The sequence below is a fragment of the Saccostrea echinata genome, unplaced genomic scaffold, assembly GCF_033153115.1.
Source record: "Saccostrea echinata isolate AGI-Se365-2 ecotype Australia unplaced genomic scaffold, CSIRO_AGI_Sech_v1 ptg000054l, whole genome shotgun sequence".
Taxonomy (NCBI): domain Eukaryota; kingdom Metazoa; phylum Mollusca; class Bivalvia; order Ostreida; family Ostreidae; genus Saccostrea; species Saccostrea echinata.
The window spans coordinates 53114170-53186258 of record NW_026889803.1 but is presented as its reverse complement, the minus strand read 5'-3'; the positions used below and the strand labels follow the sequence as shown (position 1 = coordinate 53186258).

General features: G+C 33.5%; 1 protein-coding gene across 1 annotated transcript; it reads left to right on the top strand.

The window, feature by feature from the left end:
• Window positions 1-23120: 23120 nt before the first annotated feature.
• Window positions 23121-71880, top strand: LOC133205013 (cyclic nucleotide-gated channel rod photoreceptor subunit alpha-like). Its single transcript, XM_061340754.1, has 9 exons — window positions 23121-24158; window positions 56977-57035; window positions 57274-57335; window positions 61418-61506; window positions 67851-67950; window positions 68228-68382; window positions 70236-70322; window positions 70420-70516; window positions 71185-71880. The coding sequence occupies exons 1-9, from the start codon at window positions 23371-23373 to the stop codon at window positions 71878-71880; spliced, it is 2133 nt and encodes a 710-aa protein (XP_061196738.1). The 5' UTR covers window positions 23121-23370.
• The last annotated feature ends 209 nt before the right edge of the window (window positions 71881-72089 follow it).

Sequence of the window (72089 nt, the reverse complement as noted above, 5' to 3'; positions counted from 1 at the left end):
ATGTAAGATAGTAGTCGAACTAAACACCTCCATTACAAAAGAGCGCACTTTTTGTTCGGAAAGAATTTCTATGCGTTGCTAAGGAGATTGAACTTAAGGGGTGTGATTTTCTAAGAATAATTTATTGAATGCTTGAATACCAATTTATATTTCATAGATAAGAATATTTTAAGTACTTATGTGCAATTTTTATGAAAAAAAAGCTCACACAAGTTTTCTGAATCGAAGCCCAGGATAATCTGCATTTATCTTACTCTTTGACAAATGCTTTGCCAAAGTTTTCTCATTAGGTACAACAAAGTTTATTTTGTCCGTTTTTCTCAATCTAGGGTTAAGCGTATAAGTGCTAGTAAAATAACATTTTCTGTATAATATGCAAATCTAAATACAAAAAAGTAATCGAGATCGAGAGAGTATACACATAAGTTAATGACTCAAGGATATCAACCATCTCGTTTAAATTCGACATTTCGCAAATTCTATGGTTGATACACTGACCTTGTTAGCAAATACAGTCTATCGTTAAAGTCGAATGTTGACTGACGTCTTTTATACGAATTATTAGACCATTTTTTTCCATTTACCTGATCATGACAAAGAATACACGGCAGGTTTTACAGGTCGACAGGGTATGCTCACTCCTGCATGGCACCTTATCCCATCTCTGTTTTCACTTTTCAGAGGTCCATACATGCTCTGCTCATAATTTGTATTGTTTAAATTGGAATTTGAGTATGATTTCTGTTCGTTATTTTCACATTTCATTGATGGTACTTAAATTGATTTGTAGATATTTGGAAAGTTTCTCGCCGCTATCTAAATCACGACTGTTTTAAAGATTCATTTTTATAAACAGAAACATAAACTGATTTGAACAAAATTAGGCCATTGTGCTCTTTCAGTTGTCAGCGCACTGAGAATTTTTCAATTACATAGTGTTTGTTGCAATGAATTATGAATTTACAAACACAGTGAGTTCTGATTCTGCTGAAATAGCACTTTTTAAACCCTGAAACAAGCAAAATGACATTTTACATATGCTTTACCCTAGTCCCTCAAAGAGGTCACAAAATCTTTACCCTAGTCGTAAAGGACAAGGTATCAATAATACTGGTAACGGCCGAATCTGGCCCTTTATTTGATGTAAAAATCAGAACACAGTTAAAATTGTGATAGTTTGTATTTACGAACTTAATATCATGATGCTTGTTTTAAAACCAGCACTAATTTTGATTCAAAGCTCACACGGAGGCCACAAGAGGGTGCAAAAGTAGGACATTTTCCCGAATTTCCTCAATTCTGGTCGAATTTCGTCAAATTTGAGATACTTTTTCACACCGGGAAACATAGAGCACAAGCTTGCTTTTCTGAGATTTTTATACATAAGATGCATCTGATATTAGTGTAAGCACAATGAAATTTGCATAAAAATGAGAAAAATCGGAAATTGACATATTTTCTGACCCCCCCCCCCCCCGTGACCTCTGTGTATCCCATTACTTAGAACCAATACTCATTTTGTGGCAGGGGTGACAACAGGTTTTTAACTGATAAACTGTTGCATCTATCTAAAAGACACCCCAAACCAGGGGCCAAAAAGGGGTCTTAGCCTATCTTGTCCTTTGCGTTACCCTAATCTTGTTCAAATTTTCTACCCGTAATTTGGCTTTAATCAGAGCAGATCATGCAAAATTTTTGCAATAGGTATGTACTTCTGTTCAAAATACTTAAATTGAAACCACCCATTTTATAATATAAGCCTGTATAATGCATAAACTAAGTGCAAAATAATCGAAGCGTATTTGCCTGTCGCCATCTTGGACTAGGGTAACGCACTTTACCCTAGTCCGTTTCTACACAGTGGGAATGTTAGAGATGCAGATATTTACACTGTGTATTTTGGTCGCAGATTTTCATCTATTAAAATATATTCTGTGAGAAATATATTTTTGCTTAGTTTGCCTTTCCTTCTAAAACGTATTGATCTATTTTCTCTCTAATGGCAGCCAAGTTAACAAAGGATAGTCATATACATGTATGTTCCATTTGACGTAGTTGTTTCCTCAATCCTCTAGCTATCGTAAGCAGCTTGTTGAACTTGTCCGACGATTTAAAAAAAACAAAAACATTTGGTTTGATAATCTTGTGATTTATATGCAAAAACCTGATATTCATCTTATTAAAACTAAGCATAAATATGAATTCATATGCAATAACCCTGTGATTTATATTTGATAATCTGATTTATATGTGAAATCTTGTGATTTATATTCAAAACATTTTTTTTTTCATATCATAAAACTGGTTAATATTTCCTGGCTAAAACTTGTGATTTATATTCGAAAACTCTGTCACTGAAGATTCTTCGAGTTATTTGAGAAAGGTTCAAACGTTTGGCAAAAGTCGAAAATGTGAAATATTTAACATACAAGCCTTCATCAGAAAACTAGAATTACTTTTGGATTTAAACAACTGATTATATTTGATAATATATCATTCTTTCCAAGAAAATAATAACAATTTGACACATTACTACTTACAATGTACTTACACATTACTACTTTCATTATTAACCATTTAATTGAATATTGCAACACATGATAGTTTTGCTTTCTCTGCCTTTTCCATAACATTATACTGAAACTGTCTTCCAGCCACCACTTGAGAATTCAAAACACCAATTTTAACTTTTGTAATTTATTGAGAAATCACACAATGCTAGATGGAAATAGCCGCAAATTCTGTAGGAGTCAAGGGAGACAACTAGGATACCATAAGCAAACGGGCAAACTAGTGGCCTCGCTTAGATGCAAATGCCATGGAACCCCATGCCTGACACGCATGGTGGCTAAGCACACAAGCTGCACAGCTTTTACACCCTGTCTCTGGTTTGCGACCTGCTTATTGTTCTCACTTGAGCGGGATGTGAAAGAGGAAGAGGAAGTTGCTACACTAGTTTTAAACTCCTTCTGATGCTGACTTTCCTAGAACTAGTTAGCTTTTACCAAGTTGTGTCCAATTATTTAATGCTATTCACTCAATTAAATGAGATTATCTCATATTCATTTCAATAATCTATAATATGTTGACGGTGCGACCGTTGGGGCGAGCGCAGTGTTCACTTCATTATTATGATCCGCCTCTTCAAACCGCACGAGACATTTGGAACGTTTAGACTGTGACGTCACATGACGTAGTATGTTAGCTGCATTTCCATAAACAAAGTTTAAAAAGTGCAAATATTTTAACAAAGAACGTTTAATCTACTATCTGCATGCAATATCCATTAAATTAAGGTGAGTTTATTTTGTGTGAATTTTTAGTTGTTGTCACCGCGTGAACGAAGTTAGCAGCGAGAACAAGAAGCGATGCATTGTGGGTCAGAATTACTGCGGAAAAAAATTCTATTGAATGAATGTGCAGTAGTCCGAATTTTCTCTTCGCCCAGGCGTTGTCGTTAGAGCTCGCAGTGACGAGCGGCGCTTCGCGCCGCTCGCTGCGCTCGCTATTATTTATAGGTAAAGCAAAAATCAGCTATGTTCTATTGTTGATGAAACCCTTGCTCATCCTAAAACCACATTTAATGGCACCACGCTGGAAAATTTTGTAGATGCTTACTGTTCCAACGATTTCTAAAAATTATCATATCTTCCATTAAACATTGACATTATAGTTAGCGACACAATGTAAACAGTTACCTGCCCGGTTCTATATTGAATAGAGACGTACATCTAAGTACAATGAAGTTATTGCCGACATGAAGCACATTTGTATACCATGCTTTTTGAGCATCCCCTTCCCCAAGTGCAGCAGCGGATATCTATAGCTAGTTACCAGGATATTCAGCAAAGTAATCCACGTGTTCAAAAGCCTATTTCTATAATGAGTAGCTCACCTATCAGGTCCATAGCAACTGTTTCAAAAGTGGGGGGGGGGGGGGACTCCCCCCCCCCCGAAAAAAAATCTGACAACCCCCCCCCCCCCAAAAAAAAAACTTACCAAAAGTTGGGGGGAGGGGCACTTCCCAAAATTATCTGACAAGCAAAAAAAATAAAAAAAAAAAAAAAAAAAGAAAAGAAAAATAAAATAAAATAAAAATAATAATTTAATAAAAAAAGAAAGAAAGAAAAGAGGTAATTTACTGTCCGAATCCTGAAATTTGCCATTGCTCCACATTAAAACATCAAAAAATTACTATAGCAAAACAGTATACTCAGAAAAAAGTGGGTGCCCTGCTCCTCCCCCCCCCCCCCCCCGCGTTCTACGGGCCTGCCTATCTTTTGTAAAGGAGTGCCTCCATGTAATTGAATTTCAAAGGCTTGGATTATCAGAGCTGTAATGATATAAGTAGTTAAAATAATTGATGATGTATATCAGAGATTAAGTGATGCATATGTTAAAAACACTATTCAAATTTATGTAAATCACCAAAATGTTTTATTAACCAACATCTTAATAAATTGATATTTTTGCCAATTAATCTTACATATAAATGTAATCCAATAAATTTGAAAAATAGAATACTAATTTCTAGATTAGGGCTATCTGCAGATAATGTGATGACTGAAGGAGGAAGGCAAAACACAAGTTATAAGAATATGTAATATCTGTTAAATATGGGATATAGAGAAAAAATTATCTCGTTATGAAATGCACACAATTTAGGACAATACAAAAATTTGAAAAAAGTGCTAAATTTATTTCCAAAGACTTAGACCAGTTTACTTCGTGTACAGAAAAAATTATGCATTTTTTTTTTAATTTAGCTTATGCAAAAAGAAAATTTTCTTTTAACAATTTATGAATTAAAGGAATTATTCTGATTTATAAATGATACACGTTTGATGTACATTTTATAAAAATTATGTACCTACATGTCTTTTATGTTTATAAAAATTGTCTTTGAGATGTACGTCTCTTGACTCTAATTACTGAATGTTTTAATTATCGATGTTATATTTCTGTGTAGAATATTGCTCCCACTTCCGGGTCATGTTCTCCTCGGGCATCGAGCGGACATCGTAACACCCACACCGTATTGTAAACAACAACAACACGCTTAATTACCAACTGCAGTTTTGAAGATTCAGGAAGAATTAAGTCAATCATTCCAATTCCGTTGATTATTTTTTAAACAAATGCCAGCATCGCTTGAATCTAATTTTTAAATGTTAAATAACTTTAAATAAAAAAATGCAAATTGTGTTCAATGGATCATTTCTGTGGCTATTTATTGGTAAGTTATATATATATATATATATATATATATATATATATATATATATATATATATATATATATATATATATATATATATATATATTATAATAAAGTAAAAAATAATAAAATATAATAATAAGTACCACTTAATCATTAAATTTCATATTCATTTTGAATGAGCTAATTGTACCACCTTGCGTAAATCTACTCCGTATGAATTTGAAATTGAATAACTTTCATTTATTACGAATATAAGTACTATACGGATTTGTCTTTGAATTCAGGTGTTGAGTTGAACATATTTTATTGCAATATATATACAATGGGATTGGGCACAAGTTCTTAAAACTTATTTCGCCCTCTCCCTACATGAGAAGTCTATAAAGTTTGAGTTAAATGTGTTACACAGTTTTAGAAATAAATTGGATAAACTCACAACATGAATTTGTAAACTGCAAGAAAATTTGTGATATACAAATGCAATACATAAACAATTACAATATATCATTTAAATCTGCCAGAGTGCTGAATATATGAATGCACAATGGAAAAAAGATATTCTTTTCAGCAACACTTAGTGAAGTATCCCCCCACAATAAAGTATGGGTGTCAACAATATGAACCTTATCAAATCTCAAAAACTTATCGAAAAAATCTTTCCTGGCCTTAGTATAATTAGAACAAGAGAAAAAATAATGATGTGTGTCTTGTACTTTTCCACAAGAACATAATGGACTTGATATAATGTTACACCTATAAAGATCAATATTTAATGCACAGTTATGTCGTAGTCTGGTGTGCAGTATATTATTACGTCTTTTTCCAAAACTGAAATAAGGAGGAGCTTCTGCTATTTTTTGTGAAATCGTTCTTTTAAAGGCAGAAAGTGAGCTCGAGTTTCTAGTTTCTAGAGATAATGAGTTCCATTCATTAATTACAGTTGGAACAAATGATGATTTATAAGTTTGCAGTCTACACATGGGTATGTTATAATTTTGAGAGTTTCTTGTTGTATAAGTGGAAGAGTTATATCGCATATCAGGTATAATATCACAGAGATAATCAGGAACTAAATTATTATGAATCTTATACATAGTATTTAATCTGTGTAGCTTGCGTCTATCACTTAGCGGCTCCCAGCCAGTTTCGAAATACAAAGACTCTCTGGAAACTAATAGAGTCAGACCAGTAACAATACGGGCTGCTTGTAGTTGTAATTTCTCAGAATCTGTAGTTGAACAACCACCCCATACTACTGATGCATATTCAAGTTGAGGGCGGATAAATGATGTATACATGAGTGAAAGCGTTTTCCGATTTATTTTAAATTTTAGTTTTTTTCAAAAGACCCACTTTCTTGTATGCATTGGATAGTAAGATTTCAATATGGGATGACCAACTTAAGTTATATGAAAACGTTATTCCTAAATGCTTGTGGGTTTGAACGTATTCTAATTGGTTATCTTGAAAAAGAAGCTTTAGGGGGTTCTAAATTCTTTTTTGTGTTAAAATATACTATTTAGTCTTGGAGGAGTTAAATTTAAGTAACCACTTTTTTGACCACTCTTCTAGAGATTTAAGATCATTATTTAAATTACTTTCAATAGATTTTACACATTTTGAAGCATACTGTAAACTGTTGTCGTCAGCAAATAATCTACAAAAACTTGACATTTTGTCAGCTACATCATTTACATAAATCAAAAATAACAATGGACCTAACACCGAACCTTGAGGTACCCCGGCCTGCAAAGGTGCCGGCGAAGATAACAAATTTCTATACATCACTCTTTGCATTCTGTTTTCTAAATAACTTTTTAATCAGAGATACACATTTCCATTAATACCATACATCTTTAGTTTAAATAAAAGCCCTTTATGCCAGACACGATCAAAGGCTTTAGACAAATAATAAAATTCAGGTGGTTTGGCGGGTGGTAATTGGGGTAATCTCATGGCACTTAAGACTATGATGCCAAAACTTTCATTTGCTGTTCTGTATGCCAATGTTTTCTTATCCAACATTTGATTAATATTCCTCTCAGGGATCACATTCTGCCATGCTTTGCCTTGTCCAGAACCATTTGTTGGTCTACATGAGGGATGCTACTACTTCCACACTGAGCTGACCACTTACAATAAGTCGGTGGAGGTTTGTCGTGATATGGGTACCACCCTGGTGCAGATTGACTCCGTCGAGGAGGAGAGGGCACTGACCAAGTATATTGAAGGTAAGTATTACGTAAGTACATTAGTGTATATAAATGAAAGGAAATATTTATAGTATTTGATCTTATTTATGTAAGGAAACAGAGATGTGAAAATGCAGTGAAACAATTTTTTAAAAATGACAGAGAAATGTACAGAATAAAGAAAAATGCAGTATATTTCTAAATGTATATTCTATAATTGTAACATTGTCCATATTTATATGTTTCTCTTTATCATATGAAGATGCTTTTACTACAAATTGGTAATCATGGTGTAAAAATTTTCAGACCAAGGCATGCCGAAGAATAAACAGGTTCGTACCTTTTATTTTTAATCACATCTGTGGTATGCTCTGAATTATATTTTGATGTCGTTCTGTGTATTTCTTTTCACTGCTGATATTAATTTTTTTTTATTTTGAATAAAAGTGTGATAAGAACGCTGTATTATCTAAGACATTTTTTGATGACTTTCCCTGTATATTTCTAACCTATTAATCATAACTTATTAGAATATCAACTAGAGGTCTAGGGATAGTGAACGAGCTCACGAAATGATACCCCTATAATTTTTCTCAAATTGCTTCATCAATAGTATTGTCAATAGAGAGCGATGGATCAGTCACAAGTTAAAATCTTTTCTGTAAGATACATTTAGCTTGCTTAAATGACCTTGGACCAAGGTCATGATACATCCTGGGTCAAGAACAATCTGTTTTTCAAGGATGAGCTTTCAATATGTTCTCAAACAAGAAAATATTGCCAGGGCATGGATTTTTTTTTTCTGAAAGTGATCTTGAAATAACGTAAATTTTCTTGGATCAGGCCAAAACACATCCTCTGATAATAAGTAACGTCCAATGTTTCTCCAGTGGAAGGTTAAGGACTGCTCACGAATGATACATGTATACATATTTTACTAGTGACCTTGAACTTGACCAAATGGACTGGAGTCGAGGTTATGACACACTTTCAGGACATAAGTAATCTTTATGTGAAGAATGAACAAATGGTTCTCCGTAATAAAGTTATGGACTGTAACCAATTGTCCATTTTTCCTGCCAGTGACATTGAACGTCCCCAAGGACCATATGTTAGGCTATGAGGTAACCTCATGCCATAAGCAATCGTTGTGTAATGTATGTGTCCATTACAAAGTTATAGACAGGACACGACTGCTACGACAGACAGATGGACAAGGCAATTCTAATCCCCCAAACAAACTTTCTTTGCGGCGGGTATAGTAAGTTATTATTTATTGAATCTTCACAGAATCACACCAAGAAAAGGAGGAGAATAAGAGCTGTGTTGACTCCCCAGGAGCTAGATGAGGAAATGAAATATTATCACGAGACACGTATATAACTACATTAATCTAACATACATAATGCAAGCATAAAACCGAAAAAAACTTGATCTCTTAAGATTTGAAATTTACATGTAGTCTAATGTAGAATCTAGATTTGTATATTAAATTGAAATAAACACTATCACTTAGTAGTCAAATTTATACTTGATTCCAGGTTTTCAATATTTTAAAACTTTTTTTAAGATTAAATATGCAAGTAAGTATAACCCTTACTTTTTTTTAGTTTGCAGACTGGGTGCGTTTGGTCTTGTTCAACCAAGCACGTTTAACATACTACCAGTTGTTAAGGTATATATGAATTCTCTGCATATTTTTCATGTGAACTCGGATCAAGATAATTCACAAACATAGTTATGAATGCTTTCTATACCTTTGAATTACATGTATTATACAACACAGGTACCAAAGGGTCAACAAGATCGAGCACTTTTGACTGCACCTCCTGGAATTTCTATCCGAAATTCATCCATTCCCAATGCGGGTTTAGGTGCGTGGACAGACATGTTTATACCTAAGAAAACAATCCTTGGAACCTATGAGGGAAAATTAGTTCCTGCTTCCGAAGTCAAAGACGCCTCGTACGGGTGGATTGTAAGTTTTTGAAAAAAAAATATTTTTAGGAATTTGATTAAATAAAATAGTTAAAAAAATTATGAATAATCTCAGTTGTGCTAAGATTTGGAATGCGATCGCGATCCATAACTCATAAATGTGGAAATGTTTGCATGGGGGAAATTACTGCAAATTTTGCAAAGATTAAAGTTTCGCAAAATTTATCACTATGCGAAAGCTTTCAAAACTATAAACAAAAGGCCAAAAAAAATCTATTTTTTGTATTTTTTTCTCACAGAAATGTCTTAAAATTGTATTAATTATGTACAAGGGGAATAAAATGCACATTTCAGATTATTCTCTGTAGAGAATGACTTGCTAAGGCTATGCTAGTTCATTGATTTCTCAAAATTGAACTTTTTAAAGTGTATATGCTAGGATAATAATTAAAGAAATGAGAGAGAGAGAGAGAGAGAGAGAGAGAGAGAGAGAGAGAGAAGTGACTATAATGACCCACTGCAAGATGTATTTGTCAGAATTATGTAATTTAGCCAATATTTCTTTGATGATATTGCAGAAAAACACAGGAAAGGAAGTGTACATGGTGGATGGTATAGATCCTACCCAAAGTAATTGGCTCCGGTACGTTAACAGTCCAAGGACCGATGCTGAGGAAAACATTATACCGGTGGTTTGTAAAGAGAACGTGTATTATGTAGTTCCTAGAGATATCGCCCCCAATACTGAATTAATGATTACATATGGTAGCAGTTATGATGAACTACTGGGCACAGTTCGAAACCACCCAGGTATTAGCAAAAAAAAAAAAAATTGTATAGATATTTTTTTAAATTAATGTAATTATTTATAATAGATAAAGAAAATCCTTTCTTTTTTTCCAAATTATTGAACTCGTGTTGCAACATGTATGTCTTGAAGAGTGTCGACATAAAAAAAGGAATTGTCTCAAAATTGACATTAAATATTTAAAATTAGATTACATGTATAATATTTTTTTCCTTTTCATAGTATGTATATTTATTTGGTCTATTTCAGATTTCGAGATTCCACAAAGATCTTGGCAAATCCGTATTAACTCTGTTCACATTGGACAGAATTCCAGTTTGGCGCATGCCGACGGTTCCCCTGTCAATTACACTAACTTCCGGCGACTGTTGAAGCCGTCCAAGCCAAAACCAATCAAAATACTACTGTCTTTTCACGAAGGAAAATGGGCGTGGGCAAAAGAGGAAAACTTTTCATTTTATTCTGATTTAAGGAACAATTATCAACATTATCCTTTCATTTGTGAAAAAAATTGTAACAGTGTTTGAAGTAAATAAAGTGCATATGTACGGAAGCTATATGATCAAAGTACGAAAACATGTGAAGTAGTGCTTTCTTACCGATTTTGGGTTTTATTTCTATTTATGCAAATAATTATAGTTCTCCATTTCCTTATCATGAAGTATTCTTTAAACATTTTGTATGTGTTTGTTATCACTAGTAGATGGAGCGATGAGCGTTCATTGTAATTTCTTCCGAGTAAACTTTACCTTAACGTACTAAGAGTTATATTAATTTTATTAAGCTTTCTCTTACAAACAATAAATCCTCATCAGAAAAATCAATGCGTTTTTGCAGAAAATAGTATATGGGTGCAGTGCCCTGATATAATTCCCGTAGGCCACCACGTTTATTTTCGTTGAACAATAAGATATTCCTCAAAGTGAAGCTTTTCAATTTTTTTTCTAGCTGCTTAAAATCTGCAGGTTTGTTTTTCCGACAAAATGAACATCCTTACAAAAACATTTGAGAATGAAAGTTCCAATCATAGGGTATGCACAAACAATCCTATTCATTTATTTTCAAATATATTCCATAACGAGGAATGGTTTATAGGGTATTTTTTTTTTAGCAGATTCCTTTCCCATGTTATCCAAAGCTCTGTATATCGGGAGTTTTTAGTAATTTTGGACAAGGTTGTTATTTATATATATATATATATATATATATATATATATATATATATAGAGAGAGAGAGAGAGAGAGAGAGAGAGAGAGAGAGAGAGAGTTATTCACTGGTTTTTTTTTATATTTAGTTTGTTTGCACTATTGGACTTCCGTACTTACCATTCTGTAACAAGTTTCAGACTGTGTTCGAATATCTCAGCTCTCCGCCTTGTTTACGAGGTCTCTGTCGTTTCTGCTGTAACACACTGGTTATGGTTACAATAGTGTCCAAACACAAAATGTCTCTGTCTGCAGTACTGCATTTTCCGTTGCTCTTCCATACCCACAAGGATGCCATTTATACTCCCCTGCCAAGATGAGTTGCCGTCTCTCCCATCAGTTAGACAGATGACCTGTAAATCTTTGACATCCCACATTCACTGGAAGGCAGCACACTCTCAGGTCTCTTCGCTGACAGTCTGCTACCAGTATCTGGTATTTGTCCGGCTTCCGTTCGGAGGTTTCCTCTACGATTTACTTCCTTGGCAACTAGAGTTTTAACAAATTGACCTGCGTAGAAGATGGAGACCAAATAACAACATCTATTTTTTTCTAACTTGATTGGTTGAAGCTTCTTATGATCCTTTATGGTCTGCAGTACCCAACATTCCATTTCTTCCAAAAAAATTTAAGATCTCCTTTATCAGTCTTTGGATTCTTCCTTCCACTTTATCAGTCTTTGGATTCTTCCTTCCACTTTCCAACACGTATATAAGAACAGACAGAACTTGTGTATATATATATATATATATATATATAGATAGATAGATAGATAGATAGATAGATAGATAGATAGATAGATATATATATATATACCATTTCAACGAGTTGGATAAAGCAAATATAAATTCACATTTTGAGACAGTCCTTTGAAAACACACAATTAAGGCCTATTGATTTTCTTTGTGTTCGACGACGCTTGACCTTGTTGTGCGGTTATCATGCATATACTTCCGCATGACTAAATACGTTTTTAGAATATCAAGTGGTCATGTTGATAGAGGTATTACAGTATTTGCTATTTAAAAATATTTCTGGTTTCGCTTATTCATTAAAAGTAATATTGGTGGACTTGATCCGCATAGTCTGATGACGTAGCTTGATAAAATTACGAAATATCAGGAACGAACTCAATGAAATCTTTTGGAATTAATTATAAACAAACTTCATGAGTGAAAGTTTGAATAAGGACTGGGAAATGTGTATAAATACCCTGGATCTTCGTGTATTTTGCTAGAATGAGACTTTTCTGTTATGCTACCTTTTTGGTAAGTTACATGTATGTGCATGCATTCAAGAAAGTGTTTGAAAAAGAGCCTGGTATTATTTAAATGCTACTTTAATGCTTGACTTACAAGGTCCTGATCACCAAGGGTTTCGACTTCTATATGCTTACCGGGGATAGGGATGGGCGGGGTATGTGGTGGTTAAACATTGTAGATCGATAACACGTTAACATGTGACACTTTACCAAGAGAAAATGTGAATTTTATATCCATACTTACTAACATTAACATATATTCTTTATATGATTCATTCAATAATTATCACAAAAGAAGTCTCGAAAACTTACTATACACTTTAGGATTGAAGCGAGGGATAGTGTCACGGGTAGTTTCAAGCGGAAGTGTTCGACAGAGCATATACCTGTTGAAAAAAAGCTTTATTTTATCGCCACCACTTTCCAGCAAACGAATATTTTTTCAATGATTTTTGACGACAAAAATAAAATTAACAAAGGAACCCCAAGTGAAGCAATGATTTCATTAAGGAAATCATAATGTTTACATTCACTGCATGTCTTTCACCCAACAATGTGTCTGTTTAAAGGATATCTACATGTGTAAAAATAAATGATTTAAATGAAATAAGGAAATAACGAACAGTATTCAAGCTGAAAGTCGATTTAAGAATACAAATCGGGAGCAGAGCAAACACAGACCTCCAAAATCATCAGAAGTGGGATCAGGTGCCATAGAGGGGTGAGTACCTCCTGCCGACCGGTCACACCCACCGAGTGCTCCTTGTAACGATCGGGAAAAACGGAAAAATCTGTAGACAATTCAGTGTTAACAATAGGCTAACAATTAGTATGAAAAACGTCAGTCAGCATTTGACTTAATGATAGGCCGTATTTGCCGACAAGGTCATTGTATCGACCATAAAACTTATTAACAATGGAATTTGCGAAATGTTGACTTCAAACGAGATTTTTGAAAGCCCTGTAACATCAACTTATTATTATTTTTTTTTTTTATTACCAATCAATTATATTCCAAAAGATGATTTGGCTACAGCGTAAATTATGAAGTATTTTGGAAACATTGTTTTGCAGAAAAGGTAATTTTTCGGCCCCCAATATGCCTCCCGGATGTAATGAAAACCCGAAACCTTTTGAAATATCAATCATATACCAAAAGATGATTTGGCTACTGTAAAACCGTATAGGAACGTAGATTGTGTATAAATAAAAAACAACGTTGTTTTCCGACTCCAAATTGGTTCCCCAAGGTAAAAAAACGAAAATTCTGTAACCTTTCAACATATCTACCGAACACCACCAATTACCTTCCAATAGATGATTTAACTGATCTAAATATGGGGAGTTTGAGAATAACAAGTGGGATGACAACTGTTTAGAAAGTGTGGATATAATAAACACATGTGAGAGAGAGAGAGAGAGAGTTAACGTACTGAATTGTAGAGTGTGTTAAAGAGGGAAATTTTCAACACCTCTTTAAGAATTTAAATACACAAAACTTGTTGGCTTTTACATACTCCACTAAATGTGTACACATGAGAGCAAGTATAATAAAAAAAAATGGTCATTTCTCAATAAGCAATGCTGTAAACACACGCTGAAAATGCCAACTGATCTTCAATATTACGTAATATTTTACTTGGTCTGCAGAATTCACTTTTACAGAGCCAAACAAAAAGGTAAACTTAATGTTCTTTCAGCTATACGTGATATCGAATCAAATCTTAGAATTCTTTCATATGTTTTGAAGACGAATGATATGAAATGATCATGTACCACGGAAAATTAATCTCTATTTAGTACAAAGCAATATATATATATATATATATATATATATATATATATATATATATATATATATATATATATATATATATATATATATATATATATATATATAAAGCACTAAAAAATCAACAACACTCTATATCCTAAGTGTCGGATCTATTTCTTGAAAAATTTTTATTATTTGATAAAATTCACATTTTAGATACACGTTTTATTATTGGGGACAGATTCATTGAGTGCTGTGGAGAATGAACGTCTTTTCTCTATTGTTCAAACTTTTATTAAACATTCTGGCAGATTCACATGTTAGTATTAGTATTATTATAAATATATTTATTTATATAAACATGTATATACAAAATTATATGCATGATTTTTTAAAATGCATTGATTTGTAAATTTCACTAATATTGAATATTTTGAATGTACATATTTAACTGTGACCTAATTTAATTTAATTTAATTTAATTTAATTTAATTTAATTTAATTTAATTTAATTTAATTTAATTTTTGTAATTTACATGTAGGGAGAGGGCGTAATAAGTTTTTAGAACTTGTGCCCAATCCCTTTGTAATTAGAAACTACAATAAAATATGTTCAAACCAAACCAAACCATCCACTAAGTAGATACAAGGTCACGGATGGAAATTTATATAAAGCACTAAAAATGACCAACGACACGAACAATAAAAATTGTCAAATTTTGGGGACGACCTGTCTCTTCCTCAGGACATAGAAAACAGTTAAGAAGTAATAAAAACAAAGGAAACAGAGAAACAAAAACAACTAGCACTACTACTAAACTACCAAACACTAAATATTTACAGTGTTACATGTTTAATTTGAAGTTTATAAACAGTTGTGAAGAAAGAACTCCGGAGCTCTAAGAATTGCGTCCGGTCTATTAGGTGCACTCTGGTGAAGTGCGATTTACATAATTGAACAATTAATTATCGCTAATTAATTACGACCAAGTAGTAAGTCGTACACTGTCTTATTCTCTCAATATAGCGTAACTATACATGATAAAAAGAAACTAAAGAAAAGTAATATGGAAGGGCAATTTTAAAATATGAATTTGGATATATTATATATTTGGAAATCGGATAAAAGAAATAAATAAAAATGTTAGCTATAAATATTTGCGTAGGTTGTTCTAGAATTCCTAATGCGAATTAACGGTAAAGTTTACACTATATAGAGAGAATGAACTTGTTTGTTACAATCCGGGATTGGGTCTAGTTCACGTTCATCCTGGTGAAGTCATTTAGTTTGTTGATACCATAAGGGCGAAATAACTTCAGCCTGTGCATCCAGAACTTTTCCCTGCCTTTTCTCTGAGCGTCTGTCCATCTTGGATTATGGTCAATAACCACTACTGTCATGTCCTCCCATTTGTACCTTCAAGGTTGAAATGTTCCCCTACGGGTTCATTAAGTTTTTTGGTCCTAATGGTAGAACGGTGATTATTGACTCTCCTGCGGAGGTCTCCTGTTTCACCAACATACTGTTTGGAGCAAACTTTGCAACTAATGAGATAAATGCAGTTGTCTGTTTGACAGGACAAATTCCCTAGTATTTTGTAGATGCGGCCTGTAACGGGACTGTTAAAGCTGTCTGTATCAGAGCTGTGCTTACAGAGAAGACATCTTCTGTCAGAGCAAGTTTTAAAGCCCCCGTTAGGTAATGGATTGTCCAATTTGGTTCTTACTACCATGTCCTTTAGGTTCCTCGGGCGTCTGTATGCAGCCAATGGAGGCTCATTAAAGACCTCTGCCATTCGTTTAATTGAATGGAGAATTGGCAGGTTCTTTTGAAGGATACCGCTGAGGCTCTTAAAGACGGGATGGTATGTGGTTACCAGAGGGACCCTGCCGCTATTGTCTTTCTCCTTGTAGCGTAATAGGTTTTGCCTGTCATGTCCCGCCATCTCATCAATAGCAGTTTGTACGGTGCTGGCATTGTAACCTCTCTTGCATAAGTGGGACTTGAGGAGACCGCTTTGTTCCTGATATAAGGCAGGGGATGAACAACCGCGCCGAATTCTGGTGGCTAGACCCTTAGGCACACCCTTAAATGTGTGTGTGGGATGACAGCTAGTTGGCATAAGATACAGATGGGAATCTGTGGGTTTCGTGTGGAGACTGAACTTGATTTCACCATCAATCAGGGTAGATGTAGTATCTAGGAATATGTTTTTCGAATTAGATACGTCTACTGTAAATTTGATAGACTGATGAAAGGTGTTGGCAAACGAAATGAATGCCCCGAGGCTCTCGCGACATTCCACCCACTTCATCTCTATATCGTCAATGAAACGCAACCAGCTAAGGGGCCTAAATTGTGCTTGAAGTAACAAGTTGCGTACAAGTCTGCCCATGAAAATATTGGCATAAGATGGTGGCATTTTCGTACCCATAGCAGTGCCATTAACCTGTAGGTAATGTTCTCCATTAAACATGAAGTTGTTACACTTGAGAACATGTTCAAGGAGCTTGGCAAGGGACTAAGTAGAAGGAATTTGTATTGATCTAATATCCCAGACTTCTCTACAGGCTTCGATACCCTCATCGTGCGGAATATTGGTGTACAAAGATGTGACGTCCAAAGTCACGAGAAGGGTATGATCTGGAAGGCCAGTAGAGGGTGATGTCCTTGAGAAAGGATGGCAAATTCTCTTTGTGTGGACGGAGATGTAAATCAATGTATTCAGAAATTTTCTCCGTGGGGTGTCCAATTGCGCTAACTATAGGGCGACCTGGCATGCCTTCCTTGTGTATATTAGGAAGCAGATAAAATTGTCCTGGTCTACAGTCAATAAGATTGAGTGTCTCATAGACGTTGATACCAATTCTCGTTTTCCTCAAACATTTCGTCAAGAGTTTTGGTGATGGCGGTGGAGAATTCTTTAGTAGGGTCAGAGTCCAGTTTCTTATAGAAACGTTGGTCTGAGAGTTGTCTATGGGCCTCCGCCATGTTCGTCTCTTTATCAAGTACTACTACTGTAGAGCCTTTGTCTGCTTTCTTGATTACAATGTCATCTCGATTCTCTAACAATTGTAAGGCGGATCTTTCTTCCTTACTCAAATTGTCGGGAGCCTTGTCTGGCATTGAAAGGAGTTTCTCTAAGTCTGACTCAACGGCGTCAATATACGACTCAAGGGCTCCGCATTTGCCCGGTGCAGGTTCCCAGTCACTTTTGGGCCGATAGAGTTTGTGTTTCTCTAGATCGTGCAATTTGTGGCTGAGAAGAGTCATACGAATCAACTTCGAAGTCTTTTCTAGAAAAGTGCTCCTTCAACCGAAGTCTCCGAAAGAATGCTCGGATGTAAGCACAGCTCTGACACAGACAGCTTTAACAGCCCCGTTACAGGCCGAAGCTACAAAATACTAGGGAATTTGTCCTGTCAAACAGACAACTGCATTTATCTAATCAGTTGCAAAGTTTGCTCCAAAGAGTATATTGGTGAAACAGGAGATCTCCGCAGGAGAGTCAATAATCACCGTTCTACCATTAGGACCAAAAAACTTAATGAACCCGTTGGGGAACATTTCAACCTTGAAGGTACAAATGGGAGGACATGACAGTAGTGGTTATTGACCATAATCCAAGATGGACAGACGCTCAGAGAAAAGGCAAGGAAAAGTTCTGGATGCACAGGCTGAAGTCATTCCGCCCTTATGGTATTAACAAACTAAATGACTTCACCAGGATGAACGTGAACTAGACCCAATTCCGGATTGTAACAAACAAGTTCATTCTCTCTATGTAGTGTAAACTTTACCATTAATTCGCAATAGGAATTCTGGAACAACCTACGCAAATATTTATAGCTAACATTTTTATTTATTTCTTTTATCCGATTTCCAAATATATAATATATCCAAATTCATATTTTAAAATTGCCCTTCCATATTATCTTTCTTTAGTTTCTTTTTATCATGTATAGTTACGCTATTTTGAGAGAATAAGACAGTGTACGATTTACTACATGGACGTAATTAATTAGCGATAATTAATTGTTCAATTATGTAAATCGCACTTCACCAGAGTACACCCGACAGACCGGACGCAATTCATAGCGCTCCGGTTTTCTTTCTTCACAATTGCTTATAAACTTCAAATTAAACATGTAACACTGTAAATATTTAGTGTTTGTTAGTTTAGTAGTAGTGCTAGTTGTTTTTGTTTCTCTGTTTCCTTTGTTTTTATGACTTCTTAACTTTTTTCTTTGTCCTGAGGAAGGGACAGGGCGTCCCAAAAATTTGACAATTTTTATTGTTCGTGTCGTTGGTCATTTTTAGTGCTTTATATAAATTTCCATCCGTGGCCTTGTATCTACTTAGTAGATCCGACACTTAGGATATACAGTTGTTGGTTTTTAGTGATATATATATATATATATATATATATATATATATATATATATATATATATATATATAGCGTAGGTAAGAAGCACAGGCACTTGACGTTTTTAACCTTTCTTGTAATTCAAACCTGTTACAAAATATCGAAAATGACAAAGGTTGCTGAGATACCGAAACAAATCGGATATAATTATTTAGTCGAAAACTGAACAGTGCAATGAATCTAGAACTGTGTATAAATGCTCTTATCTAAACCTAAAATTTATATTAAGATTAACAAGAAGTTGCTTCATTCTTCGTGAAAGGGTTAGTGGTAAACAAAATTTTATATCTTATGAATATTTATTTACCGATTACATGTAAGATGTAAAATGCCTTTGAAAACTTCCAAATCAAGGCCAATGTCACTGACCTATATTTATTCCTAAATCATCTTATATTTATTTCTTTATTATCTGATTGAGATTTTAAAATTAAATCTGTAAAGAAATAATCTGTAGAATTCATTCAGATTTTTAAAATTTCAAAGAGGGTGTTGCAGTTCTTTTGTTATTTTCCCTAAAGTTTAAAAGAAAAATTTTAAGTAACAGAAAACAGTCTTATATTTTTTAAGATACAACGGTATATACAGCACAATGTAGAACAATATTTGGAAATTGCATATCAACTTCCAATTTGCCATTAAATGAAGAGTAAATTAGTCACGTAGCAAAATAAGTCAAGATTTCTGTTTTCCAAATAGGGAAGCCCCATTGTTCTGAAAAATTGCCTCCTTGAAACAGAATGAATTTGATATACGCGTAAGGAGACAGGATTTTTCTTCAAAACTGCCGTTTCCGATTTTTGTTTCAAAGAGGCATATTTTTGAAAATCACAAAAAATAGAATAAAAAGTATTATCCATCCGAAATGCAAAATGTGCACATAAAATAGCACAAGAGATAACAGTGTCCGGGCTAGTCTAGTGGTAAAGCGTGTGGACTCTGTGCGAAGATTCTTTTTACCTGAGAATGGGTTCGAATCCTGGATTGGCTGGTATATACATGCAAATATAGTCTCTTGGTCTTACATTATGTTAAGAATTCTTGAATGGATTACAAATTGGGTTTTACCCATGGATTTCAATTGATTCATATTTTTTTTAATCAAAGGGGAGAAAAATGCAAAAAAATTAAAAAAAAAAAAAAAAACCCACCATGAAACTCAGATTGCTGTGTATAGAGGGCCCTTTATATGGTTAACACGTTTTTATGTTGTTCGTTTCACATTATTTACACCCTTACTGGAAAGTCTAATTTATTTTAGGGGCAAATTCAGTATACAAGATGCATTTTTTTTTAGAGAGAGAGAGAGAGAGATTTGACCATTGACGTGTACGTACATTGGTTAAAAAACCATTTTTATACTAAACTTGGCACCTGACTCTTTCGCTATAAAATCTACTGGCAGTCTCAGCTGCTACTCTATTCTGATCACACCGTCATTATTGTCACTTTACAGACTCTCAGTAAGATGTGAAAATCACCGCCAACGATTTCACGAGAATTTACCTGCAATACAAAGGTAAGAGCGCAGTATTGTAAATCTTTTTTTCTCTATTGTATTTAGCATAAACCATGGTAAAGATTTCTTAGAAGTGTTTCATTTTATCGAACATTAATTAATGTTTTCAGATAAGCTACTCATAACATATCTTTGTTAACAACAAACATCTACACAGAGAATCATTTGTGCTTGATCATGTCGTTTACACTCGGACTTTAAAGAACATATTTGTATATTAAATGGTCAAATTTTCATGTAATTAGAATGAACAATAAATAATACTTAGTAGAGCAATTCTAAATCGCTGAAGAAAGCGATTATACATGTACATGTACTGTAAATATTACATAGGTAAAAGTCCATTAAAACATAAACAAAATTTAAAACTGTTTCGTCATTTTAAATTAAACAAACGCGTACGGTTATTGATTTTATTTTCGAATTCAGAACACTTTATAAGTTTTACAACCAAAGTTTGAATCAGAAAGCTTGGCAAAATGAACTCTTTTAACTGAAATTGACGTTGAGTGTACCTTAATAATCTTTAAGGCGGTACGCTAATAATTGTATCCTAATTAAAGAAAGAAAACGATAGTCTTTTCCGTGAAACATGGAAGTCGAATATTTATATTATCATGTTCATACAACGTTTACAAATAGAGGAATAAATAGAATTGAGAAGACATGCACTACATGTATCTACCACCCCTCTCTTTTTGATATGAATTATATTTAGTTTCGTCGAAAGGACAATGGTAAACAACCACGCAACACTCATCTTTTCATTTACATGTACATGTAGTGCAAAAATTCTACCGATATTTATAATTACTACATGTAACCAATGAAGATAATTCTCTTTAAATTTCTTTATTAATTTGTAAGAAGGTGCTAACAATCTTATAAAACAAAGAACACGTAGTTCACTTATAGAACAGGATACATGTACTAGTAAACAAAAACAGGGTAAAATGTTGATACATTTTAAATGATTGGTAAATTTTCCGCCAGGGGGATCCAGGATTTTTGGAGTAAAATATATATATCATATTTCATTACCTATTACTGTTCCTCATACTGGTCAATATTGAATTAACCCTATGTCGACAGTGTGTTTTCCAAAGTTGTTATAACTATCATGATCGACTTGTTCTTCCTTAAATAAAATCGCGAGCCCTACTTTTCATGACTTTAATATCAGAGCGTCATTTTTCTAATTAGAAAAATATGAATCAAGTCTGTAAGTGTGAAAATTCTGGCAAATAATCTCATCTAGATTAAAAAAAAGGTCAGATAATAAACCCTACCTTCATTTGTGGAATAGGTCATACGCTTATTTTTTGATTAAATGACACCAAACATCGTTGGGTCACCATATACACATCAATACACATTTTTTTGACAAGGAAGGCATGCAACGATCTTGCCTTTCTCTAGTTTTAATGTTTGAAACGCATAGAAAAATAATCATCTGTAAGGATAGCATACCAACGGCTGTCAATAAATCTCCACCACCTAAAAAATATAATTCCAATCCTTCGCTATTTCCCTAACGCATACAGATATTGCACCGAGGCGTGGTATATCGGTATTGAGACCGAGAAAGCACGCTTTATAGCCCAATATTCTGATTGCCAAATCTTCAAATCGACACCCATCAACATTTTTGTATAAGACATATTGAAATATTTTAACCGATCAGTGCCTGACTTTTGATCCTTATAAGCGCGTGGTCATCGGACCAGGGGGACTCTACCAGCGCTTATTGATCGCGTATACAATATGGACAAGCGAATACAGACATAGCACCCAGAACACAGCCCGGCCCGCAACAGTTAATTAACAGGAGTTCTCCGTGATAAATTGACCAGCAGCTGCATAATAGTACTTCTGCTGTTTTCTCACACTGGTTATAAATTTTTACTACCCTCCATCGAGTTGTTAAAACTAGGAATTTTCTTTTTTTGGACATAAGTGCTATTTTTTTCAGATTGGGATCATTTTTCCCAATTTGTTATTGACTCAGATTACGGACACCACCTGCTTTCAACTCATGTGGCCGGAAACTGACCCGGTATCAGAAGGAGCCCATTGTTTCCCCTAGACAGGTACATATTGGAAATGGTAAACTGTTAATCATGATATTTAATTAATAATGGCGTATTCTTCTGAAATGCAATCTGATTGTTGAATTGAAAGTTACGGATGTCAAGAAAGGAATTACATGTACTTAAAGGGGCACATAGTGTTCTTCAGTTAATTTACGACTTACATGTCAAACTTGCATAATAGTATTGCATAAAAGTATATTATAAAAACAGACTTAAGTTTAGATAATTCTTTTATCTGAAAGTTCTCGTAGCTATGAATTTCGGGCGTGTTTGATTGTCGTACATCCTTAGCTTGCACATTCACATGCTAAAAATTATCCTTAATATTCAATAGAATGGGAAATCTGTAGTGTATTAAAAGTAAAATCAAGAAAAGTCAAATTAGAAAAGTAAGAACACATAAGTAAGTGTATAAGTAAGTTGCTTCTTTTGTAGTTAATGCAAAATACTTTATAACATCTCTTCTTCTTCAGAATTTCTTACACGTTAAATTAACGAAAGAACATCAGTATTTACCTGCTATTACGGAGCAAAACATTTGATTTTTTTTCACAAAAAAGGGCACTTTTCTACATTTTAAATGTTTGGCAATTTGTCATTATATGTAATATTTTTAGAAAAGGATACACAGAGCTGAAAACCTCTCAGACTACAAAAATGACAACAGAAAAAACTGAAAAACAACCACATACGAATAGTATTGAACTGCTTTTGACCAAGAAAGATGGGGACGTGGATATACCCTATAAACCCTTAAACCAAGACAAAAAATGCACGAGAAAGTCAAGTTCTTCCTCTCTAAACAATTCAAATCCACCCAATTTGGCGAGACTTCAGGTACCTGGGCAATCAAGCACAGCAGGTGGAAATGTCGGACGTAGATGGCGCAGTATTCGGCATGCTGTACGTGTTACAAACGCTGCAGTTTCGATGAAGAAAGGGTTGAATAGGGATGATTCTTTCTTGAAGAAATTTTCGACGAGGCAACCTTACCGAGCCGATTCCGTAGGAACCATTGACGAACATTTAGAAAACAACCAATCTGAAGTCGAAAGCCGTTCTAAACACCTGACCGTGCTCCAACCAGACGGAAACATTATGTTTTACTGGTTGTGCATTTTAACTCTTTCTATACTTTACAATCTCTGGACATGCATTGCTCGGGAAGCTTTTCGAGAAATTCAAGAGAGAAACATGATGGTATGGATAGGATGTGATATTTTTTGTGATAGTATCTATGTATTCGATATTTTTGTGCAAATTCGAACTGGATATTTAGACAAGGGCATTATGGTCTACAACTCAAAAAAACTTCTAATGAGATATGTACGGACAAAAGACTTAGTTCTTGATCTTGCGTCTTTAATCCCTTTAGATTTTCTCCAATTCAGCATTGGTGTTCATCCTATGTTACGTTTTCCAAGATTCTTAAAAGTCTATCGTAGTTTTCGTTTTCTGCACTTGCTTGAAACACGGACTCACTTTCCAAACTTTTTCCGAGTGGCAAACTTGACACACATACTGTTTTTGGGATCGCATTGGTTTGCGTCTTTTTACTATATGATATCTGAAGCAGAAGATTTCGAAGGCGATTGGTCCTATCCCAAACCAGTGGGACAGTTTGCAACAGTGACCCGGAAGTATTTAACCTCTCTATTCTGGTCTACACTAACTCTGACAACCATTGGAGATCTCCCTCCTCCAGAATCTAACTGGGAGTAAGTATACTCTGTTCACGAATGAAGTGGTAGCTGTTTTATTAATTGTCATTGTTTGAATGTTAGTTTAAAATTCCCATCAATTTAAATATTCTACGACAGATCTCAGAAAGAAAATAAAATTCCTGCAAATATTGATATAGGTTAGTATGCTATATATCCATTAACCAAAAGATCTCCTGAATTTAGTAAATTTTCTTTGAATCAATGGTTGGTAATTGAAATGTGTCACAATAATGTGTACATTGAAAGTCAAGTACCTTGTATCATCGACTCATCGTCAAAAGCATGCCTCGTTTTAGAAATTGTTCGTTCGTCGAACATGCTCTTGCGAATCAAATCAACTGGTAGACATAAACTCCATGAAGTTGATAATGATACTGGAATATTGCTACATAAATAAGGGAAGTTGACGATAGAAAAGTTGAAGTCATCACGTTCATCATAAAGTAAAGTTGCTACTTTGCCATTAATGTCTTTCTCTACTAAAATATCCAATTATAAAACAGATGTGTCAGACTCTATGGTGTCTTATTTCAAGTTCAAACGGATGCATCGAATCAATGTAGGAATGAAAATGAATATTGTTAATTGAAAAAACGTCGTCGATGTATCTAAATGTCAAATATTGAAGGTCGCAGCAAGAAACCTTTTCATATAAAAGTTTTTGAATAAATTCTGCTTCATATGACTACAAGAAAGCTCTGCTAAAAACGGGGCGCAATTAGCACCAACAGAAATTCCAACAGATTGTTGGAAGATGTAATCTCCAAAAATTATATAGATATTGTCAATCAGAAACCCGAGCATCTTTTTAATATCATCTTTGGAGTACTTGGGTGTATAATTGAAATGTTTTATAGCTTTACAATTCAGTTACTGCATTTAAGGAGGCTGGGTGGTCAATAAATTACCCAACATATCCACCTAAAATTACCCAACAGATCCAACTTAAAATTACCCAACATATCCACTTTAAAAATTACCAGACAGATCCACCTAATAATTACCCAACAGATCCACCTTAAAATTACCCAAAAGATCCACCTTATTTTAAAAACACTCCGTAATAATACAATAAACTCTTCTTTTTCTCGAGGCTCAAATAGTCTAAAAATAGGCAATGACATCCAGACATTTTAATTAATACTGTACTTTCTAAAAACTTTCATTTTATCAGATTTACTTTTTGTAATGGAAGTTCTTTCAGTGTACACTTTTCATTGTATTGAAATACAACAACAGGAATAGGAAAAGGAAGGACCTGATCATAAATCTATATGTTTTTAAAAGAAAAACTTAGATGAATTATACATGTACGTTGACATGTCGTTGTAATTAAATTTCTAACGTAACATTTCATATTTTATTTCACTTGTATACCAGGGTTGGCCGGGAAATACCAGTGGTAGGAATTACCAGTGGTAAATACCGGTATTTCCCTTCCCGGTAAATACTACAAATTTTCTATACACTGGGAAATATTAGGAAATACTGAGAAATACAAAGTTAAAGTTTTTTAACTTCTTTAACTTATTCAATCTTATACAAAATTCAAAAATAAAATAAACATTTAAAGATTAAAAACAGAAGATGGTTGATATTGAATATGTCTCAAACTGCAATTTAACATATTCAGAGTGTATCACAACCCCAGATTCCCTACCCATAAGCATTCTGTAGCAGAAATGGTTCCCTGGCTGTATTTTAAGAATATCACCTAAGTTTTCAAATCCAAGTTTCTTTTCAGTTTTATTAAATTATTAAGTTTATCAATTACAAATCAAGAACAAAATTAATTTGTTTGAACCCTTCTATAAACACCTTAGTTATTACAATCAATCATGCTTTAACAAATTGCTTTCGACAGTTTTGTGATCCCGTTTTGAGAAATAATTAACTTTAGTAGACCTGAAAGGCCTCTTTTTACTTTTGGTTTGATATTTACACCATATTCATGATATTTTACATTTAACAATTTTCTTTGATCCTTCTTTAGTTACATAAAAACACCCAAATCGGATCTTTGAGTTCGTTTCATGGACCTTTGTAGACTACAGCTGACTCAAGTATGAAATAAATGACACTTATGGCTGGTATATGAGTATACTGTGTTGTGATTATTAAATATGAATTATTAGGAAACCAGAAATGTTTAAATCAGGGACGGTGATACCAGGTAGATATCTTAGCCAATAAGGTCTATACCCGGACAAATATTATCAAAATTGTAAAAATATGTTGCTATATATGAAACTATTTCTTATTTCCGAGTATTTCCCGGGAAATACCAGCAATTCCCGGGAATTATCAGTATTTCCCACCATCCTGGGAAATACGAGTATTTCCCGTTTTTTGCCAACCCTGTTGTAAACTGGTATATGCAGTGCATCTAGTTTACATTCATAAATCTTATAAAACCCCATTCTGATTATAATCCCAACGGGGAAAGATGTAGTGGTATCTAGAACATCAAATTGATATATACTGCGGAATATCTGTGCTAATCGAAGAAGGAAAGACGTGCTGTTAGAAGTCATTATTACTACTACCTGATAGAAATCAAGCCAATCAAAAGAGAAATGTTCATTTCTATGGAAGTATTACACCTTCTCGATAATGATAAGTAAGCGTAGAATTATGGCGACCAACTGATCAGTATCATTTAGGGAACATCAAACTGACATGAAGATTTCACAGAATGTTTTCTAAAAATAAACCAGTCATCGTTTAATTGCAAACTTGTTCTATCGCAAGAAAGATGGTCGTTGGTTGAAATATTGCAGGCAAACATATCACAATGTTTTTGCTATTTTAAATTATATAATTGAGATATCAAAGTTTTACGAGAGTAAGTAGGTTGTCAATGTCTTTAGATAGGGGTTTTTGACAAATATACAGGTGAGGTGACTGCCAGGTGTGTACAGTATACGATTACAGTTACGAAGCCGTCCGCTGCAAAAATGAATTGGTCTACACTTATATTTGTTCAACATAACAGGTATATAATACCACTAAGCTATATTAAAAGTAGGCCTAAATGTCATGATAGCCTGTTGCGCGTGATTCCCTGTGAACAAAAATAGTTTAGCGATTATTTGTTCCTTTTTTGTGTAGGATCATATGAGAATATGCTAATGACTTTTTTCTTATTATTTGACGTCAACTGTGCACACACAGTTTAGACTTTCAGTTGCCACCATGTTGTTCGAGTGGATTGAATATCAAAAGTAGTCAAATAAATGAATAACATTCAGTTTGACACAAGCTTTGGCGAAAAGAACCATAGAGTGCTGTGCTCTGTAACAGTTTAATCTAACTACCTACAGAACAAAACGATGGCTGAGTATGTGCAGAACATCGCTTATAGAAATAAATTTGGCGATGAATAGAATTTAAAACAGGTTACATCTGAAAGAAAAGTGTGGTCTTTTAGCAAGGTCATTTAATGATTAATCTTTGTTTATCAACATGCACGTGTAATGTTTGGTATTCCGCATTACATGTCGAGATGTTTTTGAGAACTGTCTTCAAAAATATATTTTTTGCATGTCTTAATCATATTCTTAATTTCAACCACATAGTCAAAATTAATGGGCCATATCACTTAAATCATTGCTTATATTTAGATTCTTTCACTACTTGATACTAAGGAACATTTTCTAAGATCCCCCACTTTCTTCAGGTGAACTCTTTTTAGACTAACAATGCCCATACAACGGCTTACGCCAACATAGGACAGCGACGGGGGAATGTAATTTTAATGAAAATAAATATTTGATGTAAACTTATGGTTGGGTTTAACAACTTAGTCCAGCATGTATATTATATACAATAATACCATCAATATTTCATTATGTTCTAAATCAAAACTTTTAACATTCTCTCCGATCACATTAAAACCGTTAATTTTCATATCAAATTGATTCCATTTTATATCCCCGCTTTTTAATAATGTTTTATACAAATTCATGGCTGGCTTATAAAACTTGAAAGATTTGATTTCCAATATTATCTTCCATATTACCTCTGATATTCGAGCTTTAACTGAAATCGAATCATTTATTTATTCATGAAACCTCATCATCTTTGTTACAATGGTATTTTATCCTTAAAATCGTAAAAGTTGGAATAAACAGATATCAAGATGTCATTATTCTATTCCTGTCATTCATTAAAGAGGTTAAATTCAGACAAAAAGAAACCTATTGAACAGAATACAATTGTACATAAAGGTCACATACCTATGATATAAATACAAAAGGCACGTACAGATTTTGAGCGTTTAATATGCTTTTTTTTTTTTTTTTTTTTTTTTTTTAAAATTCTTATTTGTAAATATTTTCTTAAACACAGAAAAAGGATTGTTCTCTGTGAAAAACCAAGCTATTATTATTAGTTATATTGATGTTATTTGTCATTGATGTTATTTGCTATTACGGATATATCTATATCGAGTACACTTCTCTAAGCGTTCTAATGCGAAGTAACTTGAAGCAAGTGAAATTAATTTGAATCAAATTAATGCGCATTAAATCCCTCATGATAGCGCGGTTTAACGTTAACACAAGGAATTAGCTTATACGTCGAATTTAAGTAGAAGATCCGTGTGAACGGGCATGAAAGAGATCTCTGCTGATATTTGTAAAATGAACAAATGGAAAACCATCGGTACCAGTAAATAGAGTTCAGAAAAAAGAAGTATCCAGTTGTGAAGCAATTTTCTCAGATGGTGTACCAATTTTTGAGCAATATGGGACTATTGGTGACAAAGGGAAAGAACATATAAAAGGTCAAAGGTTAGAAGATAAGATGAAAATATCAAAGAAGTGAAAGCATCCAGAAAACACCACGGAATTCAGTGAAAAGAGTGGTTGGAGAAATGGATTTAAATATAAAGTACTAGTAACTGTTCCTCTTCCTTGTAAGGAATTTGAAATACGATTGAAAATCAACAATGGCGAAACCCGAACGGCAACATCTCTACTCTCTACTTGACCATTCTGAAAAAAGAAAAACATATTTATTATTTATATGCAACATGGATACAATTGGAATGTACTGTACAGCTGTCATGTTCTAAATTTTGAATTTGCCGTGTGGGAGTAAATACAAAATTTAGAACATGTTCTAAATTTTGTATTTACTCCCACCCGGTAAATTCAAAATTTAGAACATGACACAGCCATGTAAAATAAGCAAGCCATGTAAAATAAAGTAATTAAGGAAAACAAGTTAACGTAATTGATTTATACTGGGAAGCTGTAGCTGTGTTAAGGTTACATGGCACAGAAGATCAGAAATGCCGGAAGACAGCTGAAAATATGATAAAGTACTCATTATAATAATTTAAAGAACTGATTGTATTTAAGGAGTCTGAATTGTAGGTGTACTTTAATGCATGATTATACTTAACAATAATTTTACAAATAATTTTACTCTCAGAATTTTGAAGACAAATAAGAATGTTTTCAAAAACCTAATATAAGAATTAAGGAAATATATGGATGTGCATGGTAAATTGCACGAAAATGTAATAACAGTGTTGTGTATAAGATGCATGGCAACACACTAGAAAAGCTTACCATGCAAATGTTGACAAAAGATTATCATGATAAATAAAGTGCACACAATTTCCCTTGTTGAAGTGGATGTCTATATTGAAAAAAACTTAACTGTCTGTCTGATGACAAAATTTCCATTTATTGTCTTGGAATGAAAATCACTAATTTTCGTGGGTGTGTGGGTGGATTTATTTTGTTGTTTTAGTGGCATAAAGAAACCCAGAATTCATATCCTATACGATATGTTAAAATTTCGTACTGCAATATGTTCCTTCTTTAACCACGGAAGTAAACCCCCTCTAACCGGTAGTTTTTCATCTAACCACGAAAATTTGAGCCAATGAAAATAAGTTATTTTACAGTATTTGTTATAAAACAGCACGAAAAATGCAATTACAAATGCATCACTGCTGCATAAATGTAGCCATATGAATGGCAAGAGAGCATCAGAATTATATCATGTATACTGAGTATTTGGTCAGTTCCGTTTTTTGTTCCATTTTAATTATTTTAAATCTTTTTTTAATCTGTAACTTCTTCCCTCTTCGTCCCCAACATCACTAGCTGAACGGCGTTTTGATGATGGTATACTTAAAACTAATTGGACCAGCCCACTTATGGGATAAACTGGAAAATAAAATAAAAAGGAAAACTTAACAAATTCATTGTTTTAATGCTACCTGCCCATATACAATGTTATTATTATTATTTTTTTAATGAGATTTATAAAAATTCTAAAACTCGAGAATCAGGTTGAAATAACACTCTTTTTTTATTCTATGGAAGTTGTCACACCCATTCAGTAGAACATTCCAAGGAAACAACACAAAGATTTACTCGTGACAATTGGTGCGAAATGATCGTGTCACCCTTTTCCTAGAAGAAGACTGATGGGCTGAAAACAACCTGAGCGACAGGGATTAGTGAATTTAGTCTCTTGTACATTAAGAAGGAAAGCCCTAAGGGACCTGGGGGCTAAGTTTAATCTCTACTGAGATTAAATATTGTAAATCACTTTTAATTCGCGAGAACTTTATTTTCGCTTAATTACGTGAGACGGCCTGTTCTCCAAAAATCTCATTCTCGAGTTTATTGCAGATTCCCTATTAATCAAACAAACAACAGATATTATTTTGCTTGTTTAATGTGGCGCTTCTGGCCGCGGTGATCAATTTGCTGGGGCTACCACAGGGCTGCCCCACAATCAACAATCAATACAACAAATGTGACGACCCAAATCGGGCGGATCATGCACTGGGTAGGTCACAAGTGCATGAACGTCACCAATTCAATTATAAATCAAGTTCAATCAATAAATCAATAATCAATCAAGTTCAATCAATCAATCATCATTCAATCAATCAATTCAATATCAATCAAGTCAACTGCTTGTCAATTACAAGCCAATGCACAAATTCAAATCCTGAATTTCAATTTACATGTGCAATAGGATAAACAATGGAATGAGCGTAAGAATATGTGTTGCACTCCTCCAGTTGCGTTGAGGTGCGACGGAATACGCAAACACACAGAATTACCACCGCGACATCGGTTGAAGTGGACGCTGTATCAAGCAGGCAGTCATCACGGATTACGTAAACACACAGAATTCACCACCTTGACATAGGCTGATGTGGACGCTGGACCAATCAGGCTGTATTTACGGAATGAGCAAACACACAAAATTCACCATCGGCACATAGGCTGATGTAGGTGCTGGACCAAGCAAGCCGTCCCTACGTACATATAATATCCGAACACACATAATCCACCACCGCGACATAGGCTGTTGTGGAAGCTGGGCGAAGCAGGCAGTCTTCAGCTACAATGACATAACAAAAAGCAGCAGTATTTGTTCTAAAAACAAGAGGAGGGTGGGTGGGTAAAATTTAAAACATTGCCACAATTTAACTCCCAAAAATTTTCCATGACCTTACCGTTTAATCGATTCTTCTAGAAAGGAGGTAGAAAAGAACTTATTATTAGACTATATACAAATGGACCTAAATTATCCGGAATGATAGCTTGTGACTAAGGGTGAAAATTTATATTTATCCGAATGTACGTAACTTATCCGGAATAGATAAATATTACTAGGGTTACTGAAATAAACTCACTTATCCGAGACCAGGCTCGTATAAGTGGTATTATTGCAGATTCCCTATTAATCAAACAAACAACAGATATTATTTTGCTTGTTTAATGTGGCGCTTCTGGCCGCGGTGATCAATTTGCTGGGGCTACCACAGGGCTGCCCCACAATCAACAATCAATACAACAAATGTGACGACCCAAATCGGGCGGATCATGCACTGGGTAGGTCACAAGTGCATGAACGTCACCAATTCAATTATAAATCAAGTTCAATCAATAAATCAATAATCAATCAAGTTCAATCAATCAATCATCATTCAATCAATCAATTCAATATCAATCAAGTCAACTGCTTGTCAATTACAAGCCAATGCACAAATTCAAATCCTGAATTTCAATTTACATGTGCAATAGGATAAACAATGGAATGAGCGTAAGAATATGTGTTGCACTCCTCCAGTTGCGTTGAGGTGCGACGGAATACGCCACTTGCAAGGGCCATGAATACTCGTGTCTACCACGAGTAAGAATGGAACTGCAACCGCCACCAATGGGGGTGCCAAGAACCATGGTGACGGCGGCAGTACCTCAACGCAAATGGTCACCGTCGACCAGGGCCTGCTCATTCACCAATACAACTTATAAAACAAGTGACTTATTAGTCAATTACTATTCAATGCATTAAAACAAAATATGAATTTAAATCGTCAACGGTCATTCACCTATTCCGTTATATGTGTTGAAATGCAATTATGGACTTGTGAGAATAAAATAACTCCCCGTTTAATCTAAAATTGTGGATCCATACCTGCACTCTATTCCCTGTCCCGTTGGTTTATTTTATCGTACTACTTACCTACTAGGCTGTCACTCCTGTTACGCATTTTTATGGCTTTTATAAAAATTTAAACTATCTTTGCAAGTATTGGTTATAGTTGTACTAAAAAGTGTGGAGTGTATCAGACCCAAATTGAACAAAAACGAGATATTTACGTCATCTCTCAACTTAGAATACTTTTAAAAACAATATTTGTGTACTTAACCCCCCCCCCTTCTCATTTCCCTAGCTGCATAAATCATATTTCCTCTTCACAATTTATCAAACAACTATAATCCATAGTAAAATTAAAAAAATAAATAAATAAATAAATCATTGAAATGAAAGAAAGTAAAAATATGTGAGCCTTGTAACAACTACTTAATGGATGCCTAAACATGTACATTTTATAGCCAGCGTTTCAAAGCTAAAATAACCCCCCTGCATGTTGGTGGCAAATGTGCTTTAGCGGTTGCTCCCCAATTGTAGTGAATGAGATTTAAATTTTGTATTCTACAAATAATAAAACATATGGGCATGATATGCCGTATCCAATACTGACTAAACCTGCTCGAAGTTTCCCTGAAAAAAGGATAAACACCTTTTATGACTGGTCATGGAAGTACTTGCAACTACATTCGAATCGTTAAACTGTTTTAATTAAAAATAACTGCCAAGGCTTATTAATTTAATCATCACCTATTAAGTGTTTTAAAGTACGACTAATTTTAGTTTTATATAACCTCATGCCACAAGGGTAGTTTAACCTATTTCAAACAAAAGGAAGAATACTTTATATCGCTATTACTTAACGTAATGAAACTCTTTTGCGTTGAAGGTAGGAAACGTTGATTAATAGCTGAGGACAATGTGCTATAGCTATTGACTACACTATGAGATCGATCACTGCAGATTTTTAAGGGACATATAATATAAGAAAGAAGCCCTGGTGAAATACCCAGCTAAATGTTCGTTGCACCACGCTATGAAATTAAAATGCTAGCTCTCTTGTGTTAATTTTTTGTGGATATTTCCCGCTAAGTAGACTATTCTAATAATAAGTTTAATCATTTTCTTTCTGATAAACGTTATTTTGGAAGTCTAAATATTCCGAATACTTTGACTTGCTTTCTGAAGTGCAACCATCGGCATTACATTGTACCTTCGGCATACTTATTGTTCGTATCATTCAATTGTCACTAGCGTAAACAATATATGTAAACAACATGTTATGCCCCGAAAATGAATGGAGATTTATAAGTTTCTTGACTTTATTGCAAAACAGCCGCAGTAAGTTATACAATTCGAGGTAATTGCGATACTAAGTGTTCTGAGTATTCAAAAAATATCTGTAAGGGAGTAGTTTTATCTCTGGGAAATTTAGGTATAATCGTGGACCATTGTGTATTACATCAATTATACATGTATTTGGTAAAAATTAAACAGAATGATAAAATTAGTCTCAAGGCTTAAATCCCCATTAGACACTGACATAGGTGTGCAATAAAATAGATAAACACAATAAAATATCCGAGAAAACAAATTCTTGAGTACGTTGCAACTCTTTGTCCATGGGTATGTGCGGTGGAAAAAAAAAACTGGTATACTTTATAAGGCATACTTCTGGACATATCTTGGATATCCCTTACCAGATTAGCTTAAAATTGAATGTCAGTGTACCTTAAATAAATGGATCAATATTGTTTTGACAACACATTATTAACTCCTTGGTTTTGACTTTTCTGATGTACTAGTAAATTCAATATTGCAATTTCATATCAACCTATTAAATCTTTAAATAATAATAATAATTGATTCATATATAATTTAACTGATTATTTGACAAGCTTTGTTTCCCCGTCTCGTCGAACACATTAGCAGACTATCCATTCAAAGATAGCCTGATAAGCAACATACGGAGCAAGTACTGGGTGCTGCTTATCCTAGTGAGACTCCTGACCAATCACTTTTATTAATCTGCCTATCACAGTGCTCTAATAGCTTAACTAAATATCAGAACAAGTCCATCCGACGGAGACGAGGAACCAATTTGATTTTGACCATCTTTTTTAAAAAAATTACATTGTACCAGTTTATTTGAAATATGCCCCCCCCCCCCCCACTTCACACAAAGACTCGCTTAACCAAATTATACATTTTCCCTAGAATGTAATCTAATAGCTGCGATTAATTGAAGCTGGATTAGGATCTATATCATTTGCCAATTCCACTTTTATATCTAGTATTAACACAACTGCAACATTTCCTACTTGTTTCTTTTTTGCAAATCTTTAATTACTATTTTAATGAATTACTGGGGAAGTGATAAGGTCATGCTTTGATGGAAAGGAATGTTGTGCCCATTGCAGCTGTTGACTCACTGATAAAGCTGTCTTAAAAAAATAAAATTAAAAATGTTGACCTGTTTTTGGTAATGTACCTGAAAATAAATAATCATGGTAACATACATCTGTAATCACTATCAATTACTTAAGGTTTTTTATGTACTTACTGCCTTTTGTACCAATATAATTTGCTCCTTGCTTGTGCCTGAACCCTGCAAATTTGCCTACCTATTCTAATGCATATGAAAAATACTTTTCCACAGCTTTGCTGCAGTTTGACTGCTCACGGTGAGACAAATGCTTGCAAAATTAATAAGAAATGTTTTCATCCTATTTCAATAAACTGTGATTTTGCTTTCATTAGTTGGATTTTTATGCAGAAATTGACCATGTGGACCAAATGAGCGCCCATATGTTGTGTAACATAATATACAAGTTAACTCCCATCCCATTATGTAATAGGAAAATCAGTTCATACAATATCATCCATAAAACCTTACACCTTTTTGTTTTCTTAAAAAAAAAAAAAAAAAAAAAAAAAAAAAAAAAAAAAAAAAAAAAAAATAGGAAAAGATAACAAACAGTACTGTTCCAAACCTTTTCAAAAGACCAACAAACAAATGAAATGATACAAGTCTGCAAATAGAGCATAACACTTACACAATTTAATAAACCTCCTCTCAGTACACACAGTACTTTGATTACTTGAAAAGTGAAAGTGCACAAATTCTCGTGAATGATTTCTCCGATTTAACGACGATTACATTTTGTAAAATGCGAATCAATATACCTCCTTCGAGCACGATAAATCTATGTAGAAAACAAACTAAAATCCTTCTAGTAAGCCCAGCTTCTGAGAATATTCCGTGTTTTATGAAATTACCCCCCCCCCCCCGTTATAGCTATGATGGACTCGAAGTTTAACATTTCGCTCCTAAAAATAATAACTCAAGTTAAACAATCATTTGACCCCCAAATTGATCTTAATATATTCCTGTTACATGTAAAGTCTCACAAATTACAACATCGCGTAAAATCAATTCAATTCACGAAAAAGTCCAATCAGGCCAAATCCAAAGTCAAACTTCGCCATCGATACGTCCAATTTGCTTTGAAACTACAAACCTCAATAGTTATACTAAAAATCAAACTTATTTGATTTAAAAAATTTAAAACATTGCCACAATTTAACTCCCAAAAATTTTCCATGACCTTACCGTTTAATCGATTCTTCTAGAAAGGAGGTAGAAAAGAACTTATTATTAGACTATATACAAATGGACCTAAATTATCCGGAATGATAGCTTGTGACTAAGGGTGAAAATTTATATTTATCCGAATGTACGTAACTTATCCGGAATAGATAAATATTACTAGGGTTACTGAAATAAACTCACTTATCCGAGACCAGGCTCGTATAAGTGGTAATATTCTTATTAGCATGGGATATTTACAGCATTAACTAGCATTTGTGATTTTTTTTTTTCACGCTTATAAATACCAAATATCTTTCTCGCGAAAATACGGTGTCGCGAAAATTTGGTGATCTACAGTACTCGTGATTCACAAAAAAAACTTGCTTTTGGAGCATCTTTTTAAAGAGACAATAGAAAAAATTTTTCAATACCTTTACAAAACTTCTCTGTTTTTCATTGAACAGTAGTCATTCATAGGTATCTAGTGGATAATTTTGTTAATTTTCTAAGACCTGCCATAATTGAAAAGCGAGTAGAAGCGCCTAAATGGTAATTCAAATGTTATTAGGGTCAACTTACAGTGCACAGACAGAACATGATCACACTTTGAGCCTGTACTATATTGTTTCCATTAAGTATACCGGGGTATAAATTGTGAAAAGTACATTAATTTTGTTGCTTATCCTTTCAATACCACGTTTTTCCCTTAAGCAGATCAAACTTCGTCAGTCACTAACCTGATAGACTGGCAACTTAGAGTCTGAAAACAGAAACAAAGTGTCATAACGACTAACTATATTGGTTAATTTTGTAAGAATTAGTAAATTATATAATTTTCTTCAAAGTTTCTGACTATCAAGTCATATGATATTTGTTATATGTATGATATTTGTTATATGTTATATGTTCCTGGAACCAAACAGTAAACACAGTAGAATACATGTGTCCAGCACAGCTAGCATTACAGCATTTGAGATCAGGTTATATCTGTTAAATAAGCCATAGATAGGGCAATGACCTATGGAAGTCACGATAAAGCACAAAAGGTCAATTCTGTTGAAAAGAAGCATTTTCTTTTCATCATTTTAAGCATTCAAAAAGTGAAACAAATCTATCTAGCACTCACGCTCTTAAAACTTTGCGAATTTACACCTATTAATATCAATACATGTATATATTACATATGAAAATTGGAATGAATGAAAACATAACAATCAGATATACATGTATATACAAAAAATATTACTATTTATGCTCGCGAAAGTCATTAAATATTATATAGAAAGAAAATAAAAAAGGTTTAGTTTGATTGATTGACTGATTTTCCGTTGTTTAACGTCCCATTCGAGAATTACTCGTCACTCAGGGACATTCTTTATCGAGCCAACGCCTACCGTGACACGGGAACTGGGTTTTTAATGTCTCATTCGAATGACCCGTGAATTTCACGCTTTTTTTTTTTTTTTAAATAATTCTAATGCTATTCTAATGCCGGCCGCTTGGCGAAGGAACAACCACTTCCTATGTTTACGTCTCAGGTTTGACACGGCGCGGCGAACGAGAAACGAACTCGGGCCTCCCGGTCACGGAGCGAACGCCCGACCTAGTTTAATGAGAACACAATACACGAAGTGCAATTATAGTAATACTGATGTTTACCATGTTTTTCGACCTGTATATTATGGCTTCTCTCTTCGAAACTCTCCATAGGCTGTTATTAAACATGATGCTCTAGCAAAATATATCTTACCAAAATATGAAAAAGAATTCAAAATAACATAGGCAGCTAATTATAAAACATTGTAACCTTTAAAATACCCCTTCAGAGTTGACAGCTAAAGTTGAGTTTAAGCATAACAATCAAACCTTAACCCACTTTTGCCATAAAAAGCCTTGTTAATAGCAACCAGTTGACACAGTTATAAGGAAAGTATATATAACACATTTTTGTGTCTCATGTATTTTCTAGACAAATTCCAGATTTTGTAACATCTACTGAATTTTTTGCATTCTATGGCCGTGTTAGTCTTTGCTAAATTGAATCGACATTCTACCATCTGATGGAGTCATTTGTTTTTGTTTTAAGAAAAAAAAAGATGATGAACGACAGCACAGTATTTCTTGCATTTGGGGATTTATAAAAAAATATGTAAAAGTGCTTTGTAAAGTTGATATATTTGAGTATTTGTTAGATTCACTGTAAGAATCGTTCAGATGACAGTCTTTCACATAATGTTTCTCCGTAAGATCGTCTTATTAACACAAGTAATGGAATCACAAAATGTTTAAGGATAGGTTCTTCTCGTATATATTGTATGAACTTGCACAGGTTCAAGAAGGCAATATCACAAAACGATGGTTTCAAGCAAAGTAGGCCAGGTCAAGGTCATTGACCTTTTATTCCCCTCGACATTATAGACGACTCTGCTCAGTCTGACTAAAGCCAGTCTTTACGACTAGGATTTCACTTCGTTGTGAACAACGAAGTGAAATGGTAGGGACTGGCTTTAGTCAGACTGGACTCTGCTAAGCTTGTGAAACGTATTAAAATTTTTAACTAAAATTGTGTTGGCTAACCCAAATTCCTTATTTTTTGCATTTTTAACGGTATGAAGGTTATTTTTCTATGCTTTTGTTATTTTATTTTTTAATTTTTTTTTTACATATGGTAAAGTCATATAGAATAACAGTGATAGAAAAGTAAAAAAAAAATAAATAAGAAAGAAAGAACTGTTTTAAACTGGTATTTCACTGAAATTTGTTTGTATATTCAAAATAACAAATGCTAACACGATGGAAGCTTATTTGGAAAATCATATAACACCTTTGATGTTTTAGAGGTCCGTGTATTGTTTGAGCTTGAATACTATTCGATATATCCATATTTCCTTCATTACAACAATGAAATAAAAGAATTTTATGAAGCATACATTTTAATTAAAAAGGAGTTTTTGGCAAGGAGCTTTTTATTTGTTTGTTTGTTTGTTTAACAGTCTGTTCTTTATCTCCATATTTCATAAATATTCTGAAACTTAAGTCCTTGATTACAAATTTCTTTAGTCTAGCTCAGGAAATCTTGAAGATCTTAATTGTATATAAGTTGTAAATTAAACTCATTATTCTGTAGTAGATTTAAAAGGTTCAAGTTCAAGTTCTTTATATTCACGTAAAACGTGATATTTTCCTATGCGACTGTTCCACCAGAATACACTTGTAGAAAAACTCAGTTTTCCATTTTTATGTTAACGAAGAGTTACAAGAAGGAAAGAGGGTTATGATCTTTTAAATTCTTCAAAATACATCTCAGTTTAAAGGACATGTATGCAAATGTATTAGAAACATGATAAGAATCCATCCTTACAGTAATATTTCAGAAAGAAATTAAAAAAAACACCATATCTAATTTTTTAATTAACAGATGACTGTTTTGTTCTCCTTTTTATTTACATTCCAGTTGAAGTGTAAGCTATTTTTTTCCTAAGCATAATTTTACCTGGTAATTTATTGTGTGCAAATTAGTCATAATCGCTGTTTCATATAAATGCATACTGGATGAAAGATAACACTAAGATTATCCGTTATAGCGATTTTATTTTTTCCCATCTAAATAGCAACAAGACTTCCAAAATCAAAGATTTATTTTACACAATTGATTCTTTCATAAATAAAACCTCAGAAGAACTGTGAGACTATGCAAATATTAAAACAAACACAGTCTAACTGAGTATAATCGGGGACACTTTGAATACAGGATTTTTCCCTCCAGAGACATTTAATTGAAGCTTTCAAGATGTTTCGTTTTGTGACGAAGTTTTATGAAAAACATAAGGAATCATTCTCATCTGTTGTTATTAGTCCCCTACCGGAGAAACCGGAGGGGACTACATGTATAGGTTTCCTCCTTGTCTGTCCGACCGTCTAGCCGTCCTTCTAGCTGTGCCTCTGTCTGTCTGTCAGTCTGTCCCACTTAGTTTTCCGAATTTTTTTTCTAAACGCTTGCAGATATTGAGCTGAATTATGGTATGTGAGTGTATCTTGGTTAGTTACATATCAAGTATGGATTTCGTTCCGCTTCAATGATTTTTGAGGGAATTACGGCCTTTTAATTTTTAAGGGTTTTCTGCACTTTTTTCTAAATGCTTGCAGAGAGATATTGAGTTGAGTTTTAGTATGTGAGTCTACCTTGATAATTATAGATCAAGTTTGCCTTATGTTCCGCTTCAATGATTTTTAAGGAATTATGGCATTTTCAATTTTTAATGTGATATAGATTACACTTGTCGATAGAGGACTAGTATTGCTAATGCAATACTCTCAGAATGCTTGCTGATATGTATCTTCCAAAGCTTTAGATTTCATCCCTTGGTGTAGTGCTAGTTTCAAGAGTTTTGAATTAACGGGAATACTCAGTAGCCATTTTTTTCTTTACTCAGTTAATCAGTAGAATTTGAAGTATACAAAAGAGAAAAGGTACTTATGTTAAAAAACTCATGGTAAATGAAACAGAAACATACTCAAATGAATCTCAAATCAATCTACTCCGATAAGTTTAAAATTAACGTACTCCAGAGTATCGAATAATCAAATAAATGAACTTCGATATATAAGTATCAAATCAACATATCGTGGTTGCGCGCAAGTTTTTCTTGGTTTTTATGTTTTGAATGATTTCATTTTTTGGTTTCAATAAATGAGGAATATGAACAATAAAAATTAGATGAAATTCCCAGTCCGAGCTTGAAGAAATATAAAACCACTTATTTCAAGATTAAAGAGACAAAAACCAATGTGTTATTTTCCTTTTCGTAATCAATCCGTTTTATCATGATTTTTGGATAGAGCAAGGCCGTATGATGATTAGCGTTTTCCTTGATAGATGAATAATGCTATAAAGAATTGTATGATAGCATTTCATTTCCGTATAGGAAAAATATACCAAAATACCAAAACCAGTGCAAAAATGGGATTGGCATTACCGTGAACAAAGATTTACATTAATGTCTTATTTCAGTTTAACTTGCTGTTCTGTTGATATTTTCACAAAAGATCTATTTAATTTTTTCTGAAGATAAATTTTAAGTCAGTTCAAGAAAACATTCTTACTAGAAAAAAAACATGACAAGTAAGATTGTTTTTCTCAAATATATTTTTATGAACAAACTAATTCAGAGAATTTGTGTCCCCCGCTTAAGGAAAAAAAGAAGAGTATGCTCAGATCGGGGGGTTGGGGGGTTGGGGGGTTGGATTTGCAGAGTTATTAAATGTATATACAGAAGCAAATATAAATTGTCAATTTAAACAATGAAATGCTTTCTTTGGTTGTTAGTACGAGAATTAACGTCGCAGCTCTTGCAGAAAAAATACATAACCCGCGTAAAACTTGTACCAATCTGTCTCATTAATATTTGATAAAAGTGAAGTTAACGAACAGTGATCAATTGCAATCTAAAAAATATCTACAAACAATGCAATTCTGTGAACAGGTCAAAAAGCAGGGACCCCGAAATTCCAGAGGCGGGATCAGGTACCTAGGACAATGATACGACAGGCCCTTAATAGGTGTAAAAAATGAAAAAAAAGTTGAAGGCAGTTCTATGTATTACAAAAAATTAGAGCATAACGACGGCCAATTAGGGCGGGGGAGGGGGGATAGGGGATCAACAAATATATGATTTCAAGAAGTCTTACATCAAACGAAGTAACCAAATCATCTCTTAGAGTATGATTGGTGGTGCCCTGTAAATGTGCAATAAGGTTTTGGAATTTTCGTTTTCATCAAGGAGGCAAAAGGGACCGAAAATTTATAACACGGTTAATTAACACAAAAAGTTCCAGTCGATTACGTGGCGCAATGGTTAGAGCGTTTGCTCTAGAGTCGTGGAGTAAGAAGATGATCCTTATTGGATCCTTACTGGAGACCAGTCCTTTGGATGAGACCTATAATCAGAGGTTCCTTGTTGCAGTAGGTGCTGACACGAAAAAGATTCCTCACTGCTCAAATGCCGTAAGTGCCGAGTACAGGTCTTAACTTGCAGCCCTCCACCGGCAAGTGATGGCGTCTCAGTATGAGTGAAATAAAATCTCGAAAGGACGTTAAACATGCAAGCAAACAAACAAACAAACAAAAAGCTCCTTTCCAAAAGCTCCTTCTTAAATCAAAATTTATGCTTCATAAAATTCTTTAATTTCATGGTTGTAATGAATATGTTATATGAAATACTTACATAAGAGGCCTATGGGCCACATGTTTACTTGATCGTTTTATGCACAATTTGATTATTGTATATTTATGTAAATTATAGAAGATTGATTGATTGTATATTGTTTTTATACGTCCCGTTCGAGAATTGTTCACTCATATGGAGACGTCACCATATAACGGTGAAGGGCTTCAAATTTATACCTTTACTCGGAACTTAGGGTCATTAAGCAGTGAGAGTTCTTTATCGTGCCAACGCCTGCCGTGACACGGCAGGGACGTAGCATCGTTTTTGAAAAGGGGGGGGGGCAGCCAGAGAAAAAAATTCAAATTACCTGAAAAAAAACTGGACAAGCAAAAAAAAAAAAAAAGGAAAATTGAAAATTGTCCGAACTCGAAAATCCTATTTCTTGGGGGGGGGGGGGGGAGAGTAGGTTCCAACTATTTTCAGTACCAAATTTTATTCATACACTACTACAAAACCCTTATTTGACTATTCTACAACAAAAAATTGGGGGGGGGGGGGAGGACCTTTCAATTAACATTTCAGATAGTAAAAAAAGTCCTTGGAAAAAGTGGTGTGTAATACTGTTAAATGACATCATCTAGTTCTGTATATTATGACTTAATTTCCACTTCAAACCCATTCTCCTTATTCTCATAACTACGAAGAACACGTTTTATTGTACTTTTGGGGTTTTCGACTATATTTTTTTTTAAGAATGGTTATCCGAGGCATGTTTTCCTTGTAACTCTGATAATACCTTTGTAGAGATCTAGCAATATTTTGGAAAGAAACGTAATTTCTTTTTATTATATCCTCACTTTCCGAAGAAAGATCGGGTATATGTTGAGGCCTATCGAACATGTTTATCTGGGCATTTAATTCTCAATTTAATATTTGTATATTTAAGTAAAAAAAAAACCAATTATGGTTTCTTCGCTAGTTATCTCGGAATACATTTAGAGGCAACCAATGTGCGTACGGATATTTCTGTCTTACGACAACATCTAGTGTTTTTTTTTAAATTAAATTGTTTCCTATAAAGTACAAAAAAGATTGTCTACTATGCAAAAAGGATTCATATGAAAGGCTGCTAAGAGTTATCTGTATTAGAAAGCAATTTGATTTAGCAAAAAGGAAAAAAAAGCGAACTCTGGGAGACTATTAATGCATTAATCCTTCAACATCATAAGAGATATCTCTTTTGAGAATCAAAAAAATAAATAATCTGTCATCCTATGTTAGCTAGGAAATCAAAATCACACGGTGATCACCTTGACTACAGAGTACCAGAGCCATTACTATATGACAACTTCTTATAATTTGAAGAGTAATCCATCATCGTGTAACACAACAGGGGCACAAATTCATTTATATCAATCAAGAACCAAATGTAAGATTTGATAAGCAAAAAAACTGTCCAGCTGAATTAATCAATGACAGATAACACAAACAAATGAGATAAAATATATGACTCTGTACGTGTAATCTATTATTGTTTAGTTTCCGTCGACTTCCTTCATCTATGGTCACATAGTTAAGTTTCTATGAAAATGAAAGAGGTCCACTCCCTGTGCTTTGATTCTGTAGACAGAATGAATGTTTTGCTGATTTTTTCCCATATATGTGAGGATAATTACCATTTAGTACACCGCTACGTTATATACCTTCTCTCATTTGTGTAAGAACTGAGAAGAGACCTTCGTGTTAATCTCTTGTACAGTTGTAAAGGGTTCTGAAGCAGGATTTTCTCACAAGAAAAGTACTTTTTTAAACCTGGTAATTTGAAATCTTGATCTAACGTTTATTATTTTACATATTTAATGTTTAGGTATGGAAATCTAGTAACTATTTATCGATTATTGATAATTTATAACAGCATATTGCATATTTCAATTATCACGATCTCAAACCAACTTTGGATCAAAAGTTATATTCCTTCAAATCATTTGAATGTAATAATTACATAATAACAAATAAACCTTTAACATTGAAAATCTGAGTTTAGTTTAAAGCATGGACAGAAAATGTATATTGATGCAAACATATAACAACAGATAAGAATTTTTGCTGTTGTAAGAAATGGCACGTGATCGATGGCAACATCCTCTAATTGCCGCTAAATCATAGACAATTTTCAGCATTATCACATGGTGAAATCACTTCTTTCAATAAAGCACCTGGCGATATCAATTCATGGGCTGAATTATGGAACCGATGATTTATTCCATTTGATGATCAATTACCGATGTAATTTTAGTTGCACGTCTTTTTGTCTATAAACTTAACAAAGACATATGCTATGCCTGCGTATAATAATTCAGAATACAACTACATCTCTTTTGTGTGATGTTCCTTATGATCTTTCCTTGAAACATTTTCATAACAATTTTATGTCTATAATGATTTGTATGACGAGATCACCTTTGTCAAGGTATATCTATTCTTATCGTGTTGATGTTGCTTTGTTCTTATTAGTTATTTCACTCAAAGAAAGCGGACAACGAGAACACATTATATTGTGACAGTAAACTTCAACCATTCATGAATTCAGAAAAAAAACACCGTACTAATTATTTTAAATTCTCAATAAAACGTATCTATTTCATCGTTTTAAAGAACGTTCTATTGATTTTAATACGTATGGTTCTGGAATGTCAGCAAATGATTCCTAATGAGTGAAATCTGAAAGAAATTGATATAAACCATTTTATGATGACGGTTCATAACGCATGTATCTGGCAGTGTAGAATTTCTTCTCTTATACATTTATAAAATCAAGTACAAAACAAACGCCATTGACACTCCGTGAGTCGTCTGTCATCACTATCCCCCGTGATTATTGACGCTCAGCGTTCACACGAAGCCTATTTGTTCCACTACAGACGTTCGAAATGTCTAATTTTGTTCTCATCATGGCAAGGATATTCCAATCAGGTTATTACAAGTGGGGAGTAAATGATCTTTCTCCTGCCTTTTTCTTGATGTACAATTTGGTTCAGATTAATTCCTTTCACCAGTCAAAGACTGGTTTGTTTGAATTTCTGTAGAGCTAGATGCATGCAATGTGTCTCAAGTATCAACATATTTACGATATACCACAATATAACTGCAGTATCCACAAAAAAGCATTGCTTGATTTTATAAAATACAATTTTTAATAATTTAAGTTTTAGCAATCTTCAGCCCATTTGATTTAAGTATGAAATAACATTAATAAAAACAATCGATCATATATGGATCTCTAATGGCAATGTATTTACACAAGCTTTTTTTTTTTTTTTACTGATATTGTTTTATTTGGTGGAACAACAACAACAACTTTTTATTACAAACACTTCCTGCTTTAAACCTAATTTTCAATTAATCGATACAAAGATACATGTATTTACAAAATGTATTACATATTTATACGTCACTGGTAAATTTTTGTTTTATTTTGATGTAAATCAATATTAAGATTTTTTTATCAGAAGGATTATTTTAGAACATATCATTCTTTGTACAAAATCCTTAATTTACCTTTTAACAAAATATTTCTTTCTGTTAACTGCTCTTGTGAAATGTTGTAAACAGAGAACAAAGTAAAAAAATCTTTTCTTCAGTTGTGTTACTTTACTATGAATTACATGAATTAACATTGGACGTCAAATTATTTCTTTAAATTTTGAGGAGTACGTTTGAAAATGATTTCAGTTCCATTTTTTTTTAACTACTTACATACTATTACAAAAATGCTTATAAATATGTTTATTCAGTTATATATCAGGCTTTTAAAAGCGGGTTCTATCCTAAATTTTGTGAAGATCTTTGTCTGGACCTCTATTTCTGAAACCCAGTCATGTTTTAGCCGTTTCAATAAATTTAGCTTCTATAATGCCTATTCAACTATATTCAATTAAATTCCACACAAAAAGAATTTCGAGTCGCAAGTGAGGAATTATATTCTGTGGCGGAAGGTTTTTTTTTGTTTTTTTTTTTTGTTTTGTTTTTTTTTTTTTTTAGGAGAAAATGATCAATTTTTCATCTTATACAGTACTGTTAAGTTTGGATTCCAATTTTTCCATGCAGACTGCAAACAGAGTTATTTTGTGCAGTGAGATATTTTTTTTGTTGGTCCTGAATCATATATATATATATATATATATATATATATATATATATATATATATATATATATATATATATATATATATATATATCATTATTTATTATGAATTTTATCATCATATTGTGACAAATATAGCAAATATGTTGTGAAAGTCCAGAAAAATTTAAAAAATGTTATTTCTTTTTGTAAAATCTAAAAGTGTACATCATATAGACCCCCACTTTTAATTTTCTTTTCTGAATATATAACATTGACCATGCTGCTTAAATTCAGTAAAATTTTAAGACTTTCAGTTGGTTTTATTGCTTGTTGTTTTCACTGCCAGAAAAAAATTGACATTTTGTAGTGCAGAAATTTGAAACTTTTTCTTTGTCACATTTTTTAATGTGTCTATTTAAGATAGAATAAGACTGTATTTGGTCCTATGATTTATTTGTATAAAAACTTCGAAAAAGTGATTTATGTGTAAGACGCAATGACAATGTGAAAAGGTCAATATTAAATACACCGTAGCGCCAAAAGCCTTCATTTTGTTTGTTTTGATTTTTAATTAAGCTACGAGTGTGTGTAGATACTAAAAATATACTTGACAAAAAATTCTTAAGACTTTTGATAGCGGGATCCAACCTCCTTAATTAAACTGCAAACAAATTAAAAAATTTTACGTTTCAATTTGATTTATATTTAAATGGAATATGAAGAAAAACTTCATATTCAAAGTTGTTTTCTTAAATTGTTAAAATTAATGGATATTGTAACTATTGTAAGTGAAAGCCACCGCATCATTTTGCCTTGACGATTCAGTAAACGGAATTTACAAATATAACAAACTACTCAGTACATGAGGAGGAAATGGTTTCATAAATCAAATTTGGCAGAATACATTAGAGTAAACCATTTTTTTTCTTTTACAGAACTTAAGCATTTACCAATTATGAAAAAAGCAAATTACTCAGTATAAAAAAAGAACTAAAGAAGAAATTAATGTTAATATTTTTTTTTTTGCAGAGTGCTTAAGAGTGAACTTATTTTTTTTTCAAGTTTTCTGTATATCCATAAGCATGTCATGTTTTTACACTTAGACTTAAGAAATAATGTTTCTTCCAAATAAACATTCGTAAATAGCTGTTGTAAACAGAACATTTAGTTCTCTCTAAAGCAGACATGGGTCCATTATAAGACTTTTGGGAGTTGAGAGTTACTGTTGTGGTACTGTATATATATCTATATAACCCTTCACTACTATCGATTAGCAACAACTAATGGGTAACTTCATTATTTTTTACTGTTCCCTCGACGACTTTGATTTTTCTTATTCTAGCTCTGCTACGAAGAATTCAATATAAATGAAACTAATTTGAAGTACAAAATATCATACGGAATCATTTAATTTGTCCTGTTCGCGATCCCTCCACGCTGTTAGTGGTAACATTGGTCATAGGCCAGTTCTTAGAACGGGAAATTAATCCCAGACTGGTCCGTAACATGATGGTTGGAACGCATCGGTTATGTATCACTTCACTGTATAAATATTTATGGTATCGCTTATGCGTTTTCTTTGATTTCCAGTAAGGAAATGGGAAGATTTATCTGGTTTATGTGGTGTGATCCTTAAAACGAAAATTTATATAAATCTTACTGCTACATTTTTTGGTGATCGTAGACAATTTTATACAAATATAACAATTAAAGATTCCGTCCCTCAGCTTGGAACAATAACTGTTGAAATAATCATTTATTTTAATAAAATAAAACTGATTTTTCCCCCGTGGAACAATTTTCATTTTGTACTTTTTATTATGACCCAATGTAGATTGAAGTCTTGAAAGAGTCTTGTAAAATGGTTGATATGTACTTATAAAAGAAATTATAAAAATAGAATTTCCTTTTAACTCACCTAATATACAACAGCTTAATAATTACATTTAAATTGAAAGTCATTTGTGATATCGTGGAAGGTAATACATACTATTTACACAACGTATGTAAGAATTTTAGTTTAATAAGCATTCAGAGAGTATTACATAACGAATACTTGTCCCCTTCCGGTAAGTGTGATCTGGCTCCCCTAAAAATTGAAAAGGCCATAATTCCATAAAAAATCATTGAAGCGGAAAAAAGGCAAATTTGATCTATAATTCATTAAGATACTTAGCTCACATACCAAAACCACCCAAATATCTAAAAGCAAATAGGAAAAAAGTGCGGAAAACCATGTGGGAAATCTGGTTCCCTCTAAAAAATTAAAAAGACCGTAATTACGTTAAAAATCATCGAAGCGGAAGGAAATGCAAACTTTGATCTGTAACTCATCAAGGTACACTCACATATAAAAAATCAATTCAATATCTGTAAGTGATTAGGAAAAAGGTGCGGAAAAATAAGTGGGACAGACAGATGAGGAGGAAACTTTTAGTCCCCTCCAGTTACACTGGCAGGAGACTTATGAAATTAACTAAATGAAATAAACTTTAAAACAACATATCAAAAAATGCAGTTTTTGTTTTTGAGATCCCTTTTTGATCAATTTTCACCCAGAAAATGTATAATTGATAATTTTATTCTAATTACACCAAAAATATTTGATATATATTGTAATTTTCCATACAATATGATTATCCAAATGATGAACTTTGGGTTGAGTGGGTGAATTCAGTGTCATTTATTTTGAGAATTTTCAATAACTTTGTTCCTAATTTTGTAGAAGCTGGGAGACAAATAACCTTAATCATTATGTTTACAAGCTACTTAATAGTCATTATAAATTAATTACTAGAAGTATGTGCCCCACATGTTTTAATAAATATCGCATTCAAGACATTAAATGATTTGTTTTAAAATTGGTGATGGTTGACAATGATAGTCCTTCTTCTGAGAGATAGATCTCTAAACAAGATGTGAATTTTGTATACTTAACAAATCTTGGAACCAGTATGACTGTAGGTAGTGAAAACCATTGGGAAACTACCAACATGAATAGGGAGGCCTTCAACACGGCCAAGACCAAGATCAGAATAGGATTTTGGAATGTACACACAATGTATACCACGGTAAATTAGCACGAATAACAGCCGAGATGAGAAGATACAACCTGCATGTGCTGGGAGTCAGTGAAATGGACTACAAACAACAACAGTTGAAAAACTACTGTATTCTGGTCGAGAAGATGGAAAACATCACGAAGGGGTTGCAGTAATTCTCAAAAAGAGGGTTGAGAAGTCTTTAATGGAATGGACGCCAATCAGTAGTAGATTGTTAACAGTACGGCTTAGAGGAAAGCAAGTCAACATGACACTATACCAATGCTATGCTCCCATTAACGATGCAGATGAAGAGCATAAGAATGCTTTTGATGAACAACTACAGCAAGAAGTAGACAATACACCAGACCATGATATTAAGATCATCATGGGTGATATGAATGCCAAAGTCGAAGCAGATCAAGAACTATAAGGACAATTGGAGAACATGGTTGTGGAATCATGAATGAAAATGGAGAGGGACTTGCAGAGTTTTGTACCACTAACAGCTATGTAATTGGAGGAACACTATTCCCCCGTCGAATAGTTCATAAGTTAACCTGGCACTCTCCAATCATGAGAGACAAAAATCAAATTGATCATATAATGATGAATATAGAAAATAAAGACGATCATCAATGGATGTAAGGCTGAAGAGAGGTGCCGATGTTGACAGCGATCATCACCTGGTAACAGCAACTATCAAACTAAAACTGCGTAGCACAGAGGGAAAGAACATGGCAAGAAAGAAATTCGATGTGGGTAAATTTAAAGACATCAAGATACGAAATGAATTCAACATCATGCTGAGAAATAAGCTTGATATAATACGGAATTTGGAACCAGAGAACAACATACATGTAACAGCAATCGACAAAAAGTGGGGGAAAATTAGCAACATCTACACTGAAACTAGTGAAAAATGTATTGCTTATAGGCAAAAACAAAGGCGTAAAGACTGGATAATGCCTAGAACATGGACAGTGATTGGCTAAAGAAGAGATGCCAAAAAGAAAGTAAATAAGGCTAAATCTCTGAGACTTAAAGAGAGATGTCAATAGGAATACAGTGAAATACAGAAGGAAGTGAAAAATGCTCTACGCACAGATAAGAGAGCACACATAGATGCCCTAGAAACAAAAGCAGAAGACGCAGTCAATAGAAGAGAGGAAAGAAACCTGTACAAAATAACAAAGACGGTGAGCGGAAGGAATAGACCATCTCCAAATCTACCTGTCAAGGACGAAAGAGGAAAGTTGCTGTCATCAGAGAAAGAGATGGAGGAACGATGGACAGAGCATTTTAAGGAAATCTTGAACAGACCACCTCCAACTCATGAACCTGACATCAGTGATCCAGCAGCTGACCTAAACATAAACACTGAACCACCACAAATTCCAGATATTGTCTCTGCAATACAAACTCTAAAAAATTGAAAAGCCCCTGGATATGACAACTTAATCCACAATTGTTCAAAACAGATCCATTTCTTACAACCACAATTTTACAGCCAATTTTCCATATCTGGGAAAGAAACACCATACCAGATAATTAGAACCATGGAATCATCTAAATACCACAGAAAGGCAACCTGAATGACTGCAACAATTGGCGAGGAATATCACTTCTTTCCATCCCAAGTAAGATTATGGCCAATATCACCATCAGAAAAATATCCATAGCTGTAGATGTCAAACTGCGTAAAGAACAAGCAGGGTTCAGACCAGGGCGAAGGTGTATTGCTCAAATATTTACACGAAGAAACATCATGGAACAGTGTACAGTATTGCAACGACAATTATATATTAATTTTATTGATTTTGAAAAAGCCTTCGACAGCATTCATAAAGAAAATTGTGCGGTCGTACGGTATCCCACAACATTTAATAGATGTCATTAAGAGTTCTTATGTCAACTTCAGATGTAGAGTTGGAAACACCAGCATCGAGTTTAATGTTAAAACAGGAGTCCGTCAGGCTGTGTAATGTCATCAACACCCTTCATCACAACCATTGACTGGGTCATGAAGAATACAACATCTGACATTCCAAGAGGCATCATATGGGGTACATTCACATCACTAGAAGACCTGGACTTTGCTGATGACTGCAACAATTGGCCTTATTTGTCTTATTCTCCCAATCCCATCTGTCTCATTCAAGACAAAACCAACAGGATCCACAAAAACGCAGGAAGCATTGGACTGAAAATAAGCACCAAGAAACAGAGGTCATGACCATTAATGAAAACAACCCACCAGCTGTCAAAGTGGAAAATAATATCCTCCCATGTACCAACACCTTTACATACTTGGGTAGTAAAGGAACAACAGATGGTGGAGCAGAAACCGATATCAGAGACTATCCAAGGCAAGAGCAGCATTTAAGAACCTATAAACTGTTTGGAGATCAAGTCAGTACACCCTAGAACAAAACTAAAAATACGCAAAAGCTGTGTTCTACTGATCACCTTGTAAAAATCAGAGTGTTGAAGAATGACAGAGCGATCTGAGCAAGCTGTCGACATTCCATACAAAGTCTCTGAGAAGGACCTTCTCAACAGGTGCCAACAAGAGGACATGGCCACAGCCATCATCAGAAGACGCTGGAACTGGTTTGGTCATGTACTTAGAAGAGACTCAGGCAGTATTATAAAGACTGCTCTCTGGACACCAGAGGGAAAACGGAAGAGAGGAAGGCCAAAAGTCGCTTCGCGGCGAACAGTGGAATCTGAACTTAAAAACAAAAGAGAAGTTGGGGCACACTACAAAAGCTAGCCAGTGACAGAAAAGAACTCTCGTTACTGCCCCATAAGCCAAAGGCGTCACGGGCAGTAAGTAAGTAAGAAAGTAAGCAAATTTTTTTATAACAGCCGATGTTTTGTATAAAACAAAAATTCAAATTGATTCAACTAATCAAATATATTCCAAACTTAGAAGCTAGATTGATTGATTATTATTGTTTAAGGCTGAGTCGGCAATATTTCAGCCATATTTAAGCTAGAAACGTTGCAATTGCAATCAGTAACATGTCACCCTAAACTGATCTCCACGCTGTAATATTGGAGTTGAATGCAGAGAAAGCACTAATATATTAAAAATTTGAAAAATTTAAATTTTTCAGAAATATTTCCATTTTTTTCCACTTTAACAGCAACCTTTTTGAAAATATGTTAAACCCCAGAAAGTAGAGGAGACACTTCCACATCGATATTGTGCAAATTGAAATACGTTTAGAGGATAAATTCAAATTTAAAAGGAAGTTCTTCTTTTTCCTTATTGCAACGGTGAATAAAATTGTCCATAGGATTCTATTGTAGAAATAACTGTATTTTAGAAGAACTTGGTTTAAATACTACGTCTGGAACTAACTTGTAATCACAGTTCACTTTCTAAGGATGAAATTTTTTCAAAATCATTTCAGTCTTTCATACTTTCAACATTCCAGTCAACCAAAGTGAGTTTAATCTACCCTTACTATACTGGTTTCCTAAACTTCATAAAATCCTTACAAAGATGGATTGGCAGGTCCAGCAAACACTTTACTCCTCACTAAAATATTAATTGCTGTAAATTAGAAACTTCAGACGTATTGTGCTACAGAATATTTTAGAACTGGTGTAAATTAGATGTGAATTCTCAAAAACTCCAAAGAACTTTTAGAAAATTTAAAATCACCAAATTTTTGAAAAGTCTGTAACATCAAAGCGTACATGCACGACTTTTCTTCACTTTATACAAACAATTCTTACAAAAGATAGAGACTAGCTTTCTGATATCATAGACAACTGCATCTTCAAAAAAAAAAAAAAATGGAATTCGGAAATTTTCTTATTGTGATCATCAACAAAATTACTTTGTTAAAGATTACTCTGTTTCTACCCACAAGTACTCTGAAGTTGGTATTAAAATGATGATGGAGTTCCTCATTTACAACATCTATGTTGTTTTCGTAGACCAGGTCTTCGAACAAACTTTTGGAATATCTAGGGAACTAATTGTGCTCCTTACTAGCCGATCTGTTTTTATATTCCTATAAAGCATAATTCAAAGACTTCTACATGAGAAGAAGAAAATACTTACTGTGGGCTTCAACTCGACATTTAGATATACTAACGTCGGTTTATCAATTAACGTAATTTACCCCCATTCACATGTCAACTCGATATATCACAGTGAACTCGAAATTAAAGATACATGTTTTGCCACATCTGTTTCATATTAGATGTTTTATTGACTGCATACGATAAGGGCCAACTAACAACTAAACTGTATGGCAAACGAGATTTTTCAAGCTTTTCCATCGTCACCTTTCCTGATTTGTGTAGCAATATTCTGCCATACTTGCATCTCCCAACTTATTATTGCTTTTAGTACGATCAATTTTTAAACCGAGGCAGGCTCTACTGACGGATAAGTTGGTGTTACAGGGATTTCAACAACCTCGTTTAAAGTCGGTATTACGTAAATTCTATGGTCGTTATAAGGACCTTGTTAGCAAATGTAACCTCGCATTGGGTCGTATTTTGGCTGCTCTGTTTCATACCATTTGTTAGGCCTTTTTATGCTAAAATTGTCTACGTAATGTTCCGTCTACCTGATCAATACACAGGGCTCGCTGCGGGTGTGACCGGTCAATAGGGAATGATTACTCCTCCTAGTTCCTGATCCCAACTCTGGAATTTCCGGGGTCCGTGTTTTATGCCCTGTTTACAGATCTATATTGACTGTAGATTTTTTCCTTTAAATAAAGCACCGTTGTCCTCGCTTTTTTTATTTGATTTGATTCAAGGAAAAATCCTTTAAAGTTTCAAAGAGATTGGATGGTAGCTACCGAGAGAAGTGAAATTTAAAAGTTTAATACATCGTCTGTCTCCATAGCAATGAGTGTCAATTAAAAAAAAATGAATGTTGAATGCACAACTAGATACGATAATTATCATTTCTGTTAAGGCTATCCAAGCCATCTGCGAGATAATCTGCGAACAAAATTATTGGAGGAATAATAACAATTTGTTGCCCCGGCTTCACTTGGGGTGACATGAATAATAATATTTATATAACATGACAATTTTCCATTTTAGTCACTTGACTACTGTGCATTTTCACCATCCCAACAGTTTACTTTCCTAAGTACTTATTAGTGCAGACTCTCATTTTAAAATGCAGCTAGGCTAAGACGGGGGGAAATGTTCAAGGAATTATGAAATGTGTGTAACGTCCCTCCATTTGCTAAGAAAATTCATATTCTTCTATCTACTTGGAATATCGTTTCATAACATTCACAAAACTTACTGCATACTTGCTATATAAAGACGATTTCACAATGTTTTAATGCATTTTTTGTCTTTGACAATTTGATAATTATCATGTAAATTTGATAAAAACAGCAGCGTGAAGTACGGGCCAGTATTACGCCTTTAACAAGACTAAGTTATTAATGAATTGTCATTGATTCTGCCTGGGGGTCTATAATTACTAGAATTCTATTTAACAATGTCCTCATTTGATTTCAAGATTTTAAAACGAATTTAATTGTGCCATTGTGTTACCAATGTCCTCAATTGATTTCAAGATTTTAAAGCGAATTTAATTGCGCCAGATGAACACTAAAACACATTGGAAAAGATTGCTTTGTAATATCACGAGAATTTTAATTCTGCGTTCTGCAATTGATGACATCACTCACCAGCCTACGCAGACGACACATAGATAGGGAAATGTTAGTCTCCTATGAGAAGACCTAGTGAGTGATAATTGAATAACCAACTGCATTTAGATCACAATCTTCTTATTTTGGACGTGTGTATTGCTGGTTCTTTGTGAAAAAAGTTGATGGGGGAAATTGTTGTGCAACTATTGTAAACGTACTCATCAATCTTTGTCAAAAAGGCTTTAATATCCGTATAGTTGATATTTAGAAATTTGATCACAAACTTTAAAAGGTAATCTATTCCTTTGTCGAATCCAGTTATAGCATTATCGAATCGCATATGAAGATTTCCAGTCTAAGCAGTAACGATTACTATCAGTAACTCCTGTTAATAACTCTTGTATGCAACCTTTTCCCCCGTAAAGTATCCATCTAAAACGAAAATGAAACGTACGAAGTAAACCGACCGGGCTCTTTGTTGCTTAAGGAAGCTCTAAACACTAATGAAAAATGCTTTTTGGACTTAGAGAAAAATATATCATAAAATGGTGCACATATTCAGTGTATCTAGTGCATTTTCAACATAGGATACCTGCCTTATTTCTGCAGAAAAAATGTTCAAAGACAATGAACTACTTGTGAACAGAAATCACTGTTGTTTACTTGCATCGTGAAAATTGATGGAAATAATGTATTCAATTACTTAATCTTGGTCTAACATAACATTAAGAATACTTTAATTCATAAGAAATTGTGTCATTAACTGTAGATTCCCATTTATTCTATTTTTCTTCTAAGGGCAGATCACTCTTATTAAATAAAACTACCCTACACAAATAGAACTCTTTAGTGTGCAGTGTTTAGAGCTTCCTTAATCTTTCTTTTAACAGAATGTCGCATTTATAGTCATGTTCATCAATACTTAAAAATGGCAATTTCACTTCCATCTTTATATGATAAGTTAGCAGAACTAAGACTAAAAAAGACCTTAAAATAACTTCAGCCAGTAAAAAGGGCAATAAGGTTGAAAAGAAAAACTATACACGCATTTCATATTACATGTTTTATGATTCCCCAAGGATGTGTTAAATGTGATTTCACTTTTTGGAAATGGCAAAGGTAAATACAGGGCTTCAATTTATTTAGCCATAATTAATTATCGATAAGATTTTAACATTTTTTCTCTTTCTTGTAGAGAAAAATTATCAATTCGTGCGTAAGTAATTCGGAATGCTGAAACCAACAGAACCCCTGTATTTGCTCTATGTTTTCTTTTTTAAATGTTTAGTATTAAGTAGTGTAATTCTTTTGTTTCGTTTTCTTACACCAAAACAACACTCTGATTGCACATTTCAAAGTTTATTTTTGTGTTGCATGAGTATCGTGTCTGTATTCCATGATGTTTGGGGTGCTTTAAAAATACTTTTGACTTCAGAATTGGTTGTTTTGTGTAAAATATACATTGTGTTTATGAACATCTAATCCAGTTAATGACGTATTAATTAAAGTAAGGGAAAATTATCAAATATGAAGTACATTACTTAATACTTTAAGGATCACTTCAAATTGATATGTGATATATATAATTTTTTTTTTTTTTTTTTTTTTTTTTTTTCATTTTTTGTTTCTAGAGAAATTTCTATTTATCCCAAGAAATTTCTTTTACTGGGCTTTCAACATGTGGACATAAATCACATGTTTGAAACAAATAACGTAACAGACAACTTGATTATTTTAATTATTAGACAGAGAGGCTAGTGGCGGCTGTATGTATCCTATAATGTAACCTGTCATCATTTTCTCTAATCACATTTCAGGTACGTGTTCGTCATCGTCAGCTATTTGATTGGGGTCTTCATCTTTGCCACGATCGTCGGTGAGTCGCATCACGCTGTGATTTTACAACTTATACACGGCATCTCAGTATATGCATTTGTGAAATAAAAAGCAACGACGAAACTCAGAATTCGTGATTCGTATCATATTTAAGAAATCATATATTTTATTAACAACTATTTCTACTTTAAAAACAAGAAATGATAACGTCATGAATAATATAGGATAAACGAAAGTTGCACTGTTAAATTAATTTAATATATGTGTTATGTTTTCAGGACAGGTGGGAAACGTGATAACGAACAGAAATGCGAGTAGACAGGAGTTTGAGAGATTGTTGGTAGGTTCTATCTATTACAACACCACGGTCATCTCCTGTGAAAGAAAAAAAAATTGAGCACAGACTTATTATGATGAACGTTAATGATAGTCTTGACAGACTTATTGAAGGCGCCTGACGATTTTCAATATTTAACACACAATTTTGTCTAGCCTTCAGATAGCCAATAATGTACTCTAAAAGAATCTATTTTTTGATAATATTAATCTGAATAATTTTATCTTTCTTAAAAGTACTTTTGATCCTTTTTTGTGTACATTAATCAGGATAAGTTTTTTTTTCATCAAAACATTTAGAGAAAATTAGCTGTCGATAAAGTCATGATTTAAAAAGCTTATTAGGATCAAAGTATGGAAACTCCTTTTTTTAAGGCTCTACAACGTTTTATAACGCTGACTGTAAAGACATAATAACATGACAATGTTAATAGGGAGTGAAAAGAAGTTATGAAAAGCGAAATAGCGTGATAACGCATACCGAATTGCTTATATTTACATTTTTGATTGATTTAGAATATATTTTTGCATGAATTTAATCTTTAACACATGAAATGTTTTATTTTTCAAATCTCTATGGCATAAGTTTGACCCGTTAAACGCATATCGAACCTTTATGGCATCACTGAGAAATTACTTCGAACATTCATGAGAAATCTGTGTTTAAACAATAATAGATATGTGTTATTTAACGAGGTTTAATCTTGAAATTCAAAGTCTTAAGAATTTTTGTCAAGTATATTTTGAGTATCTATGCACATAGCTTAATCAATAATCAAATCAAACCAAATATGTTTTTTTGGCGTAGCGGTACATTTAATATGGCCTTTTTGCACTGAAATTGTGTCGTAATCATAAATCACATCTTCGAAATTTTCCATCCGATATTTTTATTCAAATAAATCCTGGGACAAAATATATTAATATTCTATCTTATAAAAAGAAACATTAAATTTGGGACAAAGAAAAGGTTTCAAAGTGCTTCGCATAATCAATTTATTGACCTTTCTGCACTCACAAAATCTAATTTTTCTGGCATTAAAAATTTAACAAGCAAGAACATTATTTTGAAGTCCTAAACCTTTGCTGAATTTAAGCAGATTGATCAAAGTTGTCATATATTCAGAAAATAAAATCAAAAGTGGGGGGTTTGATGTAAATTTTTAGATATTTCTGAAAAGTTTCAATTTTAAATTAAAATTCTCATCGTCCCAAACCACGGCCAAAATAATAAAACTTAACATACTTGACAAAAATTTGATAGCAGGATGCAACCTCGTTAAGGAGGGATTCTTGTCTGATTTCTGAAATGGAAAATTTCTTCAAGTATATTTACTTATATGTCTGATATACTTAGATGTAAGGGGGTTTAAAAGTTCATATTTTTCTTTCCTCCTCAAAATTGTACCTAGACCTTTATTTAAAATTTTTTTTTAGAAGAAAATGATCAGTTTTTCTCTTTGAAGTATTTACAGTACTGTTAAGTTTGGATTCGTAATTCTCCATGCAGGCTACACAGAGTGTTATTTTATGCAGTGAAATGTTTTATGCTGGTCCTAAAATATTTATTAAATGAACTTTTATGAAATCCATCATATTGTGAGAAATATAAAAAGATATATTTTGAAATCCAGGAAAAAATAGAGCCAATTTTAACTTAAATTGACACTTTTTCAAAGTAGTTTCTAAAAAAATTGCATCATAGACCCCTTCTTTTGATTTGATTAAATATATAAGATAACTTTTATCATTCTGCTTAGATTCAGCAAAAGTCTAAGACTATTAAAATAAATTTCTTGCTTGATAAATTTTTAATGCCAGAAAATTGACAGTTTTTGTGTGCAGAAAGGCCAAATAATTGATTATGCGAAGTAAACTGAAGCCTTTTCTTTGTTACAATTTTAATGTCTTTTTAAGATTGAATAAGAGTATATCTTGGCCAATGATTTATTCAGATAACAAATACTGTGGGAAAAATTTCTAAGAAGTGATTTCTGTTTAAGACACAATTTCAGTGCAAAGGTCACTTTAAATGACCCGTAGCGCCAAAAGAAGCGTATTGACCCCCATTTTTAGCTCTACTGGTCAGAGACCAGAAGAGCTTATGCGATAGTAAGGTGTCCGTCGTCCGTCCGTCTGTCTGTCTGTAAACAATTTTTCAAAACGCTACTTCTCCTACAGTTTTGGTCTGATTTCAATATAACTTGGCACACAAGTAGACTACACTAAGATACATAATTTAGTGCATCGGTTTTTGATTTCGATGAACGGTGTTGCCATGGTTACTAAAAATATAAATTTCAGTGAAATTCCTTTTAAACGCTACTCCTCCTACAGTTTTGGTCTGATTTCAATATAACTTGGCACACAAGTAGACTACACTAACATACATAATTTCTTGCATCGGTTTCTGATTTCGATGAACGGTGTTGCTATGGTTAATAAAAATAGAAATTTCTGTGAAATTTCTTTAAAACGCTACTCCTCCTACAATTTTGGTCTGTTTTCAATATAACTTGGCACACAAGTAGACTACACTAAGATACATAATTTAGTGCATCGGTTTTTGATTTCGATGAACGGTGTTGCCATGGTTAATAAAAATAGAAATTTCTGTGTAATTCTTTTAAAATACTACTCCTCCTACAGTTTTGGTCTGATTTCAATATTACTTAGCATATAAGTAGACTACACTAAGATACCTAATTTAGTGCATCGGTTTTTGATTCGATGAACAATGTTGCCATGGTTACTAAAAATAGACATTTCTGTGGAATTCCTTTAAAACGCTACTTCTCCTACAGTTTTGGTCTGATTTCAATATAACTTGGCACACAAGTAGACTACACTAAGATACATAATTTAGTGCACCGGTTTTTGATTTCGATGAACGGTGTTGCCATGGTTACTAAAAATAGAAATTTCAGTGAAATTCCTTTTAAACGCTACTCCTCCTACAGTTTTGGTCTGATTTCAATATAACTTGGCACACAAGTAGACTACACTAAGATACCTAATTTAGTGCATCGGTTTTTGATTTTGATGAACGATGTTGCCATGGTTACTAAAAATATAAATTTCTGTGAAAATCCTTTAAAACGCTACTCCTCCTTCAGTTTTGGTCTGATTTCAATATAACTTGGCACACAAGTAGACTACATTAAGATACCTAATTTTATTTATTGCTGCGTGTTGCAAAGTTTCAAATTCAAGTGCTACTTTTCCTTTGTTATATGTACAGACCAGAAGAGCTACAGTCTCATCAGAGACTTCTGGTTTGTTTTGATTTTTAATTAAAGTATGTGAGTAGATACTAAAAATATACTTGACCAAAAATTCTTAAAGACTTTTGATAGCAGCTAGGATCTAACCTCTTTAAATTATTTTTGTCAATTTGGTAGTATCATCTGGTAGACACTATATAGTAACATCTTTTTATGTAAAAAGAAAAACATTTAATTTTTTGAAACAGAAGTAGGCATCACATGATAAGCAACAGAAATTTTTTATTCTTAATGTCAAGGAAAAAGATAATTACCTTGACCTGACCTTGCCTTTAAATGGTCATCTTCTAATTATTTGATACCATCACTTAATGATGATGTCTTTTTGAATCTTTTAAAATTTCATTAATTTTTAAATACAAGAAATATGAGAAGAATCCCTCCTTAAACAGTGTTATATAAGAGAACGGAAATGTAAATATTGCATTATAACGCCTTTTGATTCGCTTTTATATGCATTATTGTAATTTTTTTCTTTGCTTTATTATGCCTTCTTCGCTTTGCGTTTGTACGTCTTTACACCTTGTGTAATAATCCCTTCAGAATTTCATTTTCGTAGTCTGATCCTCATGAACTTCGTGCATCATAATACCTCTTCAATGATGCCACTGATGCTTCTTCACTAGCTTCTTCTTTTTAAAAATCAGACAAGAATTTAAACTGTTGTTAGCTAAACAAAAAAAATTCTGGTACGTTTTCATCTGCTAATGACAAGAACTTCTCGTCTAAAAAATTAAAACAGTAATACATGTATGTATAAAAAACGATCACGTGAACCTATGTTTTGCTTCTTCATATATAGGATGGGGCAAAGTTATATATGCGGATGCATAATGTACCACAAGATGTCCAGAAACGGGTTCAGAGGTGGTACGATTACGTGTGGACTCGGTAAGTACAGTGGTAGTCTAGATCATGTCCAGTGGTCAGTACTAGTATTACAATTACAGATGAAAGTAAACATCTTTTATTTGAAACTGAAAGCCTTCAAACTAGGAGTTTGAAAAGTGGACATTGATAATCATTAACATGAAACATTGCGTGAGTACATGTCTATAGATATTGCATAAAATTTGTTGAAAATTGAATAAATGAAAAGATATCAGGGGTTAATACATGTATATAAGTCTATTCCAGGGCTGCTATATAATTAATCAATTTTGAAACAATTTCAACATCAAATTGTTTTTGTTTGTTTGTATGTTGTTTAACGTCCCTCTCGAGAATTTTTCACTCATATGGAGACGCCACTATTTGCCGGTGGAGAGCTGCAAATTTTGTCCTATACTCGGCATTTACGGCCATTGAGCAGTGAGGGATATTTTTCGTGGCAGCACCTACTGCGACACTACTCGGCTTATACGGTCTCATCCGAAGGACGTCTCCACGTCCCACAGTGGGATTCGAACCCGCGACGTAAGGATCAACTCCTTATTTCGCAACTCTAGAGCAGACGCTCTAACCACTGCGCCACGCGGGCGACTAAACAACATCAAATTGAAATTTGAAGATAACGAATATTAATTCAAGTTGAGAGTAAAACAAAATCAGCCCCTGAGAATAAAACAGAGGTTAGATCAGGTACCATGAAGTAAGCATCTTCTGTTGATTGGTCACACCCGCCGTGAGCCCTTGGTCTTGCTCAAGTAAACACTTTGGTTGGTTGATTGTTTGCTCTACGATCATTCGAGAATATTTTATTCATGATGGGACTCCACTGATTGCTACGGGGCATTGAGAAGTAAGGGATCTTTTGTGTACTAGTATATATCGTCACATGAACCTTGATGAAACGGACTCATCTGAAGGACGGATCTCCACATCCCGCAGTGGGATTGGAATCGCTGCGCAAGAATCAACTCTTTACCCGCGACACTAAAATAAAGCGAATGTTTCGTTTAATCAGGAGAACGAAGTAAGAGAAATCAGTATGAGACCAATGGCCTAATAATGTGACCTAAGCTTGTATTTGTAAATAAGGTCATTGGAACGACCACAGAAATGTTGACTTTGAACGAAGTTGTTGATACACCTATGAAATGAAATTTTTCATCAGTAGAAATTAAAGATGCTCATGCATACAGAATCAGTTGGAAGGCAAATACACCATGTGCATGTGATATTGGTTTAATACTATATAAATACAGGAAGATGAGGATAAAAAATACTCATGCCCGTTTATCATGCAGTTTGGTTGTCTATTTTCCATAAATGTTTATATTAGGTCAAAATATGAAATAGATGTTTCAGGCAATATGGTGTCTTTTATTTTGAGTTTATTGGGATATGTAAATACAAAGATCGGCAGGGGATGCTCACTCCTCCATGGCACCTGATCCCACCTCTAAATTTTGAGGTCCTTGTTTGCTCTGCTCCAAATTTGTATTATTTCATTGGATTTTCGAGATTGAATACTGTTCGATATCTTCATATTTCATTTTAACCACCGAAATTGTATCTCAGCTGGTGGACAGTCTGTCCCCGAAGATACTTGTCGTTCGGTACTTATTCATTCATGCATAGTACAAAAGTATAACGAAAAGATACATATACTGGCAGACGCGTCGCCCAGTATAAAAAAACGTCACTCTTTTGAGTCTATTAGGAACATTGACTCAAAGAGTTCAGTTGGGGTACCTGGGATAATCCTCCGGGATATTTAAAATATTTGAACAATCTTCAGACTCCCAGTTTTGGTATAAAAACAACAGTTCGTACACAAAGGTTTAAGTTTCTCTTATAGATATATTTGATGAATCCTTTTCCGATCCAATGGCATCTATTTCCAAATGTTCTGCTTAAAAACTGTAAAACGTGTGATGTTCTGATTACATACTGTTCTTTTACTAGCAATCTGACAGGACAAAGCTTCTATACCAAAACTTAGGAAAATCTGAACCAGAATGTAACCTTTGTGGACTTATTTATGTTGTTGAAACCAAGGGTTCACTTCATAAAAGCAGATTCTCTACAAGCACTTTAATTTACCAGATCATTCTATTTTATCAATGAAATCTAGAAAGGAATTCTAGAAAAGATTAACATCATACTAATAGTCCATCATTGAGTACACCTTTCCGTAGACAACGAGAAGAATACTGGAGTAGGAAACTTGGCACAGCCTTTTCATATGGAAGCAATGGCAATGTCGATAGTATTGGGAGTCTTTCAAGTCCACAGTGTAGCAATGCGAATGTCATGGGACTTTTTAACAATACTCAGAGACGTAAGCGTAGTCATGGGCATTGGTCATACAATAAACCTATTATACACGATGTTTCTTTTGATTCACTACTACCTAATGTAAATAAACAGTTTGGTCTCCATCACATTCGCGCCAAACTTTACTCTGTCTCTTTGAAAGTTCTATATGGCCTATTTGAAAGGTCATGGAAAGTCCATATTTGGATTCTTCGACACCAGAATGCAGGTTTGGATCTTTGATTATGGATATTGCAAATCATAGGCTTTTTAAACTGCAACGTTTTACGGAAAAATAATTTTGCTCAAACAATCTATTTGTTTCTTAAACTTCAATTTGCAAACAAAAGATTCGACGCAGCTAATATAAGTAATATTTTTGGTCACAAAAGCTTCCAGTCTTGTATTCCACCATATTTCAAGTTGAAGACCACACCTTGTATTTCTTATAAATAGACTATATTGCTTCCAAACTTTTTAATTACCAAAAAAAAACTCTACCGTGAATAGATATCGAACATCTGATACATAATCCTCCTACGTGTTCATGATCTTCTTCACCCTCCACCTATAGTCCTGCTGGACACGTCATTACTGGTGATGTAAACATAGTTAATAATGATGACTTTAAATCCCTGATTTTAAAGGGTCAAAATTTAGGAAACCTCGTTCTGCGTTCCCCGTTCAACAGGCGTCATAACTTTATAGATATTATGAATTCTGTGAAAGATTACGCCAGGCGATGGGCCAAACGCGAAAAAAAACCTTGCCACTTTATAAAAGTGGATTAAGAGCATCAGATGGATGTTGAAATCTCGCATTAAGCTATTGAGGGGCTGTATGTAAACTATTCATCCTTCTGTCTATAAATTAATGGTGAAAAAGAAATTAGATAAATAACACGATCAGTATGTACTGGTCCCAGCTGACAAAACTAGTAACAACATAGTCTTTGTTTGTAAGGCGCATTATCTGAATTGTATTTTAGAGAAACTAGGATTTAATTCTGCACGTGTAAATCGAACTAACACCCATAGCTCCCTTTCTAAGGAGGAGATTCTTCAAAATCATATGTCCGCTTTAGATATTTTTAAAATTCTCAACAATCAAAATGAATTTGAATTACCATACCTTTACTGGATTCATAAGAATCCTTACATACAAAGATACATAGCGGGTTCTAGTAAATGTTCTACCAAGCCTCTTTCTTTACTCCTCACTAAAATATTAACTGTAAAGAGGAGAAACTTCAATGAGTATTGTACAACCGTATATTCGAGAAGTGGTGTAAATCAGATGTGGATACTTAAAAACTACCAAGCCTCTTTCTTTACTCCTCACAAAAATAGTTACTTTAATGAAGAGAAACTTCATAAGTACTGTACAACAGTTTATTTGAGAAGTGGTGTTAATCAGATGTGGATACTTATAAAACTCCAAGAAACTTTTAGTAAATTTGAAATCACAAAATGTTACTAAAATCAATAACATCAAAACGTAAGACTTTTCAACACTTTACAACCATTTCCCCCGATAAATCGAAGTCCAGGTTTTTTAACTCACAGACAGCTGCTTTTTCAATAAAAATGAAATTCGTAAATATACTTACCTTGTCATTGGTCTTTTGAAAAATTATTTTGTTAAAAGGCATTGTGATTGTACACACAAGTACTCTGAAGTTAATATTAAAAAGATTCTCGAGTTTCTGATTGACAATATCTACTAGTATGTAGTTTTTGGAGATCAGGTCTTTCAACAGTCTGATGGAATTTTCATGGGAACCAAATCAACCAATTGCGCCCCGTTATTAGCAGACCTTTTTTGTATTCATATGAAGCTGAATTTATTCATAAACTTCTACATGAGAAGAAGAAAACACTTGCTGTGGCCTTCAACTCGACATTTCGATATATGAACGACGTATTATCAATTATCAATTAACAATAGTTACTTCCATTCATATGTCGATTCGATATTTTCCAATGACCTTGAAATAAAAGACCACAGGGTCTGACACATCTGTTTCATGTTTAGATATCTTACTAGAAAAGACGTTAAACGTAACCTAACAACAAAGCTTTATGATAAACGTTATGACTTCAACTTTTCAATCGTCAACTTCCCTTAATTATCTTGCAATATACCCTTATCAGTTATCACCTGCGTATGGGGTTTGTGTCTCTCAGTTGATTCGATACGCAAGAGCATGCTCTATTTATGAACAATTTCTGAAACGAGGCAAGTTATTGACAATAAAGTTGATGAAACGAGGGTATCGACAGTCTCGTTTGAAGTCATCATTTCGCAAGTTTTATGGTCGATACAATGGCTTTGTCAGCACATACAACCCCTTATTGAGTCAAATGCTGACTGACGTTTTTCATACTAATTGTTAGGTCATTATTTATACACTGAATTGTCTACGGATTTTTCCGATCATAAGGGGCACACGGCGAGTGTGACCGGTCGGCAGGGGATGCTCACTCCTCCATGGCACCTCATCCCACCTCTAAATTTTGAGGTCCGTGTTTGCCCTGCTCCAAAGTTGTATTGTTTCAACAAATTTGTATTGTTTCATTGGATTTTCGAGATTGAATACTGTTTGTTATCTTCATATTTCATGAAATAAATAAATATTTTTAACTGAATTTAATTTTCAAAAAAAAAACGTCGATATATATATGCCAAATTGAAGGACTCAGCAGGAGACATCTTTTTATGCAGAAGCTTTTGAGTAAATATTGCTTTATAACAAGACAAAATCAGGTTGACTGAGAATGGAGCACAGTTAGTACCATTGGATCATGCACTTTCAACAGATTGTTGGAAGACCTCTCCAAAGACACCATAAATAATCATAGTTTTTTCCCCCCGAAAATCCCATGCAAATATTTTGTAGACTGGTGGTCCGACATATCTGACGTTTTCAAGGCTTTTTCACTATTTGGATATTTGAAGTTTCTGCCATGATAAATATCTTAAATAAGAAAAAGAAAGGCCTGGAAAACATAGGATATTCCGGACCTTTTATAGACTCGTTATGAGCTGCAAAGGCTCAAGTGTGCATAACTGATGAATAAGTGTCTTGTATCTATGCGACTGTTGCCTGTAAACTTCACATTTGCGATTTCTTTTCCAATGCAAGTGCACCTACATTTACCCATTTGGCACAAAGTATTCTTCGATGAAGTGGCCTCAGATTCGTTGAAATAAAGGGCCACAATCTTTTTCAAGAGATAATGAATAAGAAATACGGAAAATTTGGTGGCCTCATTTAAAAAAGACTTTTTATCAAGAATCATCCATTTTAAAAATACAGAACTTAAATGTAAACTTCTTCAATGAGTCTAAATTCACATTTTTGATATTTTTGCCCCTTGGCTAGGACGGGTCGATTGTGGAATGTATAAGAAAAATTCCTCTCAAAAGCAGCGGAGACAAAATAAGTCATATTGATAAATAAGCATCTTCATGTATGTAGGCTTAAATATGTTCAAATCATGGCCCCTGGGTCAAAGTATCACGTAGTTATATGTAGGAAAAATCTTTAAAATGAATTTTCTTATGAACAGCAGACTTTGAATAATCCATATCAATATACAAGTGTCTTTTTACAGTGTAAAATTTAGAATCTGTATTGCCATGCTTTGGACAAACACTAAGACAGTTTTTGAAATGACATGTCTCTTCTGATCTTTCGTTCTTGAAAAGATTTGGAAATATTTTCTATTGTTTCTTTTTTAATGTTTCTTCTTAAAAAAGGGATGTCAACCTTCAGCAATGCTGATCTTCATTCAACTAATGATGATATTAATGAAGTGTTATCATTTTGAACCCATTGGTTCTAAAGAAATCGAAGATATTTCTAGTTAATAGACAAACAGACGGACGACAAATTTTGTCCAGAAAAGCTCACACAAACCTTTAATTTAGGTGAACTAACAAAATAAATTAAATTTACATGAACCTTAAAACATTCCTATAGGTATTTTTGAAATTATCATCAGTTTACTAATCAAAATTGTGTGTTTCAGAGGCAGAATGAAAGGTTCGGATATCAACTCTCTAGGTTTACTTCCGGACAAGCTGAAAACAGAACTAGCAATACACGTCAACTTGGAAACCCTCAAAAGGGTAAACATTTGGCTGCATTACAGTATATATTTTTCATGTCCATTCCTAAACATTATAAAATTTAAGAAAAGATAAGAAATCCAGATGATAAACACTTCCGTTTATAATGTCTATATATACTTATATATATATTTACTGACTGTATATTTTCAAAGTAGGTGTACTTTGTTTTATAAATTAACATTATTATTAGGTTTTAAGAGGATGGGTTCTACAGTATCATCTCTCTACTAGTTATTGTTAGAAGTCAATGACAATTTGGCTGTTATGGTTGTAGGTAACTATCTTCCAAGAATGTCAGCCTGAATTTTTGCATGATTTGGTGTTGAAGATGAAGGCATATATCTTCACTCCCGGGGACCTGATCTGTCGTCAAGGTGAGGTAGCCCGGGAGATGTTTATCATAGCAGACGGCTTGGTGGAAATCATAAGGTGATTTTATTTGCTTTAAAAAGAATGATCTCCAAGTAGGTGTCCTTACGAGTGATAGCCGAGCATCCAATACCCCCTCCCCTCCCTCACAACTTTCTTGAGGTGTAAATTAATGATGTCCTACATATAATATTCTTGGCTTATCCGTGATCTTCTACGTCTGTACATGGAGATTATTCGTGAAGTAAAGCATTTTTACCTGTTCGTTATCACATTCCCTATATGTAAGGCATAGCAAAGGCTCATCAGAGATGAGATCAAACTTAAAATGACGTGGGAGGAATTCCAAGGTGTAATGAGAGCTGTGGAAAAATACGATGGACAGCTTAGAATAGATGTTTTTATATACTTGTATACTAATTAATATATACCTTTTGGGGTTTATTTTTTAGGCATAATAATCTGTTAAACATGACATGTTTTGACGACTTTCTAGGATGACATTGCAAGAAATTTGAGCAAAGTTTAGAAAAACAAGGATCTCCTACACTTTGTCGCCTAAAGGGGGGGGGGGTCTATTACTGTCGTTATCTGTAAAATGTAAGTGCTAAACTATAATTAGTGGAATCCTGTTGAAAACACTGCATGCAGTAAGACAACGTCAGAGTGTACACCAAAAAATAAGACGTGCTTTCTGATAGGTCTATTACAACTATAAATAGATAAGCATACTCCATATGTCTATTCGTTTTCAAAAAAAAAAAAAAAAAAAAAAAAAAAAAAAAAAAAAAAAGAGGCTATAGATGTGTTTTTTTTCAATCCAAAAACAGAGTTAACATGTCGTGAATAAAATTCATTAACATATCGTGAATAAAATTCATGTTACACTCATTATTACATTACTCTAATTTCAGAACTGTTGACATCTGGAAACGTGAGGATATAAATGGATTATGAATATTTTGTTTTCTCTGTGGATAAAAAAAATTATTAGACAAGTAATACATACAATACAATTAAAAATATAGATTATGATTTTAAGAATTGAAAAACATGAAAATGTGATTATTGAAAGTTTTTAAAAAATGCATCTTGCGGAAGTCTTTAATTCACAAGCTATGTTACCTAAGAATAAATATCTATTACTATTCATGTTTTTAAAAATTATCATATATATGAAAAGTAAAATGATTTACTTCGATGATAAAAAGGAAAAATAAGAAATATATATATTTTTATGATAATGATTATTTTCTACAAATAATTTTATCTTGTAAAGAAAAACAGTTGAAAATTTGGCCCAAACTTGTTTAAAATTGTTGTAATAACGGCCAATTTTTTTTTGTTTTATGATATATTCATTCAGTTTGCATAAATTTACATAAACGCCGAAGGCGTATCCGCATAAATCATCACGGGAGCAAAAATATTTTCATCATCACAAAAAAGACAGTCATTACTTATATTTAAATTTTTACCTTATTATTCATTTAATGTTTTAAAAGATTAGCAAATGGCTTTAAGAAGAAATTAATCTATTTTCTTATTTGTAGTTTTATCTCCGACAAAGAAATTTGGAAATTACCTCACATTAAACACCCCCCTCCCCCATACATTGTAATAAATGTATAAGTTTTACGTAAGAAACCAAAATTCCCTTAAAAACTGCTTATTATAATTTGTGTGTGTGTCAATTCAGTCTAAAATTATTGGGGACTTGTTTTAATGGACTTTTACAGCGTTAAGTTTAAAATATTTTAATTTTTTTTTTTTTACTTTTCACTCAAAGGGTGAAAAATGTTTTCTAGTTTTCCAATTTTTGTTTTGTTTTAAAGGAACTTTTGTCATATATGACTTTCAAGAACTAAAAAAAATTACTTGTTTTACTAATTAATTTTTTCCCCTCTTTCTAGTGAAAGTGGAACCGTTCTGACAAAAATGGAAACTGGAGATTTTTTTGGAGAAATTGGAATATTAAATTTAGATGGGGGAATCAACAGGTAAAGATGGTAGAAAATGTATTTCGGACTCTTCATTCAGTTAGATAAAAGTTAGTAAAAGTCAAATATTGAAATGAAATGAATAATGTATTTTCAGGAGAACTGCCGATGTTAAATCGGTGGGTTATTCTGAACTCTTTGTTCTATCTCGTGAAGACGTGTTAGAGGCACTAAAAGACCACCCAGAAGCAGAGGTAAGCTACCTATAGCCGTTTTCTTCTAATTTTAGAAAATCACAATTAAATCTGAAAATTGTTTGAATAATAAATACATATATTTTGCACTACTTTTCTATCTAGTATATATTAGTCTAAAATAAGAGAAAAAAATGATATATTGAATATTTCGAGAGGAAAAATTAAATTCTTATAACATTAAAGTGCAATATTTCAGGAGAAGCTTATTTTTCACGGTAAACAGCGATTAAAGTCATACGGTGGTGGAAAAAATACACCTTATGTAACATGGTACCTACGTATAACTATAGTTTAACTTAGGAGCATTGCAAAACCTAGATAATTTTTATAGATATTTTACTAATAACTCCATTCTAGAAGCCATAAGCTTTACATAACAACACAATCTAGACATAGTTACACTAGACTTAACATAAGCACCTGGCAGTGAGCACATCAGTAAAATAGCAGTACTTTTATTTCAGTTCGATTTTCGACCTTTTAAACCTTTCAGTTTCACTATCTATAAAAACTAAAACTATTTTTGTAACAACAGCATATGAATGTCTGTGAATATAATCTGTATACTAGTACATGCATTTTATCGAATTTCTATTGTTCTACATTTTAACCATCACGATAGATAAATTTACTATAATAGTGCATTCTGTCATTTTCTTCATTAGCGAGTTATTCGAGAATATGGACAACAAAGACTAAAGGAAATAGAAGTGCATAGACAAAAAATGAAATTTTCTGTTTCCGATTTTCAAACAAAATGGTCACCAAACTCTCCTGCTCGATACCTCCGCGGAAGCCCGAGTAAGCAGATACGAGTGGTTAAAAGCAAAAAAGCTCCAGGGGTTTTAATAAATAATGTAAGTAAACGGAAGAGTAGAAAAAAGAAATTTCTTGGTGCCATGAAAGATCTAGCCATGAAGACAGGATACAAAGGAGGTTCTACACATAGTCAAGACAGGACTGAAATGGGACAAACTGAGCAACAGGACTGCTGGCCAGTCATTGCTAAGCTTCCTCAGGGGGATGTTATAGCTATTAAAGAAAATCATAAGCCAAGAAAATTCAGTTTTCCAACCATTGTTGAAAAAGCCATGGAGGCAAATAAGAGGGGATTGCTAATTTGTGAGAAGAACAAAGTGTCTGATGACTTAGCAGGTGTTACAAAGAGTGTAGATTCTAGCTCAAAACAATGTGACTTGACAATTAAAAGAAATGCTCAAGAAGGTAATGTAGGATACACAAATCAACACCCTGAAAACTCCGTCGCAAAGGATGGTCCAAATTACCTGCTGTCAAAAAGATTGAATCAAAGTCCTACAACGTTAAATAAACAAAGTGCAAACAATTCCACAATAAGGTAATGGATCTCCATGTTTGCTTTCAGTGAAAAATCTGACAATAAAAGATTTTTTTTGCTCATTGTCCAAAAATTATTTACCTACGTTTTAGTTTCTGCAGGTCCGTGTTTTTGTTGGTTCCACTTTCTTCATTCTTGTATTCCAACACTAGATAACCTTCTATGTTTCAAATTACTATTATTTCCTATTTCAACATCATATAATCGCATTTT

Bases quoted from the DNA above. Each gene is read 5' to 3' on its own strand.
- LOC133205013 (XM_061340754.1), top strand. From the start codon at position 23,371: ATGAAGAAAGGGTTGAATAGGGATGATTCTTTCTTGAAGAAATTTTCG. The intron at 67,951-68,227 runs GTAAACATTTGG...TTATGGTTGTAG, and splicing joins ACTTGGAAACCCTCAAAAGG to GTAACTATCTTCCAAGAATG. The intron at 70,517-71,184 runs GTAAGCTACCTA...TTTCTTCATTAG, and splicing joins AAGACCACCCAGAAGCAGAG to CGAGTTATTCGAGAATATGG.